Source organism: Glycine max, chromosome 2 (genome assembly GCF_000004515.6).
Source record: "Glycine max cultivar Williams 82 chromosome 2, Glycine_max_v4.0, whole genome shotgun sequence".
NCBI lineage: Eukaryota > Viridiplantae > Streptophyta > Magnoliopsida > Fabales > Fabaceae > Glycine > Glycine max.
The window spans coordinates 9,234,485-9,287,969 of record NC_016089.4 but is presented as its reverse complement, the minus strand read 5'-3'; the positions used below and the strand labels follow the sequence as shown (position 1 = coordinate 9,287,969).

Sequence of the window (53,485 nt, the reverse complement as noted above, 5' to 3'; positions counted from 1 at the left end):
CATTAATTATTGGATAGAAAATTCCTACAAAGTCTTCTTCTCCAAGTCAATCTTAATTGTCATCCACCGTTTGTTTCCATTTTTTATTCTTCATAGAATGTATAACTTCTTGGGTGATGATAATATTATCTCTACTATGACGTTTAGGAACAAAACTGCACTGATTAAAGCTAACAATCTTCTCCATCACCCCCCCCCCCCCCCCCAATTTGATCGCCAAGACTTTTGTGAATGCCTTATAAGAGACATTGCACAAACTTATTGACCTAAAATGGGTAATCTTACTCACATCATCAACTTTAGGAATTAATGTAACCAGAGTCTTATTGATAGATCTCACCTCAGAAGGATTCTAGAAAAGTTCATGAATGAGCTTACAAAGCAAAGGTCCCACAACCTCTTACTGACTCTGGTAAAATAAAGTCTAAAATTCATCCTTCCTTGGTGCCTTGAGACTACCCATATCAAAGACTGCCTCTTTATCTCCTCTTGAGTTATATTTCTTCCTAGCATCTCCATTTCTTTTTGTTCCAAGGCTGGAAATTAACCCCTCAAACAAAAAAGCTCATGAACGAGGAGGGAATTTGGGTGAATGATTCTTTAGCTTTAGATAAATGATATATTATGAAGTTATCTAATGTTTTTTTTATAAAAAAATCAATAAATTAACTATATTCCTTAATATATGTATCCAAACCTTAAATGTCATATAATATAAAACGGAAGGAGTAAACAATAAACTTAATAAAATAATTTCTTAAGCTTTCTCTCGTGAAAATTTTCTTCACTTGTTTACTTAAGTAGATATATATTACCTCTTTCCCATAAATTTTGATGTTTGATGTTTTAGCTTTCATTTTTTTTTCAAAATATTTGATGTTATAGAATTTCATAATTTTTTTATTTTTGTCTCAAATATAATAAAATCTCAATTATATATGTTTTATTTAATGATATTATCTCCAAAACATCCTTCACTTATTAAGGTAAGAGATTTTTTTTTTTTTTTATGTTTGATATCAAGTTTCAATGAAGGATGATTTAGGAAAAATGCTTACTCCCTCTAGTCTTAAGAAAAAGAAAAAACACATTTTTCTTGATTTCAAATATAAATTTTTTTTAACTAACTTTACATTATTAAATGTTATTATCTCTATAATACCCTTTATTTAATTGAGGTTAGTTTTAATCATCTTTTCTTATTCTTGATATCAAGTTTCAATGAAGAGTAAGTTGAAAAAAAATTAGTTTTTGATTGAAATTGATGCAATTAAATATGATTAACTAATTTTTTTTATTAGTGTGACATATTATATTTGAGATCAGAGGGAGCATTATTTTAATTATAAATGACGTACAATTTAATAAAATTAACTAATTTTGTGAAATATGTGTTTTTTTCCTTATAATTGAAACTGGAGGAAGTATATTCTCTTATTTAAACTCAACTATTAGTATTGCAAAGATTAAAAATGAATGTATTAACGTTTTATATTTAAATATTTCTTGATTCATGTGCAATAATAACCTTAAACATTAAAAAATATAAAAATGATGTGGTATTAATTAATTAGAAAAAAAATAAGGAAATGAGATCTCAATAGTTTCAATAAGAACAATTTTGAAAAAAAAAAATATAGTAATAATAAAATTAATGTAATTAATTAATACAAATATTTAATCATTTTAAAGTAGTTGAAAGAATGTTAAATAAAGAACCAAAAGATTATAAAATTTGAAATTGAAATTAATTTCATCATATATTTAATCTCAATTAATACATGGTTGGTTCAAGTGAGACTAAATTTGGATTCCTTTAGAATACTAGGTTTGAGTTTAGTGGAATATATATTATTGATGGACAAAGTCGTTTGCTTTAATTATACAATAATGACAAAAATAAAATATTTTAGTCTCATTCATAATTAATTTCATCAAAATCTAAAACTGAATACATTTATGATGGTTAGCTACTTAGCCTAATTTCATCAAAATCCCTTTGATCAAGTCAAAAACCATTTGATGCAATCTGTGGATCTAAATTAAAGTCCAAAACCACGGAAAGTTCAAAATTCCATGACAAAAAGTTGACATAATTGAAAGAAATAAAAAGCACACTTTTAAAATAATTTTAAGAAACAAAACACCTACTACTACTTCTCCAAAAATATCTGTAACTAAATCTTAATTATTCCAAAAAGAACCATGGGACACTCTTCTTTCTAGTGTTCTCTTCTCAGTTCCCACACCTTTCTTCTCCTCTTTGTTAGTATTAATGAAGAAAAATAGATGAAAGTATGATACCTTCTTTCTTATCTTCTTCTCAGTTCTCACCTCACAAGGCCCTCTCAACCAATTGAAATAGCTATGTGGCACACAGGGTAGGTGGGGCCCACTTTCAATACTAGCTGATTAATTAGCAAAATGTATATATATATATATATATGGTGGTGGTGCACATCTAACTTAGTCAACAAAAGCAACTTCTTACAGTTGAGACTTTGAGACTAGTACTACTTTGAGAGGTACATGAAGGGCTACTAGCACTAGGTTGCTACTTGCACTGCTAAGCCAATCATATGCTTTCATTACCAAGTGGGGTGTGTAGCACTCGTTATTGGTTGGTAGCTTTATAAAAACAATGAGAATGCATTGCACCAGCTGTAGCCTTTGTTTTCATTCAAACAGGAAAGGAATGGAAATAGAATCTTCCTATATAGCACTCCTAGATAGTGAACCTTTCTTCTGGCCATTTCTGTGTCTCCTTATTCGAAGAAGGGAAGGTTCTCCCTAGAAATAATATAATTTATTATTATTATTATTTGAAAGATTCGTGCCTCTATATTTTTAAAATAAAAAGAAAAAATAGTTAAAAAAAATAATAACAACAATTACATTTTGAAAGTTTATGAATAAATTAAAATGAAAACAATTATATATATTCAAGGATAATTTAAAAATAAAAAATATATATACCAAAAGGAATAATTGTCTTTACTAATAGTTATAGATTATTATTATTATTATTATTATTATTATTATTATTATTATTATTATTATTATTATTATTATTATTATTATTATTATTATTATTATTATTATTTGGATGAGTTGGATAAGAAAGAGCATTAAAATCAAATCTTATAGTTCACAAAATGCTAGTAGAAATATACACAAATTATTCATCAATAAAATCTTTATACCTACTATCGAGAGTGAGATTCGAACATGTCTTTTGTAGAATATGATCTTTTATCTTAGCAACTGAACCAACATTCGTTCAAATTAGTAATATAGTTTTAATGTACTATTTTTAAGATATTTTGATAAATAAATTATAGATAAGTTTTACTTATGTTAGAAATGCAATACAATTTATTGAACCTCACCTAAATTTTGTTTAATAATGAAAAAATAAAATGTCATAAGTACTCCTGCTTCAATTATTGATGCATTTTACATAAGGCATTAATTAGAAAGGAGTTGTCCCAATGGTACAGTAATAGAGTTTAACTCCTCCATGTGAAGTTTTGTCAAGGTAGTTTGGTGCAATTTATTTGATTTTGTGATACTACATTTGAATAAACGAATTTCATATACAAAGCAATTAAAGAGATTTTTTTTTTGTCTAAAACTTTGTTAAAAAATAATTTTATTTAAAGAAATTCGGGTATGTATTATTTTTAAATGTAATATTTTTACATTCAGTACATGCCATATTCTTTTCTGGAAAGATTCATATATATAATACTTTTTTTGGAAAGATTAATATATTTAATAATAGTATTAACTTGTATAGAAAATATTATACACTAATTACAAATTAAATTGAATCATTCATGCATGACCAATAACGTTATGTTTTTTTTTTATAATTTAAACAAATTTTTTACTGCTTATAATTTAAATAATGGTAAGTACCTTTAATTTCCTCAAATGATTACTGGAAGATATGCTTACGGCAGTAATTCAATTAGTATTTCTAATAATGAATTTAATTTGAACTATCCCTTTTAATGTTTTTGTAAGTGGCACAATGTGCAAATAAAAAAAATAACTAATCTTCTGTCTTTAATTAAATCCCTTGGTTGCTGTAAAAATAAATAAATAAATCCCTGGTCAAAGGAAAATAAGCTCTTTTTAATTTTTTTTAAAAAAACCCTGTAGTTAATTGTTTTCTTAAACACTTGTCCTAAGCACCTACGATTTCTATTTGTCATGAGCTATAATTAAAATTTAATTAAATTTGTAATTGTGTGATTACCAAGATATTGAATGCTCCTTCAATGTTCAGTCAATACCTTGGGGCTATTATGACAGTTAGCCCCAAAATACTCATAAATGATCTTGATCTCATTACAGTACTTAATTACGATCAACCATGCAAGGTAGTTCACGTTAGTAGAGTATAGACCTACAATTGCCCACATGATTATGTCATTGTATGAACAGAATCAGTTAATTAATGGACATCAACAATGGTTAAATTAATCACACATGCGAATAATTTATGCTATAAGATAACCATCAAACTAATTAGTGAGTTGTACAGTTTATACTATCACGTGCTTTGACCAGAAAAGCTGGGGTATTTTCCACGTCGGTAAGGAATCAAGCAACCGTCAAAGATCTAAAGAAGCACATCATGGCATCAAGATATCGTTTTTTTTTTCTAGAAGAAATTTAAAAGCAATTAGTATATTTACTAATTTATATTAAATACCTCCTTTATTCAATCTTTTTGGAGCCTTCTTGTGTCGTGTGAATGGGCAGAAGGAAAAACACAAAGTTGGAAGATAAGAAGCATGGAATTAGAAAAACAGAAACAGAAATTGCAATAAATTGAATCCAAACAGATGCCTGTAGTTGACGCAGAAGAAAGTTGTATACCATAAATGTCATTGACACTATAAGTAGAAAGGATGGCTATTTTCTTCCTTCTATCAACTTTTTAATTCATGACATATAAATAGTTATTAGATTAATCATTAAAATAATATATAATATTATAATTTTTATAAAGTAACAAAAACAGTAAACTAAATATTTTCAAATAATGATGATGGAAAACTGAAAAGGATCTAGAATATCGCAAACAGCACAAGATTGTAAAATGTTCAGAATAATTGTAAATTATATTAAGGAAAATATAAACTGATTATATATTTTCTTATCATTACCGGTAGCACAAGTTCTAACCACCAAATGAATTAATTAATATGAGATTTTTCCAACTTAATTAGATGTTTTCGGTTCGAATCATAGATGGATATGCATTATTGTAGGTGCGTTAGATACCTGGAGAAAGAGAAAGAATTTATTGCTTATAATAATCTTACTCGATTCAAATAGTGTTACCTCTATGGAAGGATATTTATTGTTTAGACAAAAAGAAAAAAAAATCCTTAAAGGTCTAAAATTTTGTTTCATATTTTATTCTTCGTTTCCATAATCAACTCAATACATATAATCAACTTTTGATTGTTTGGTAAATATAATTTTTTTTAGTAATTTTTAGTATTTTTTAAATATTAGTTCAAGAAATATTTCTTTATAACGCTATTTTCTCATTCATAACTTTTTATATTTATTCCCATTTTGTATATTAGATTTTATTATTTTTTTTCTAAGATTTTATTATATTTTCCCCTTCTTCTACTCATAAGGGAGGATTTTTTTATTATTCTTTTTTACATATGATATGATTTCTCATTTTTACCTTTTGTATCATATTATAACATAATGATAATGATATATAATAAGTTATTTTATTTTATTATTCTTTTTAATATTTTAATACTATTACATTATTTATTTTAATCTATAATTACTCTATTGAAATTATTTTTAATATAATACTTCAAGATGTTTTAATCATTACACTAATTAACTTAATAAAAATGTGATGTCTACTTAAAAAAATGTTATTTTTTACTTTATTTTAAATTTGATAGAAAATATTTTAGGGTATAGTATAAGATGAATAGTAAAAAACACAATTTGCAAAAAATATAATAATTGAAAGTAAATTTTAATTAAAATAATTTGTTTACGAATAAAAATTTATAAGTGTTTAAAAATAATTAAAAACAAACTATAAATACCCCAAAATATATTTTTAGCAACAAAATTAAAATTTATATAAAAATATCATGTTTGATGTCATTTTATATTTTTCAACTACTTTAATAGATAACTTTATCAAACACTTATAATCTAATAAGCTAATTTTCCAACTTTTGCATTTAGTTCTTTAACTAGTTTTCACCAAACATGAAAGATAAAAATAATGAATTATAAAAAAGAAAAATCAATGATACTTGAATATTTGTTTAAAAAGAAAGAATACACTTATGTCAACAACAAAGTGTACTATAATAAAATATTTGGCTAAAAGATAAAAGAATTTCATTATCTTCTGATTGAAAATATTTTAGGATAGATTATAAGATGAATAGTAAAAAAATGCATTATGTAAAAAGAATTTAATAATTGAAAGTGACAATTAATTAAAATGATTTGTCTATAAATAAAAAAGTATAAGTGTTTAAAAATCATTAAAAACTAAAACTATAAATACCCCAAAAATATACTTTTATCAATAAAATAAAATTAATAATTATACAAAAATATCACATAGGTATGTTCATTGATGTCATTTTATATTTTTCAACTACTTCCATAGAAAATTTTATCAAATATTTATAGTTCAATAAGCTAGTTTACCAACTTTCAATTACTAGCTAGTTTTTCAACTAGTTTTATCAAACATGGAAAATAACAATAATGAATTATAAAAAAATATTAATAATTTAAAAGAAAAATAAATGATACTTGAATATTTGTTTAGAAAGAATACACTTATGTTGACATAAAAGTGCACTTAAAAAAATATTTGTCTAAAAGATAAAAGAATATCATTATCTTTAAACTAGACTGGTGACACCCTTGTTATGTTTGGTTTTTTTTTTATGCATTGCTCTAGATCTAAAATTCAACTCACCTCATATTTAACTAATATATGTGTGCCATGTAATGCCGTCCATGGTTATTAGCATATGGACGATTCACTCTTTATGACACTTCATACAATGAAATTTTACTCAAGTTTCATCAATTGGTATCATTGCCAATTTAGATACATACATTTTATATATGGTTGTTAATTATATGAACCCTATAATTTTAATTTCTTCATTCCTATTCCCAAAATTAAAATTAGTGGTTCCATTGATTTAATTATTTAAATCCAGCCTACGATAATACATTTTGAGTCCATTATTTTGAATCTTATCCTTGTTGGTTAAAACTTCCATCATTCAGAACCCTCCATAAGTAGTCATTTGTGAAACCTCGACAATTTGCTTCAATTGCTTTTAGAATCAATAATTGTTTCCACAAATTAACACGATCATTTTCAATGTGTTTTGTCCGTACTCACACTTTCTAAGAAACTTTTTAGAAGATTACTCATCTCATAATCACCTCAAGTCAAGCACGTTTAATTACGTAATTCTTAAGTTATAGACTACCGAAAAGTAGATGCATCTTGTTGATATAGATAATACCAATTAATTCTTTTAACTCATCATCAATTGTGCACTCTCTTATCTGCACAATCTTAGATCTCTCTCATTTTAGTGATTTGATCGAAGTGTTACATGTCATGTCAGTCACGTGGTAGTTCACCATTAACATAGCTAAACAATTAACATCTTCAATTGAATACCTGAACCAAAATTACTTATTTTTAAAAATAGGACACAATATTTAATTTTAAAATAATATGACCAAAATTTTGGATTGACAAATATAGAGGAAGATAAATTATATTTTAATCTTATTTTTTAATTGTAATCCAATGACTTGTATTAATAGTTCTTATTTATCATTTTTTTATTTGGAACTTCCCATATATTTTGAAAGTAAATACTTTACCGCATCATTTGATAAAATGAGATCTTAACATATTGTACCAAGGTTAAAATTTTGGGATTTTGTTTTTCTCGGTAATAAAGCTAAGGTATATAAAATGTACTATCTTAAGTTGCTTAATTTTTAGTCGGAATTAGTTTTACTTTTTATATATTAAAAATAATGATTTTGATTTTTATATTTGGTGAATATTGTCTCTTACTCTAGGATCTTATGTTTCAAAAAGAGAGGAAAAAATCTCCAGTAATAAAAGGAGTTCAATGGTTATAAACTATGAATATATTATATTTTTACAATGTCAATAAATAAAAAAATCACTACTAGTGTGACTTTTATGATAATGTAGGAAAACACAAGAGAAGTTAAATTGGTTTTTCTTAAAAACAAATTTGCAAACCTTATAAAAAATGAGTTTAAGAGCACTGAATATATGAGATGGAAGATAGATTTGAAAAACTTAGTTTTATCAAAACCTTTTTCAACAATTGTGTATGACACAAACAGAATTCAAGGTTAGATAAAACAATAAAATCAAAGAAGGAACACATGATTATTATATCAAATCATTTCTACCATTAAGATTACCTCTAGTTTTTAACTAATACACAAAGTTCTATTGTAACTAAAAAAAGTTACAAGTATTCTTTTCCAAAGTCACTTCTCACTCAACCCCAAGTAATTTTACATTTACCTCTTCTAGCAAATCACTCAAGTATTCTTTGACACAAAGCCTCTTCAGGCTTCAACAAATCTCACATATTTGTTTGAGGTCTAGGTGCACACAAATTCTATCGTCTTATTATAGACAAATACAATGATTAAGCTCAAGTCTATCATTGTCAAGATGTACAAATGATCTTGAGATGTAAGAATATAACATAGAAAGAAGTACAAAGATGTGAATTGCCTAAATTTCTTGTTCACACATAGGTTTCTTTGTATGTTGATAACTTCAAATCTTTATCTCTATATAGGCATCTTCACATGGCTATCATTTTTAATGTTTCTTCTTCGTCTGATGGTGAAAATTTCCGTTTAAGCGTTTAATGTTTATCACCAACTTGTCAAACTGATATAATTAAACAATTTCATTATCTTGTCATTTCCTCATCCATATCTTGTGTCTATAGACATATTTTGTTTTTGTTCACTCAAGTAGTCTACAACTCGCTTTTGCATGCCTTTTGACATTGTAGGTAACTTTTTCAATTGATTTATTTCTCTTTCATCCTTTTTGACAAATCCTATGGAGAATGAAACATTTATTCTTTGCACAAAACAAATCAAGCCATGAGAGCATTTAAGTGTTCATAAATACACAAACTCAACATTCATGGGTTATAGTTTATAACAAGAGACACAAACACCACCGACTTTTCAGCTAATACAACATTAATTGGAAACTTAAGATTTGTTTACAAAAATCAAATCATTGGAAAGTCTTGATTTGTCTTATGACTAAACAAATAATTGTTGTGAAAGTCAATAAACTTATCATACATAATGATTTATGATTAGATGATAGTGTAAAATTATTTTACGCTATCAATGATAGCCTACTTTTTCTCCTATAAAAAATATGAAGCTCGAAATTATCATCTTAAAAAGGCTTGAATAACTTTTTAGTACCTTTAAAATAGCATTTTTTGATACCTAAACTTTAATTTTTCCAATTTTAGTACCTCACATATTTTTATATTTGATTTTATTACTTGTCATTAGTGAGTTTTTGTTAACTATTGACATGACTAACAAAGTCCCACGTTAGCATGTTCATGTCATTTAAAACTTGTTGACTTAGCAATCATATCATTTCTAAGGTAGATACCTTTTTAAGAAATATAAAGTTGTAAGGTACTAAAATCAAACAAAAATAAATCTTAGGTACCAAAACCAAAATATCCATATTTTATAAGTACCAAAAAGTTATTTAAGTCTAAAACAAAAAAAAAATTATGTCCTCATTGTATCACATGAATTCTTTGTTCCCTTATTTTTTTTCTTTCCCAACCTGATATTCATTAACTCACAAAAAAAGTTAATTATTGTCATAATTGATAGATGACATGCACGTTAACTAACCTCAACTTAATGTCTCTCCTATGTTCTATCCGTTCATTCCAATCCATGCAAATTGCACCTCAACTCACCCTCTACTTACATTGTGGTGACAACATAATCTTCATCACATCATTTTCGATTTGCTTGCTAGAATCATATGCTTGCAGCTATCCAACCACAAGATTTTGTTACACATGATTGGTGCCGCACTAAGTTTCAAGTGTCACCCGAGAATCTTGGGGTTCAAGGAGTATCACGCTAAGGAAGAGGAAGAAGAAGATAAGGAAGAATTTGTGAGGTGCAATGATGGTGATAATTAGTTATATATATATATATATATATATATATATATATATATATATATATATATATATATATATATATATATATATTATATGTTTTAAGCTTAAATAATTTTTTGATACTTGTATATAAAATAAGGGAGTTTTGATATTGATACCTAACTTTTATCGTTGTTTCATTTTAGTACCTAACAAATTTTTATTTTTGAAAAATGTATGTGTGGTGGAGATAATATGGTTATTAAGTCAAAATAATTTAAATGACCTAAATTTATTAATGTGACATTTCATTAGCCAGATTAAAATTCACTAAAACATATGGTAAATCAGACATATAAATATGTGAAGTACTAAAATAAATATAAAATTTTAGTACCAAATCCAAACACGTTGTTATTTTACGGGTACTAAAAAGTTATTTTAAAATATAAGAACTAACTAATTTTAACCAAAAATTGAAAACTCAAAACATATTATATAGATATCTCACAACTTTATAGGACAACATAATGATTCATGCGTTATCTATTGAACCTCAAATTTTAACAATATCGTTTAAGATATTCAACCAGCTTGGATAACTCTGAATCTACTTAAATAAACACACAAATCTCAAATATATTTAATTATTGATAAAATGAACCAACAATCCTACGAACATAGACTACCGAACCTTGCAATAGGAGAAATTAAAAAAGAACAAAAACCAATCGTATTTTGCTCAAAATCTCCTTAATTAACCACTTATTTAACATTCCTGTATATCCACCAAGAAATCTGAAGTTTAACACTATATTTGGTCGGCAGAGCCATGTCTGAAGCTACAAGGTCTTAGACAAGTTTTTTTTTGGCATAAGACAAGTTTTTTTAATCTTGTAATATATCTCGTCAAATTTTATTTAATTCTTTTAATATTGTGATTTTTTTACATGAATATTGTGAATTATATCTATTAACAAAAGTTTAATAATCAAGCAATTTTAACATTTTACTCTTTAGTAATTTATTTACAACATAATTGATCTCAGATTGAATCTAAAAAAAAACTAATTTTAAAAACTCTTCTTAATAATGAAAAAACCCTTAAACAAATATGTTGATTTGTTTTAGAGTAAAAGATGGCTTGATACACAACAATGTATGGCGTAATAAGTTGAACAATACTTATATATTTGTGAGAATGATTGTAAAAACTTGGTGGATTGTGAAGGAATGAACATAATTTCAGGTAGTAGAAACAAACTACTATAACAATCTTTGTATTCTTGTTCTTTTTCCTTATCTACTTACTAGCCTTTGAGTTATGATTCTATTTTTAGAAGAAAAAAAATGTTTTTAAAATCAGTTTAAGTATATCGCCTGATTTGGATTTTTTAAAACTCTTTTAAAAGTCTTTCGTAAATCAGATGATAACTTTCCTTGTAAAAAAAGTTTGAGAAAAATTTTAAATCACAATTCAATCTCCCTTCTTGTGATTTTTGTCTTTACAACGTTCTTGTAAGTTTTCACCATGATGAGAGAAAGAAAGGAAAGTCGAAAGTCGAAAGTCGATCATGAAAGACGGCGTTGATGTCGTTGGGATGAACCTAATTGGATACTTCAACAATAGATGCAATTTTCGATGCCTGGTGGTAGGAAAAGCACATTGACATCATGACGATTTCGAGGAGGAGCTTGGTGATCATCACTTGCAAATACTTTAACACTCAAGTCAGAATTTGTAAGAGGTAGGTGAAAATGAAAGGTTAAATGATGAACCTCATGTGTACCATTCCTTATATACATGTTGAATACACGAGGAAAGTTGTTAATGATTTGCAAAATACATGCCACATGGCTATGTACTTACAATACACAAAGAATGCATGACTAGTCAATGTTTGTTAATTGTCTTAAGGGTTAAATGATGAACTTAAGGCGTAGGATTACTTATATATATGTCAAATATGTGGCGAAAACCTATGATGATTATTGTGAAATACAAGCTACATAGTAGTGAAGTTATACATATGCAGAATGCTTGACTAGTCAATGTTTGTCAATTATCTTAAGGGTTAGATGTCAAACCTGAGGCATATGATGTCTTATATACATGTCAAATGCATAAGAAAGTCGTTGATATTATTGCAAAATACATGCCACATGACAGTGCAATTGTTATACACGTACGATGTGTGACTATCCAATGTTTGTTAATCAATTTTCTCAAGGGTCAGATTACAAACTTGAAGCATAAGATGCTTTATGTGTGTGTTTTGTGTGTTGAGTGCACGGGGGAAGTCGTAAATGATTATCGTGAAATACAAGCTAGGTTATAAGGCAATAACAATACACGTAGGGCGCATGACTATCCAATGTTTCGTCTAACTTGGTTTTTGTTAAAACTCTTTCGTAAATCAGACAATAGCTTTCCTTGCAAAAAAATTTGAGAAATTTTTTAATCACAATTCGACCTCTCTTCTTGTGATTTTTGTCTTTAAAATGTTCTTGTGATGAAAGAAAGGAAGGAAAGTCGATTATGATGGACGACACTATTGTCTTTGGGATGAACCAAATTGGATTCTTCAAACATAAATGCAATTTTTGGTGTCCGATGGTGGGAAAAGAACAATGACATCATGACAATTTCGAGGAGGAGCTTGGTGGTCACCACTTGCAAATACTTTAATGCTCAAGTTATAATCTAAAAGAGGTAGGTGAGAATGAAAGGTTAAATGATGAACCTTATGGGTAGCATTCCTTATATACACATCAAATGCACACGAAAAATTGTTAATTATTATTGCAAAATACATGCCATGTGGCAATGTAGTTACAATACACACACAATGTATGACTAGTCAATGTTTGTTAATTGTCTTAAGGGTTTGATGATGAACCTAAGGCATAGGATTCATTATATGCATGTCAAATGCATGGTGAGAACCTATGATGATTCTTGCGAAATACAAGCCACATGGTAGTGAAGTTACAATACATGCAAAATGCATGACTAGTGAATGTTTGTCAATTATCTTAAGGGTTAGATGACGAACCTAAGGCATAGGATGCCTTATATACATGTCAAATTCATAAGAAAGTCGTCGATGGTTATTGTGAAATACATGCCACATGGCACTGCAATTATGATACACGTAGGATGCGTGACTATCCAATGTTTGTTAGTCAATTTTCTTAAGGCTCAGATAATAAACTTGAGGCGCAAGATGTCTTGTGTGTGTGCGCGCACGCACGCAAGGAAAAACTGTTAATGATTATCACAAAATAGAAGTCACATGACAAGACAATAACAATACATGCAGGATGCATGCGTGACTATCCAATGTTTCTTATTTGTCATGAGTCTGTCACATGACAATGCATAACGGTTGTGATTTGAGGGGGTGGTAGATCATCGTGGGCTTAGTCACATTATTGACAAGAATGAAGCATGATGTCGTGAATCTACCTTCCATTTTTTGACTTGCAAGGTGACAATGTAGTGAAGACCGATAAGTCGATGACAGGTCTAGAAAAAATACATTAAACATCGTTAATTTTTATTTGAATTAATAAAATAAACTAAAAGATCCCATCTCAGAAAATAGAAGTTAAGGAGAAGTTCATTTCATAGAAAAATTAAAATAAACTGAATTTTTTTGGTGCAGACAAATATCCAATTGATCATATTTTAAAATTCATATCGAGATTAGAGGAAAAAAATTGTAATTATACTTAGGGATCAAATTCAAATCTATAATCTTATCAAACTAACGGATAATATTAATAGTGGATAAGCCGCATTTAAAGTTTAACTTTATTTTCTTTTGCTGTATTACCATTTTTATATAAGTGATTAAGTGGAATATATGACCAGATGATACATTAATTAAACACCACAAATAAAATACTGGTGATGTGTAAAGAGATGCTCATGGTACATCGTGTTACACATTTCTGGATCTGTGTGTTGCATTGTAATTTAGTGCAGGATTACAAATTGATGACACAACTCCAAACGGTGAAAGGAGTGAAGTATTACAAATTGATGACACAATTCCAAGTGGTTAAAGGGATATAGAGAAACAGAGATCCTTCTATCTTCTCTAGACCAATGAAACGAAAAAGACAATCCCATTAGGAGAAAAAAAAAAGGCAATTGATGATGCGATCATCGTAGTGAGATAATCAAGTCGTCCAATGACAAATAATCATCATTATTAAACACACTATATCAAGCACGTTAGGAGATAAATACATATATATACGTGCGATATTTTTATCTTAAATTGTGGAGAATATCTGCTTCTAAGTTATGCTAAAAGCATCTTAATTAAAGATTCCACGAACTAAGATGATCTCAGCACAAAACGTGTACCCGCCTTTTTTTAAGAACAAACGTGTAACATTTTCGTTTCTTTCTAAATTTGATACCATGGAACCTTTTTATTTTTTTTGCCTACGGATATGACGCGGCAACATAATCTCAAGTCATAAATATAAGTCATCACCAACTTGAAAGCAGCCTTAGGTAAGCATAAGGGGGAAGTGGGAACAAGTAACGCACTTGAAATTACTTATATAGTAAATTAAATTAGGTATATGAGATAATCACTAGTACTGTTTTTTAATAGGGAGAAATCAGCAAAAGTCCAATGATAAAGATAAACGGGTACTTTTGCTTTTTTTGCTTTTAAGGAGAACAAGGGAAAAATATTACTATAACTAACATAAGGGGATCAAAGACGTGGAAAATAATGGGGTTCCTCATCCCCTTATCACCATCACACACCCCTTCAATTGAAAACCCTTTGTCGGAATTTGTTTGGTGGATTTGTGATAAGGGTCTCTGACATGGGAAAGAAATGGCTCTCAATATCCCTCTTGAGATTACCTTTGGGGATTTTTTATTATTATAGATAAGAAACGCACTTTTGCGCTGGTTATCTAAGATCAAAAGTGGTCTTGCGTTCATATTGTGAAGGAGAAAATTAACAAAATCGATCACATTTAAAAAAGTAATATTTTTTTACTAAATTATTAATGTAAAATATTCATCGATTTTATTTATAATCAATCTTAGAAAATTTCACTGTGAAATTTTTTTAATTATATATTTTTCTATTCATAAAATTTAGATCCAAAATTTTATTTAAAAAAATCAAATCTAATATTACTCAAATGACTTATTGATAAAGAAAAATGACATTTGAAATAATTAGAGTTGGTCAAGTAGTACTACAATGGCCGGAGTCTAGTAACATTGAAATTTCATATATGTGCTGAGAATTGAAGCTTGATTTCCACAAATTAAACTATTTATTTCACTGCCTTATCTATATACTTTCACCCATAGTACACAAATATAATGATAAAAAAATAAACCGCACGCTAATGAGATCAGCTCCAAAATCCATTAAAAAAAGGTTGTGGGAAAAAAAATATGATTATAGAGAGGAAAGGGGTGTGACTATGCTTAAGCTCTATGCATGGGATTAGTTAAAAGTGCTTTAGATTATGATTGCTTTAGCGAATTAACCACACTTTGGAGCAGTCTAAATTCGGTTTTGAAAGTGATTAGACCCACATACACCAGCCAGATTGTTTGAGAGCTTATTATTGAAACAACTGAAGCCAAGAAAACAAAAACAAAAATAGAGTATATTTATCATTAATTTAATATTCTTGTGGTGTGTAAAGGCCATAGTATCTAAAAGTACTACATATTTGATGTAACCATAATTTTATCAGATTTGATGGACCTTGACGTTTATATTATTCTATTCAGCAGCCCTAAAAGCGCAAGCCGACAATTGACCTATTTGATATGATATAATATAATCTAATTATATATATATATCGATATACTTTTGGTAGCTACAGGGCAAGATAGAAGATGATCACATAGAAAGACATTAATTTTTGTAAAATAAAATTCTTTATTGTTTCTTCGGTTTCTTCTTTTTTATTCTCTGTAATGCTGAATGATGTTATACTGGAACAGTTAATCTTGATATCAAAGGAAATATTGTTTCAAAAGGGTATTGGATTTTTGTAGATAGATAGCTCTTTAAAAAATATAGGATAAATTTTGGCAATTCAATCAATTTTAATTTACTTGAATTTCTTAATTTTTTTATTAGAGGAACTTGCTCCATATATAAATCATCGTTAAAAGAAATGTTATCATTGAGTGCATCTAAGAAATAATCAAAGCGAATTTATTGTATGAAAAAGTTATTTAATAATAATAATAATAATAATAATAATAACCAAATACAATCGTTCTTAACAAGACAAGTTCCGACGATAATAAAGAAAATTATACCAAAAAGAAAAGAAAAACATATCTCAAAAATCTTACACAAGAATAAGATTTTATCTTAATGATATTTAAAATGCAATAAAGATTGAAGCTCTTGCTTCTAAAGATAATTGCATTGCGTTGAGTAACCGGCCTACCTTTTTCAAATAACTATAAGAATCTCTCATTCATAGGAAAATTTAAATTGTGGATGCCAAAACATCTTAGGTAATTAGCATTAAAAAAACAATTAATGATGAATAGTATCACTACATGTGGAGTTGTTTAGGAGAATAAAATGATGCATTGTAATACTGTTGATTCCCTTAATTTTTCGATTTTTTTTTTAAAAATCTCGATTGTAATATATTTTGAACATAAAATAAATTAATCTACATATACAGTTAATTAGCTTAAGAATAAAATGCAAACCAATATCCCTTGTCTGGAACTGGAAGTCTGGTCTAATCATTGGCTAGACATTTGTCAAGAAATTGCACTTAATGGCAATGCCTCAAAATGTGTATGTCCTAACATTGTTAGTCTAATTTAGATAAAATGATCAAATTAAATAAAAAAAATTAGATGAGAATCAAATTAAATCTAAATAATAAATTTAAAAAAAAAAACTAATTTAATCATGAACTAACTCCACCGATCCGAGCTAGAGTTGTCTAAATAAAACATTAAGAAGTTATTTTTCAAGGCACTCCATATCTTTTTTTTGTCACAAAACGTTCCATATTTTATTTACCAACTATAGCTTTCTTATATTAAAACATTACCATGTGAAGAAAATTGTTAGAAACTGGGATAATTTTAATGAATCTCGCACGTGCGACGGAGTCACCTAGGCAGAAGCACGGGACATATAGTCCGATAATTACGATAAATAATACTAATAATAGTAATAATAATATAATGGACCATAATATACATCACCAAATTAATCATTGATCTCTGTTACTATTACTTTTTCTTCGTCCTCCTCTCTGTGGCACCACAAACTTTTCTCACACGCACGTTCCCACTTGGTAGGAAATTATAGGAAACGTACATTATTATATTATACAATGAGTACAACTTTTCCGTATGTGTTTGTTCCTTCTTCAACAACAATAACGTATGTCTACTATTCCTCTAAAAAATTAATACCCATTTTAATATATATGTTCTGTATGTAATGTAGCTTCAAATGTTCAAGATTTTAAATCATGATGTTTCCTCCCTCACATGCCAACAAGGGATTAAAATAATGCCTTCTGTTTAACAAACTATATAAAGTCAAAAATATTTTGTTTGACAATTAGATTTCGAGATTGCTTGAAAATTTCTTACTTATTACCAAAGCTTCTTTGTACGTAGATATGTTTATTAAAAGTTTAAAACACAAATACCAAAGCTTAAGTTTACGTTTCGTCTGAGTAAAAATATATAGTCATTGTACCAAGCGAGGACTGATTATAGTAATAGTCTAATAGATGGGGAATTCACAATTATGGTAGATCATGTGTGTCTAATATATACCTCTAAAAATTTATAAAAAATAAAAAATTAAATAAAACACTCTTTTTAATACATTTTTTTTATTAATTGAGTTCTTTTGAAATTTGCTAAATTATATAGATTTTTTCCTGTTTAACTAGTTTTACAACTAATTTTATAAATTTTAACTAGAATAAAGAATATATTGTAAATGTTAGGTTGCCATTTTTTTGTTTATTAACACTAATTAGAAATTAAACAACGGTTACTACCAAAACAAAAACCACGTTCTTGATTCTCTTATGTGGTCGCATTTGAACTTTTGCTGCTAATTTTGTCAGTGGTATATATATCCTGCGATAGTCAAATAGTTGGCATTTGTTATCAACTAGAGGAATATATATCCTATAATAACTTATTGAATAGAATTAAGTACAAAATTAATTTCGGAAAAGTATAAGGGCATGTTTGGGTAAGCTTCTTTAGAAGCACTTCTAAAAGAAAAAGATAAGAAGAAAAAAGATAAGATGAACTTTTTCATAAGTAAAAATAAGCTCTCCATGAGTTAATTTTTAGAAGCTCACCAATATAGCTTCTCTAAAAGATGAGATGATAAGCTAATGAAAAATTCATTTTAATTAATGGAGAATCTCATTTCATTTTTTTCTTCTTATTTTCTTCTTCTAGAAGTGCTTCTAGAGAAACTTACATCCAAACAGATCCTAAATATGCAACCTAATTAACTTAAGATAAGGAATGTCTTTAGAAAGACATTTCAGACTGTTTCGGAAAAGTATAAAATATGTTTTTGCCCGAATTTAAAAAAAATCATATTTATGATATAAATGTGGTGTTATTTTATTTTATTTTATATTTATTTGTTTAATAGTTATTTTTGTCAAACGTTTCTAGCTTGATAAATCTATAAAATACCTTTCAAACTACCGGTTACAAATCATTTATCTGCTTCTTTTTTTTTATTTATTTAAGTTTTGGACTTTTAGTTTACTTTCAACAATTTTTTTCCAAATAAATCCTATATCTTAATAATCCAACGAGTCCCATGTATGTATACATTAAATATTTGGATGAGAGTTTTATTCCTCATAATAATTTTACTTAATCTGAATAAGTTGGTCTTCTATCTATAATTTCAATGAAAAAGAACAGTATAAAATATTTCTTAGAATAAGATTATAAAAATTAAAAATTATAATATCCATATCAATGTCTCTGTTGAGAGATTTTGTGTTCTTCTTATTACCTGTTATGACCTATGAAATCTCCTCTCCTAAATTCCAATTTTATTTTTTTTCTAACTACAAACATAAATCTTACTTGAGCTCATTTCCACTCAGTGAGAAATTTGAATCTTTAAAATAGAAGATCCAAACTTTTAACTAACGCGTGTTTGTTAGCGATACTTCTTTGAATTCTGTAGAAATCAAACCTTTTGTTTCACTCTACCTTTCTTTAATGACTTCTGGAACTTTAGAATTACAATAATACAATCCACTATGTTAGTCATTTAGTAACTTTAGAATGCAGTATATACTTTTTGGAATTACTATTAAAAAAAGTTTTATCTATCTATATATATATATATTATCTTAGGAGTAATCAAGGCCAGATTTGATTTGATGATGCGACTGAAATTAATTAATATAATATGTAAATAATGAGTTGCCAGTTCAACCATAATCAAGTAATGAATTAATTAGATTTAGATATTTTTAACCCTAGTAAACCTGAGTGAGTGAACTCAATCAGTATAAATAATTTTATAAGTATTTTAAAATAAATTACTATTTTTTTGATTATTTTTCAACTTTTTAATAAACATGACATGAATGAATAGATTTTTTTTCTATAAAAAAATTAAACTTTTAAACAAAACTTCGAATGAATCTGATTCAATTGAATTATTTTTAATAAAAAAAATATTTGTTTTTTTTTAAATGACTCAACGTATAACTTGCAATTCCTTGTATCATTATGTATTTTAATATTCCCCTCTATCAGAGAATGACCTTATTTAATAAAGACACAGAACTAATGAGTCTTGTGGTCAAATATTTAATTAAAAATTATCTGTTTTTAATCTAACTATAAATCGTCTCAGACAAATGAGAGGATCTAAATCCTACGGTTATCTAAATTTTTGTTTTAGGATGGCACTACCCCCACTACAGCTATACTTCGAGAAACAATTACAACCCATAAGACAAGTTAAGTTTCTATAATATCTATCTCTTAATACTAACTTCTTCTTTTTTTTATCGGTGGAATAAAAAACAAATACTAAAAAATCTACTACCCAAACACACTGATTAAATAATTGAGTTACATCATTTTATCTTTTAATAGTTTTTTTTTACTAAAAATAAGATATTTTTATAATAAAAAATTATGAGATTAATCCTCAAAATGTAAACATAAAGATGATTAAAATAAATTTCATTTTTTTAATAATTTTTTTCACACATACCAATGTAGGAATCGAATTTTTGTTATTATACTTAAAAACTTAATCATCTATCAAGTATATTGGTCATTATTAGTATTATCTTTTAATAATAAGTACTAACTTTACGCATATTGAAGATTAATTCGAGACATTATCATAAACAATAGTATTTATCTACGAATTTATTATGGGCTATTATTGAAAAAAATTGGTGGGAATATTATCATCATATTAGAAGAGGGACCACATAAGAACCCCGGAAAGGACAGACCCACCGTCTCTAGCGCCATGGTTTTATCATCCACTATTCCGTGTGTGTGGAGTTCCCTCCCTAGGCCAAGGACTCACTCCGTACAGAATCCACATTATCATAATATGCAATTTTCCTTTCTTTATCCACCGATGTGGTTATTAAGTGTATGTTAAAATTAATATATATATGCACATGTTTTAATGAAAATCTAATAAATAAAAATAAAAGAAAAGTTCTAATCTTCTATTAAAATTATTTTTGTTTAAAAAAACATTTTTTTATCCGAAAATCAAACATGTACTTGCTCGTTTTCTCAAACTTGTCCTTCTATGTAACCTCATCCACAATGATAATATGATTCATACACACAAAAAAGGTGGCCCACAACCCCTTAACTTAGTACACGTCAAAACACTCTTTCCATGGATCAATAAATGGCTAGGATTGCTAATAGCCAGAGAGAGAGAGAGCCAATAATAATGCACCACAAGGGTTGTCTCAATCCGTACCTTGAACCATTCCAAGTCATTCTAAGAAGTTTCATTTTGAACAATGAATGCATACATAACAAACAAAGAGAAACAACCCCCCCTCCCCAGTTGAGCAAAACGAAACGTCCATGTAATCCTTCCCCCCCACTTGAGCAAACGAAACGTCCATGTAATTGGAGAGAATTATGAAATGGTGGTGGGTTTTTTTAGATTTTTTGCTTGCTCTAAATTTTTAATTTTTTTTTCTCTTGTTTTGTTTTATTTTGGTGAGAAGATACTTGGGTGAACCTGGCTAATAAGACAAAGTGGAACTTGGCAAGGGCGAATGAGATGAAGCCAAGTGGGGGGTAAGAATTTTCTTGTTGGATGAGCATGTCCCTTCTTCAATGCCTATCCATCCCTCAATAAAACCATAGCCCCACGACCCATCCAAGTGGAAGGAAAACAATCCCCTCACCCATTATTTTTCCCTTTTCACTTACTAATATTTATAATGTTTACCAAGATTCGCCAAATAAAAGCAAGAGCAAATAATAGAGTGGATTTTGATCTAGGACATATTTATTACTACTTAAAATAAATAAATAAAAGTAAATTAATTAAACTGGTGAGAATTTACATTTTATTGAGATATACAAAGTAAGAGATGTGTGCACAGTAGCAGCAAAGGTTCAGGGGGGATGAACTTCAACTAAATCAAGGTCCACCCTCCTCATGTGAACCCCATCAACTTGTTAAATAAATGGGTCCCACCTCACATACAAAGCCCATAACTCAAACATAACACTAAGTCATAACATAACCCTATTCTCCACTCATCACAACACAATAGAGAGCAAAGACCCACCACCCCTCTTCTCCTTTTTACCCTCTTCCCATTCCTCACAGTCCCCACTATCACACCATGAATCTTCCTAGTCCCTCCCCCATTCCAGTTGACCCACACCATCCCTCTCTCTCTCTCTCTTAAATATATCACATTATTATTAAACAAAAACTATGCAACTAATTATTAATATCACCTCATCATTAATAAATTGTCCCAACTAAGCATATTTCATTTTCCACTTGGGATAATATTAAAATAACACATTTACTAGGGACAGTTTCCTTCTATATATATTCCTTCCTCAAACAACCCATATTCCCACCCAAACTCATCTCTCTTTGCTACCTCTTAGTCAAACAAAGTAACAAACCATCCTCCCCTCTCTTCTCTTCTTTTGTTCTCTAGATTTCTTCTCTCTTGTTTCTTAGAATCCGTACAATCTAATCAACATAACAAAAATGGATGCAATTAGTTGCATGGATGAGAGCACCACCACTGAGTCACTCTCTATAAGTCTTTCTCCGACGTCATCGTCGGAGAAAGCGAAGCCTTCTTCGATGATTACATCGTCGGAGAAGGTTTCTCTGTCCCCGCCGCCGTCAAACAGACTATGCCGTGTTGGAAGCGGCGCGAGCGCAGTCGTGGATCCTGATGGCGGCGGCAGCGGCGCTGAGGTAGAGTCGCGGAAACTCCCCTCGTCGAAGTACAAGGGCGTGGTGCCCCAGCCCAACGGCCGCTGGGGTGCGCAGATTTACGAGAAGCACCAGCGCGTGTGGCTTGGAACGTTCAACGAGGAAGACGAGGCGGCGCGTGCGTACGACATCGCCGCGCAGCGGTTCCGCGGCAAGGACGCCGTCACGAACTTCAAGCCGCTCGCCGGCGCCGACGACGACGACGGAGAATCGGAGTTTCTCAACTCGCATTCCAAACCCGAGATCGTCGACATGCTGCGAAAGCACACGTACAATGACGAGCTGGAGCAGAGCAAGCGCAGCCGCGGCGTCGTCCGGCGGCGAGGCTCCGCCGCCGCCGGCACCGCAAACTCAATTTCCGGCGCGTGCTTTACTAAGGCACGTGAGCAGCTATTCGAGAAGGCTGTTACGCCGAGCGACGTTGGGAAATTGAACCGTTTGGTGATACCGAAGCAGCACGCGGAGAAGCACTTTCCGTTACAGAGCTCTAACGGCGTTAGCGCGACGACGATAGCGGCGGTGACGGCGACGCCGACGGCGGCGAAGGGCGTTTTGTTGAACTTCGAAGACGTTGGAGGGAAAGTGTGGCGGTTTCGTTACTCGTATTGGAACAGTAGCCAGAGTTACGTCTTAACCAAAGGTTGGAGCCGGTTCGTTAAGGAGAAGAATCTGAAAGCTGGTGACACGGTTTGTTTTCACCGGTCCACTGGACCGGACAAGCAGCTTTACATCGATTGGAAGACGAGGAATGTTGTTAACAACGAGGTCGCGTTGTTCGGACCGGTCGGACCGGTTGTCGAACCGATCCAGATGGTTCGGCTCTTTGGGGTTAACATTTTGAAACTACCCGGTTCAGATACTATTGTTGGCAATAACAATAATGCAAGTGGGTGCTGCAATGGCAAGAGAAGAGAAATGGAACTGTTCTCGTTAGAGTGTAGCAAGAAACCTAAGATTATTGGTGCTTTGTAACGTTACGTTAGGTTTTTTTTTTCTTTTTTTTTTTCGGGAGTTTTTGTGACTGATGAAAGAAAGAAGGTACAAGAACGGCGGTGTAGTGGCATGGCAAGTTGCTGCAAAGTGCAAAAGGTGAATTGTATATTACTTAATATTATTAGATGTTGAAATTAGGTGTAATGTAACAAAAACTGTACAAGAAGAAGAAAAAAGGTTTTAAGAAGGGGAGAAGAAAAATAAAAATAAAAGATATCATATGAAAACTGTTTAATGGTATATGTTGATAATATTGTTGAATGTATGTTCATGGCATCTGATGTTGTTTTTTTTTCTTTTTTTAGTTGTGTGGGGGTTGAGGGAAGTAAACATGGGTTTCCAAAAATATCTTTGTTGATTGTTGAACGCGCACACAACAAACAATTTTTTTGGTTGGTGAATTAAAAGTAGTATGATGGTTGAGGAAACTAATTAATTTTCGTGGTGTATTTTGGGTAATCATAATGAGGCATTTTGTCAGGTTGTGAGAATTGCTATTATAATTAGACAAATGTTACCAAGTGTTTTAAATATGTTATTTGTATTTTTTATAATTTTTATAATCAATATTTTTTATTTGACTTAAAATATGTTTTTTATATCTAAAAAATAAGTTATATTTTATTATCTAAATTTTATTTTTTTTCATTTAAATATCTGATTTTTTTATGTTTAATTTTAGCATTTATCATTAATTTAATTTGTGAAGTAATAATACGTCAGATGAAATATTACATTATTAATGTCTAATTACTAATAAATTGGTAAATTGGTAAATTTAATATCTGATTTTTTATTATTTAAAATATTTAAAAAATCTAAATATCTCTTTTCCGGTTCTCCTTTCTCTCCTTCTCTTTCTCTCTCACCCTCTTCCAAAATACTCCTTCCTGCTCCTTCTCCACACACCTTGTCTAGGAGCTTCAACGACCTTGACCTTGGGTGGTAAAATAAAAATAATTTATTTTTCAAGGTATCAAAAATATATTTATTTAAACCTTTTTAATTTCTTAATTAATATCATAAGGACGTTAGTTTTTTTTCATACGTAGGAATTGAATAATAACAGGAGATTTATAATATTTATATATTTTGTTTAACCAATTGAATTAGACATTATGATATTTAATAAATTGAATTAGATTCCTGCTTAAAAAACATTATGATTGTATGAAAAATAAATAAAATAAAAAAGGAAAGAGGGGTTGGATTTGGTGCAAGAGGAGGAGAAGAGGGACCCAGACCTAAGAAAGTGTGAAGAAGTTGATAATGAGACATTTGTCCAATAAAGAAAGAGGCTGGTTGGCAAGTGGGCATGGTGTGATTGTGTTGTGTACACTGTACATGCCCACATCGCTTCTAATCATAAAAATCAACCCTTCTTCTCAGTACGTCGCTTTTGGAACGGTCAACTTTACATGAAGCTTTGTTTGTGGCATCATTCGGCACTATTGCAGAATCTGGAACCCAGATTTTGCTCGAGACGTGTTATATGTATTGCGAATACCAATATCATTTTGAAAACCACGATTCTACGCATATGCTCTATACATTACTCTCACCTCATAATTAACCATTTAACACTAATTGTTTCAAATTGTGAATTATTATCGACAAACGTATAAATTAACTGATATAAAATTATTTTAACTTAAATAATAATTTTGAATTTGAAACTTAAATATGAATATTCTATATGAAATATTTGAAGAAATTTTTTTATTATTCATAATAATATTATCATGATCAGATTATCTTCAAACAGAAGATACAGATGATTTATACAAATTATTTTTATAAATTATTGAATGTAAAACATTGTGTTTATCCTGTCTAATATTTAAACATTACACATGAAAGTTTAAATTTGAATTACTTTTTAATTTGTTACTGTGTACTATACTTTTTAATTTGAATTATCTTCTCGTCAAATTTCGGAAAGAATAATGTTGACAGATATCAGATAACTTATCCATATCCCTTTAATACACAACATATTCTTGTGTTTTTATTCTTCGTTATATTCTCTACACTAGTTCAGGCAATGTGCTTTTGGAATCAATGAACTTTTAGTACAGTATTTTCTTTTTCTTTTGGGTGTTGGCACATTGCTTACAAGATTTGGAGTAAATGTAAGAGTGCGCTTAAATCTAAATGTTATGGGGGTGTAAAGTTTAGTCATAGCTAATGTTTAAACATGAAGATCTAATAGAATATATTTATTTTTATTAAAAAAAATTCCCTCCTTTTCTAAATCTAATGTTTTTTTTTTCTACTTTTAAACTCACGACTTTAGTTTCAGAAGTTATAGAACAACTCATTGAATTCTACGTGCATAACAACAATAATAATAATGGATTTTTTATTCTGAAAAAAAAAACTAAAGTCAACACTACTCTAAATATGCACAATTGTGTCGTTGTAGAGATTACTTATATATGTTAATAATAGTTCATTGTGCATTGCTTCTTTAAACAGAAAAAATTCAAAGCATCTCAATGGTCAAATCACTATCTACATGTTGATACACCGAATCGGAAGGGACCAAATTAATTTTCGATAATATTCTTTTGGCAAACTACTATATGCCTATATTGATTCATTAATATATGCATAGAGTGCTATGGCTACACAAATGTCGGATTATGTCTTAAATATTATAGGCTTCAAAGCATACCTAGCCAGTTGAGATTCAGTTAATTATTTTTTCTTTTTCTAGAAATATCCTCACACTTATTATAAAAAAAAGAAAAGAAGAAGAAATATCCTCACACAGATGAATGTGAGAATATTTAATCATTTATTAGCATGATATTTGGGCTTCTCTCTTTTTTTTTTATTCTTTTATAAATGACTAATCCTTTTCCATTTACCAGAAAATTAACTTGAACATAAAAATTTAGGGGAGTTGAATTCAGAGACTCGTCAAAATTAAGACATACCTCTAGAGCCACCAATAAAGTTCTTACATTAAAGTTCTTACATTGATAGTAAAATTCAAATTCACAGTTCTAGTGAAATATTAATTCGATTCTTAGAGGGATCAAACCTTTGTTAAATTAAAAGAAAACTTCAACATAATAATAGTTAAATTAAATGTCTAGCAAAATCGGGAATAAGTAAATAACAGGATACAAGATATATTGTTTTAAATGCCTTAAAGTACGTTAGTCCTTCAGTCTTACAAGTTCTGTATGAAATTAAGAACAATATATATATTATTTGAATATGTGCATGTAATAGACGCCATTACAACTAGATTACCATCATTACTGGGTGGGATAATTTACACTAAACATTTCGTACTATTTTGATTATTTTATAAGAATTTTATTTATCTCACGCTACAAATTAAATGTTGTTATTGCAGTTGACATTATGAGTTAGGGCCGAACTATCTAGCTAGTGAACAACGTTACAATTAATGTTTTTGTCTAAAAATGCCGTTGACCATGCGTTAGTCAAACCCAAGATTATGAATAAGCACCTACGTCATTAGTTAAAGTTGACAACGTTCCAACATTTATATTTTATTTGTCAAACGAAAAATCTTCTCACAGATAGTAGTATATAACAATACGATATTTTTATAGGTTGAAATTTATATTTTAAATTGTAATGAATGATCAATTCAATTTGCCAGCACCTTCCTTACCGTTTCCACGCAAGCAGTTCACGGGATGTCATAATCCTAACAAATGTCATCTTGTTTTTATTAGGATTTTTAATGACTTAATTCTGCAGTTCATGTCCTGCCACATGTTACATTTCATCATGCTATGAAAATTGATCATTTGATATATTTTCTTTGAATTGGGTAGCACAACACAGAATTAATTAATTAATTAATTAGACAACTCTTAACAACTTTCAATAACAACACATATAATAAAGAAAACCAGCTGAAAATAATACACGCTGCATGTTAAAAAAGAATAGTTTTCCAGCAATAATTACTGCACTAATATTTTTAAAAAACTTAAATAAACTGAATCAATTGTAGGACCGGAGTGTGTTATACACAATAATTAAACTGTACGTACGGACAAGAGAGTGTCTAGATGCAAGGCAACATTTATATGATAGAAAGTCTCACGCATGGGTTATCTATACTAATAGTAAAGGTGATCCATCTTTAGTGTATCCAGTTTTTAAACTGTTTTACCCTAACTGATTTTAAAAAAGAAAAAAAAATGTTTTTAGTTTCTGTATTTTATAAAATTCTTGATTCCATTTCTTATATTTTATCATAAAAAAATTGATCTGAACTTTTAAAAATCAATATTTTTAATCTCTTGGACTAAACGCCACGTAAAAAATAATATTGACAATGTCTGTCCGGAGAGATTAAAAACTACATTTTAATCACAAATTTTGAAAACTACATCTAATCACAATTGTTGTTATAAAAGATAACTCTCAATCATGACAATGCGGAGGGTATATCTGTTTTCAACTAAGTATTATGGGGCTAGTCCAAACTCCAAAGTAAATCAAATTTCTGAACAAAAGCTTTATGAAATTATGAGGAAAGTCATACATGCATGGTGAAAATTTTCAATTCACAAAGTATCTATATTCTATTAATTCCTTAAAAGTCAGATCTGATTGGCACGTAACACTAGTTGAATTTGTAAGTCCTCTGTGTAAGTCAGAGTCTTATTGGGATTAATAATAAAAAAATTAAATAAGATTTTGAAATTAATGATTCTTATATATAATAAATAATCAGTGGGTATATATTTTTTTAGTCAAAATTTTCTTGAGTGCGCTTTATTTTTTATAGAGGAGAAAATTAAGATTTCGCTTCTTTTGATCATTTTTTATTCTTTATATCTTTTGTGATAGTGGTTAGGGTTGAAAAAATATTCTAATGTAAGAAATGACACCTTATTTCATTTCATGTTAGTGAGTAGTATTACTCACATCAAATAACAATTATCTTAAGAAATTGCTCAACTTAAGCCCATTAACTATTTAATCCATAATTATTATTTATTTATCTATTAGGCCTTAATAAGTTTCATGTCTCACAAAATGAGACATTAAATCTTACATTCATCCACTTGACTCATGTGATATTATCTAACACCATGGACAAATAAATAAATAAACTAAACTAATATAATGTGCATTTAAAGGACTAAATTGTTTCATACGTTGGACACATCATAATTTTATAATATCTTTATTTAAGACAATACATGTTTTTACATTACTAATACAAATATACATGCAAACATTCAGAACAGGTAATCAGAAACATATCATAATTGAACTTAAAGTATCACTAACATAATATTGAATAACGTTACATTCAAGAATCTTTATTTAACAATAATGCTCATCTTTTCGGCATGCTTAATAAATGTCTTGGTTCGTAATTCCTTTGCCAAAAGATCAACTATCATAAGGTTTGTGCTAATACATTCTATTGACAATTTTTTTTTTTGAACTTCTTTCACGACAAAGTTCTTCAATTAATTTCACATTCTTAGCACCTTTAAAGTATTTGTCGTTCTTAGAAAAACATTGTTATAGAGTAAGTGTCTCAAAACATTCTTTGCAACCATGAAATAATTTTTTACAGTCAATCGGCTTGAATTGTAGCCTCAAAATATACTACTAATTCAACTTCCATAATGATCAAAAGTTCTATATATGTAAACATGTGATCCTTTGTTCCTCATAAGTTTCTCAAAACATTCCATTCTTTGCAGCTTTCCAGAGTTTCATTAATATCCTTCTAACATTCTAGCTGCAAAGTTTCGTTTGATTGAGTACAGACCTATGCGTACATAATACTTTCAACAACTGATGCATACAAAATTGTTTTTATTTGTTTTCGTTCCAACTCATTCTAGGACATTATGCGAGACTAGCGTGTCTCTTTTCTAAATTGGAACAAGTGATCTTGAGCACTTTTGCATCTTAAATCTCTCTAGCACTTATTGATATATATGTTTTATGAGACAAGCCCAATAGTCCATGTGTACCATTTCAGAATATTTCTATTCGTATCACATATATAGCTTGCCTCATTCATATCCTTTATTTCAAACTAACTTGAGAGAAACTTCTTAATTTCATAAAGAAGACCAAGATCATTAGTAGCAAGCAAGATATCATCAACATATAAAACTAGAAATATAATCTTGTAGAAGCAAATGACTTTGATGTTTTGATGATGATCATGGTGATTTGATGCAAATGATGCAAATGCGTTGTTCAAGTTTAAATTCAAGACAATGATTCAAGAATACAAGACACAACATCAAGATGATCACTAGTATTTTAGGAAGGGAATTCCTAATTGATAAAGCAAAAGGTTTGGCCAAGTAATTTATGTTAAAAAGTGTTTTTCAAGAGATTTACTCTCTGGTAATCGATTACCAGAGGATGTAATCGATTACCAGTGGCAAAAAATGTTTACAATAGCTATTAAAATATTTGAATTCAAATTTTAGACTGTGTAATCGATTACACAATATTGGTGATCGATTACCAGCAGTTAATAAACGTTTTAATTCAAATTTTAAAACCTGTAATCGATTACACAAATCCTATAATTGATTACTAGAGGAGATTTTCAAAAAAAATATTTCTAAGAGTCACATCTTCTCAAATGGTTTTTACATGACCACCAAAGGTCTATATATATGTGACTTGAAACACGAATTTGCTCAGAGTTTTTCAGAACAAGTGTTATTCTCTCAAAGAGCAAAAACATTTTATCCTCTTAAGAATTCCTTGGCCAATACACTTGCAATTCAATAAGGAATCATTTGAGTGCTCAGATTGTAAAATCTATCTCTTTCAAGAGAGATTCATTCTTCTCTTCTTTCTAAATTCTCTAAGGGATTAAGAGACCGGGGTCTCTTGTTGTAAAATAATTCTGAACACAAAGGAAGGATTGTCCTTGTGTGTTCAGAACTTGTAAAAGGATTTTACAAGATAGTGGAACTCTCAAGCGGGTTGCTTGGGGACTGGACGTAGGCACAAGGGTGTGGCCCAACTAGTATAAATCCGAGTTTGCACTTTCTCTTCTCTTAAACTCTTTTGTTTATTATTGCTTTATATTTATATTCAGATTGTTCTATTTGAATCATTATTTAAGAGTTGATTTTTAAGGGAATTTGTAACTTGTATAGAAAGTGAAATAGAATTTTAATTGGGGAAATAGTTTGCAATATCTTAATTCAACCCCCCCCCCCCCCCATTCTTAAGATATCTGAGGCCACTTGTCTAACAAATCTTACTCCCATTGACCTTCAGATATATACATTGATCAACAATGTTTTCCTTAAATCCAAAGGAAACAATGGTACTATTAAACTTCAAATACAATTGGTGGGAAGCTTGCTTAAGTTCGTATATTGATTTCTTTAATTTGACCATGTGTTCCTTTCGTTTAACTGAAAATGTCATTGGTTAGTCCATGTAAACATGATAATCCTGAAGGAATCCTTTCGTGAGACTCGTGAAAATATGTCTTTATAATCAACACCATCTCTCTAAGTAAAACCCTTAGTAACAAGTCTGGTCTTATAACGTTCAAGGGTGTCATGAAAATCACGTTTAGTCTTAAAGACCTACTTACAACCAACTTTCTTGCAACCTTTTGACAATTCTACAAGATCCCAAACACCATTATGTTCCATGGATTTTAACTTTCTTTCATGGCTTCCAACCACTTATCAGAATTATAACAACTTATATAATTTGTGAAAACCAAACTAGATCATTATTATTAATGTTTAAGTTAGTTTCTAACTCATGTAAATATACCACATAGTTATTCAAATAGTTGACATTCTTTCTCTTTGAGACCTCATTAATGCTATGCCTAGATATAAATGTCTATGACATAAAAATATTATTTAATAGTAAAATAAATTTTTTTATTTTCTTCATCACAAAATAACATTTTAAGATCATATATATTCCTCAATTTCTAAATTCTATGAATAACAAAATTTGATTTGCAACATGTAGTTATAGAAAACGAATCTTTATGAGAAAACCTAAGTGGCTTGTTTCTTAACCACTTTTTTTTATCATTTACAAAGGCTTGAACTCAAGATTTTGTTTAAGAATAATAAAAAAAATTCATTTCTATATAATTAAATTGTTAAATGAATGGTTATTTCCTTTTTCATTAGATATTTCTATGATAAAAAATAGCTAAGAAAGTTGATGAAACATATTTTTAAAAGAAGTATTATAAGGACTAACATTCATACGAAATGAACCATAACAATCATAAAAAAATATATATAATGGAGTTAAACAGTCTTATAATAAAAGTATTCGTATATTTAAGTATCAAGTAAAGTAAATAACTAATTCATAACAAACATTAAACACCAAAAAAATACATGAGTTAATAAGTATACAAAATATCCAAGAACTTCAATAATTCACCAGAAATTAGATAGTTTAAGCATGACCTCCATAAAGAAACATCTTCACCTGGTTATACAAAAAAAATTAATTAAAAACAAAATATATAAATTTATGTACACTTATAATAAGATAAATAATAGAGTTATTAGATTTAACCTTATTGTCATCAACATCTTAGTAGTACTGCAAGGTTGGATACAAAAGTTGATCCTCATAGGTAGGATAATCAATTTCAACACCTAATTGATAAAAAATACAAATATCCCAATCTCCCCCCTAAGACTTAACAAAAGATTAATTATACCACTCAATTGATAGAATCTAACAATACGACAGAAACCATAAGTTAAGAAGCATCCCTTATTGATCAATTCAATTTCAATCTAATGAAAAATTGATTCAACGTCTTCAAATTCAGTTGTTTTAAATTTGACCAAATCATTAACTTCATCCATATCAGAATATGGAATTTCAACAATCTCCTAAGTTAATCATAATATAAGAAAAATAAGGAATAATTTTATCACATATAACTTATTATTAATATTAAAAAATGTGCAAATTTGATATATTGTTACCTTTATCAGATCTGTGTTAACTTGAAAGGTATGTGGTCCGAGAGAAAGGGCCTTAACAATGTGACAGTAAATATGATCCACGATAAAATAAAGGAAATTAAAAATCAGAAGAAAAAAAAATATAAGTCAATGATCTAATAAAAAATTTCAATACATTTAGTAACATGTAACTCTTATTCTTTATACTGTAAAAAATTCTTCTATAGATTCAGATAAGTTTATAAATTAATTAAAAGGAATTATCATATTGAAAAAAAAAAAGAAATTTGCATCATTGAGTGTAATATAGTTTTACTAAAAAAGATAATATTGCATCACTTTGTTATTTCGATATATTCTATTACTCACCAACATGCCCTATTTTGGAAATGATATCTACCTATAAAGTTAATAATATATTCAAAACATAGTATCACAATGTAATAAAAATTAGGATGACAAATTTTTATTCACTTCTAATCAAATACAAAAGAAGATCATATGCACATAAAATTAAAAAAAAATGTAAAATCAACCACAAAAAGAACATCAAATTGATTTTCATTATAAATAATTTAAAAAGAATAAAAATATTACCTTCAATAAATAAATAAAAACTTCATCCCCAACCTCATTTGTAATAATTGGATAACCAGTAGGATTAGGTTGTTGAAAATGGTTTTTGGAAATCTTCTACAAAACAAATTTAAAAATAAACAACAAATATTAGATACGTTAGTATAAATAAGGAAAAAAAAAAAAGAATACAATACATGGTGTAACAACCTGCCTCCATTACATGATAACTTACCTTACTAACAAAGCGAAAAACTTATTTTAATTATTTCAAAATTCTTCAATTAATTTATTCATGAAATGACTGAGTAAAATTTTTGCAATTACAAAACCAACAACTTATAACAAAAACCACGCATCTATTGAACTTAACCAAATCAAATGTTGGTGGCTCATGATACATCAATCATAAAAGAAGAGATACTTTTATTTACATAAAACCCTTAGAAGCTATACTTAAGACGGACAAAGTTGATGATCTCTATACAAAAACTAGATCAAGGAAAAGAATAAAAGAACACCACTTCATGTACCATACTTGCCCCATCCACCACACCTCCTAAAGGGAGATCCACCTTAGAAGTCATTTATTCCCCACATACGTCAAATATAAGATCATCACATGCACGAACTACACGTGCAACATGCAAGGGTAAGCTCACTAGAACAAACATACATATATAGACCAACTAGAGAAATTTATACACAAAGTTTTGTCCTTACAATAATCAATAAACACCCAGAATAACTTTTTCTTGACCATCTTAAGTGAAATATACAACATATAGACATCACTTAACATGATCATAATGCAAGTCCTTAAGTGTAAACAACAACATATATCAATTACTCATCATTATTCATCACCAAGAATCATAAACACCATGCATCACATAAACCATAGTTGACATCAACTCTCAAAATTCTCATCATACACAATCATCATAACTGACACGCATTGACAACCAACCAAACCAAGGTCATCACTGCTAACATTCACTAACAACCAACTAGGTAACCCTAAACTAAGACATCAATGCTAACTTTACTCCATGGAGTTTCAACATAATATGAGAGGTCTTCCATAAGTCTCATTTGGGGAGTCTTTTGGGATGATCCTATGGAGCAACTGTGATTTTATCGAATATAGACAAGTATGTGTATTGGTTTACCTCTATAGGTTTACAAGACCATATATCTATAAGGATTCACCCACTCGTCTATTCTATAGGCTCATTCTTGTTAGTCACCGCGAAAACCTCCAATACTTGGTTGAGAGCCCACCAAACACCCTCAACTTACGTGACTACTCACATATTTGTCCACCAACTGTGCACCTACCGTATACCAACAACAATTGTACATTATGTGCACCCACCGTGTACTAGCTGCAACAACAATATATTTCTGCACACCCACCGTGTACTAGCAGAAACAACAATACATTTCTATGCACACACCGTGTACCAATGACGACAACAACAACAACGACCATAACACATCAACAATAAGAACTTAACTCTTTTCTCACACATGGATAGTTCCAATACAACATCACATTCACACATACATTCTCATCTCATCTATAATATATTCCTCTAAACAAGAACATAGTCGTCTAAACAATAATATGGCATAATGGTTTTCAACAATACGATAGTCATAGACTAATCAATTTATTATAGTAAGACACCATCTTAACATATAACAATTATTCATTTAATGCTTGTGATTGACATATCATTCCCTATGTTTTGGGTTATTGTTTCCTTCAATTTCTATCATGTGTCTATGACCATTGTTCACTAATTTGATCATTTTTAGAGTTATACACAACATTGTTAAGTGAAACCAAAACCATTAGTTAACTAATATCCAAGGCTACAACTCATGAAGATCAATTTTCCTAATTCGGTCATCTGAGTCACCTACAAGGTCACTCAAATCACTCAACTAGTTTTGCTCGTTTAGTGAGTAAAACTCTCTTCTTTTTCTCTTAGATTTTTCTCTAGGTAATGGGCTCCGCGGGCTTAATGGGAGCTACCTGCTTAGCGGGACTGCACATAGAGGGGCTTGCTCGTTTAACCAAAAATCACTTGCTTATCCCAAAACTAAATAAAATACAATAACCCTCAAATTTCTTGAGGTAGTGGGTTTTGCGGGCTTAGCGGGATTGCAAAATTCTGCAATTCGTGATTTTTCCTAAAAATAGAGCATCGCAATCCTAAATCCACCCCAACACCAAAAATGACAAAAATAACTCAAGCATTCATCATTTAATCATCAAACATCACGAAATCAACGTCACAAACTTAATTCAAACAACAACTTCACAAATAAAAGCTTCCCTTACCTAGAGTGATCTCTTAGGGTTCCAAGTTCTTGAATAAAGAGGAAGCAAAGATGAGCTTCATGAATTCCGAGTGAAGCTCTTCAACTTGTGATCTAAGACCAGTTAATAGACCCTAATCCAACATCAAAGCATCTTCAAAAACAAGATCCTAACACACCCATAAGAGAACTCATGGAAAAATGGGAGAAAATGAGCTCAAGGGACCAAAAGGAGAAGGATTGATACATACGTCATAAAATCAAGTAAGGAACCTATAGGATTTCATTGAATCAAGACACCATTGACTGGGTTTCAACATGCAAGCTCTAGAGGAAGAGATTTTGAGCACAAAGGAGAGGAGAGAGGAAAAAAGTGAGATGGATGGGATATTTGGAGTTATGACGTTAAGGGGGGAGGGGGTGTTGCTAGGTGCACCCATCAATTAGTTGAATAGGCAAAATTGTCCTTTATTAAAAATTAAAAAAAAAACGTTTCTAAAGTGCACCCAGCATTTATTTCAAATTTTTTTCCATGCGTTTCCTTCCTCTCCTCAGGTGTCCATTTCTTCTCCGCGCTTCCTCCATTGCCGAAGTTACCAAGGTTTTTTGTTTCGTTTTCATCGCCTTCTGTCGTCTAGGTTAGTGTTCTAACCTCCTTTCTCTTTTAATCGTGTATGTTGGCTTTAGGTTAGACGACTTTTGTGTTTTGCTTGTTGTGCGAGGGAGAAGACGAAGGTCGCGTGAACGTGCAGAAGAAAGTTCTTCTGCACGTTCACGCGGAAGAACATTCTTCCGCAGGCGGGATTTGTCAACCACGGAAAAACGTTCTTTCACGTGAACTTGTGGAAGAAGGTTCTTCCATGGTTGACAAATCCTGCTAGCGAAAGAAGGTTCTTCCGCGGGAAGCTACGGAAGAACGTTCTTCATGGTGTTAAGAAAATACATCTGCAGAAACACAACTATATATAAACCTATCCATGAAACCAAACTATGTTATGTCACAAATGCTACACTTGAGCTTCATGGTCTCCTTTTGTCTTAGCCAATGATATAGGAAAATTCTTGCGATCTTCACTTTGTGCAATAACTGGTTAGCTTCCCGTAATTGACAACTCTTAATTCCAATATCCCATAGAGATTAGCTTTTCCAAATACTTATCTAAACTGTGTGTAAGCACACATTTTCTTGGAGGGCATAAAAAGTAAATTAATTTGTAATACATGAAATACAACTCAGACTTTGTGCAACATGTGTTTGCACTAAGTTGAAAGTTTCAAGGCAACCTTCATCAATCTTGGATATTGAGTTACATTGTGTAACTGGGTGCCCTACACTAAACTATCTAGTTCTTGTCTTGGCAAACTTGGGAGAGGCAAGGAAAGCCACTATTGGCTTATTGACTCCGCCATCTATCTCTAGCTTGTAAATTTAAATTGAAAGATAAGGTGATATTAATTCAACTGTCCAAAAAACTGAACACAATTAAAACACAAATTATTGTGAACACATTCTGCAGATTGAATGATGGTTGACATGTGAAGTTGCATCATTGAAACAATAACATTATCCAATCCAATTATCCTAGCACAAGGAAAACAAGACTAGCCATCCGAATTTTATGTCTAACAGTCCAATTTCTTCACCACCAAAATACTTCTTGTCCCCAATGGTTTCTTCTAATACTTTGAGCACTCCTCTGACTTCCTTTCTTGCCTTCTGAAACTCTTCTCCAACACTCACAAAGAATGACAAAAAAAACGCTCTGCAATTGGGATTACAAATACAGATGAGAGAACAAGAATAGAGAGAATTGAAAATTTTAACTGTTTAGCCAACAACCTTGTTACTTTTTCCTCTGCAAAACTAACCCAGAATCGTGCCACGACCCTCTCATACATGTCCTGTGGAAGCAAGTGTGGTTGTGGCCATGTTTCCTCTATGTATTCAAGAATAACCATGGATTCAGCGATTGGCTTTCCTTCAAGAACAAGAACTGGAACCTTTTTGTAAACTGGGTTATACTTCAACAACAAATCAGAGAAATCAGGCTTGTTGAATTATCCTTGTATATGCTCATATTTTACGCCCTTCAGCGCTAAAGCCCATATGATCCTGTAAACGAATCCACTAGGCCAAACTCCCAGTAGCTTCACTTCTCCCATTGTATGGTGCAGGTGCAGTTCTTCAACTACACATTGTTTAAGTGATTGTTAGAGAACTTAGTATTTCCAAGTTTCACAAAATGGTACTCTACTTCTTGTAAAATGTAAATCTTATTAGGAATGGATCATCTCATTAAATTTGATGTAATAAAGCTATGTGACTTGAGTTTACAAATATTGACAGGGTAAAGTATTTTGACATTGACTTCCAATATGATCTAACCACTTTACCAATATAAATAAGCCTCATTTAACATCTACGAGAAAAGAGACATACACAAATTTTGAATGACTTGTGTACACGAGAGTACCAATTTCCAAATGTTAATATACAACAAAATTTGTCAAGGTTTAGGTTGACAAAATGAGAACGACCAAAAACAATGAGAGTAACATTTCCATTGTCTATCCCACTTCTTCTGTCTTCAGCTTATTCTCACCTTGTAGTGCCAGCAGAGAAGCAACCACACGATGTTAAAATATTAAATACACTTTATGAAATGATTTAAATTACTTCAAAGGAAAAAAGCATTGCATGAGTTTTGTGTTTTTTTAATAAATTTTTTTTGTTGTTTGTGAGGGGTTATTTTCTGTTCCTTTTTTTCTTTTCTTAAGAAGATCCGAATGAAAATGGAGCTGAAGCAAATAAAAATAGAATGGCACAGGTTTTGAGTTTTGACATGTGATTTTCTGTCTCGATGCCTTCTTCTCCCACGATTGACATGACTTGCACAAAGCATGTTATGTATATAACATCATGTAAATATCTGCAAAAAATGACTCACAATAAGAGAGGAACGAAATATAAATATCACACAGGAACTGGTTGAGTACTAAAAAACTTAATTTGGCCAAATTAGTAAGAAACATACAAAACTTGTATTTGAACAAATTAGTAATGACAAAGCTTTGTTACCGATTATATTAATACTTAATTTTACCAAAAAAAAAGTAAATGTTCTTCATGATTTCAGATCATGGTTAGAACAAGAGGGTTAAGTCATGCCTCAGGAATTGGTAGAGGCAGAGACATGAGTTAGGATGCTCATCAACCTGAAGTTCCTCGACGTAGGCCAACTGCTTCAGTACGTAGGCAGCAAGTTCATTTTCCTCATTTGACTGAGGACGCTACACAGACACCTGAGGATGTGCCTAAGTTGAATGAGGATGTTCCTTCTGTGTCTGACGTTACTCCGGAGATAATAGGCGTTGCCGATGTTGCGGATGTAGAGGGAGTGGCTACTGATGGTAGTGAGGGGTCATCTGCTGCTGATGAGGGATTCCCTAGTGGGCCACGCGACCCATCGGTTTTGACTAGTTTTGTCGAGCACGTGGCACATAGCATCTAGAGTGGAGAGGTACTTACATTTTGACGTTGAGTAATTATATGGTAATTATTTATAGTTGGATTGTTTTTGATATAGACATTTTTATAAACTGTTATGTGTTATTCAATTTAGGAACGACCCGAGCTGAAGTTGGTCTCCCATGGTAGAAAAGTAGATAAATTTGGGAGACCAGCGCCTGAGATAGAAGGCATGATTGCGACCATCGGATTGAGTCCACTGATCAGGTGTTCGGTAATCACCACTGATCCTAGACTTATATTCGCCTTCATCGAGAGGTGGCATAGGGAGACCAGCACCTTCCACCTGCCAGTAGAAGAGTTGACGATCACTTTGGATGACGTGGCATCACTCCTACACATTCCCATCACTGGCGCACTGTATAGCTTCAAACCGCTGGTTACTTCCGACGCGGTCGTGCTGTTGACGGAGCTACTTGAGGTCAGCCCTAAGGAGGCCAGAGATGAGACCTGTTAGGCATCTGGGCCTCATGTTCGATTGTCTTGGCTTCGGGAGGTGTACCAGAGCAGGTGTCGGGCTAGGCGGTGGGTTGTAGCAGCCTGCGCGTATCTCCTCCACTTGGTCGGTTGCACTCTTTTCACTAACAAAAGTGCAACACATGTTCACGTCGTGCACTTGGAGGCTTTCAGGGACCTGGCCCAGACAGGGGGTGATGGAAGCTTGCTTGTGGGGCTTCTATGGAGGCTGGATCTTTGAGCTTCAATGAGGTCCTTTAATGGTGATTTTTCACCATGGAGATGCAGCGGAAGACAAAGGAGAAGAGGTGAGAGGAGGCGTCATCCACTAGGGAATAAGCCATGGAAGAAGGAGCTTCACCACCAAGATGAGCCTTGGATAAAAAGCTTGGAAGGATGCTTCAATGGAGGAAAAGAAAGAGGGAGAGAAAGAGAGAGGGGGGAGCACGAAATTGAAGGAATAAAAGAGGGAAAGAAGTGGAACTTTGAAGTGTATCTCATAAGACTTTCATTCATCAAAGTTACAACAAGTGTTACACATGCTTCTATTTATAGACTAGGTAGCTTCCTTGAGAAGATTTCTTGAGAAAACTTCCTTGAGAAGCTAGAACTTAGCTACACACACCCCTCTCATAACTAAGCTCACCTCCTTGAGAAGCTTCCTTAAGAAGATTCCTAAAGAAGCTAGAGCTTAGCTACACACACCTCTCTAATAGCTAAGCTCACCTCCTTGAGATGAGAAGCTAGAGCTTAGCTACACACCCCCTATAATAGCTAAGCTCACCCCCATGAAAAAATACATGAAAATACAAAAAAAAAGTCCCTACTACAAAGACTACTCAAAATGCCCTGAAATACAAGGCTAAAATCCTATACCACTAGAATGGCCAAAATACAAGGCCCAAAAGAAGGAAAAAAACCTATTCTAATATTTACAAAGAAGAGTGGATCCAACCTTGACCCATGGGATCAAAAATCTACCCTAAGGTTCATGAGAACCCTAGGGCCTTCTTTAGTAGCTCTAGCCCAAGCCTCTTGGAGTCTTCTATCCAATACCCTTAGGGGGTAGGATTGCATCATCCCCTACACCTTGGAAAGGATTTGACCTCAAATCCCGAGGTTCTTCATACTCTGGGATCCTTCCCTCAACACCTGTAAAAAGAATAAAAACATATATATTAGTGGTGTTGGGTATGTTAGAGTAGGGTAAGGTCTGAAAACCCATTTCCTGGGCATCTTCCCATGAAGGAACATGGTTCCTCACCAACTCAATGAATAGTGCTACAAGTATAGAAAAATATGGGACAAACCTTTTGTAAAAGTTTGTTAAGTCATGGAAGCCCCAAATTTTGCTTATACTTGGTGGAGTGGGCCACTCAGGAATGACCTTTATTCTCTTAGGGTTCATGGGAACCCCTTGATCACTATTTGAAAAATTAAGAAAAGTAACGCAATAAAACATACCTTTTTCTGTATTTTCATATTGATTATTCCTACCAAAAAGTATGACAAACCTAAGGTGTCCCATATGAGTACCTAAGTTTGTATTGAAACTAAAAATAAGAACAAACCTACCTAATGGGTCCCTATGTACACACACCATGAAGATGCTGGGTGCATGAGTGATTTTACAAAAGATGGTTGCACCATTCAAAACATTCATCATACCACCTATTTTAGGGACTTGGTGTCTAATAATACCTATTTTGGGCCCTAACAAAGCACAAGGATTTAAGTTCTTGCAAACCAAACCCTCATCCAACAACTTTTTTTACTTGAGGAATAAACTCAAGCCCAAGAGGTGTGGCAATGCTAGCAAGTATCTTTTTACAAAAGAGAAAATGTGGAGGTTGTCTAAGAGGGAAAGTTTCTTTAATGTTTGTCTTTATTGTAAAATGAGTTTCCTTCTTAGCTAAACTCTTGGAGGACACACTTACCTCCTTACACTTCTCTTTAACCACTAATGGTTGTCCTTCTTCTTGGGGGTAGATTTCTTCACTAGATTTTTCCCCTTTTGCTTCTTCACTTTCACTAGAGGAAGGTGAAGTAATAGCCTCATCTTGGCTACTATAAATGTCTTGGCCCCTCATAATCATGGTTTTTGTGGTGGGGCATTGAGAAGTAATGTGTCCTCTTCCAAGACATTTAAAGCACTTTATAGAGCTAGTTTTCTCTTGCATACTAGCCTTAGGGGCTTGCTTTTCTATTGTCTTTCCCTTATCATCTTTGGGCTTAGAAGGTGTCACCCCTAATATGCCTTGAACTTGGTCTTTCTTTGGATAAGAGTGAGAGCCATAAGATTTTGAAGTAGACTTCTTTTTAAGTTGTTGCTCTACCCTTATTTTTCCCAATCTAAGTTAGCCTCTACATTGTCCTTCCCATGGAAGTATGAGAGTTTAATGTTAGCCTCTTGAGGATTTCTTTCCTTTTCTCTTCTATGGGAGTGAGGTCTAAGATGTGACCTATGCCTTCCTTCGTAATAGTCACGAAGTTCTTCACTTAGGCTTTTGCAAGAGTTATGACTACTATAGGAGGCATGTTTTTCTCTTTTCATTTCTTTCATTATTTTTCTTCTTTCTTCCTCTCTTATTGTCTTTCTTTCATCTTGACTTATTTCTTCTACTTTTTTTTTTCCTTTTTCTTTTCTCTCTTGTTTTTCTTTCCATAACTTGAGGGAACTCAACTCATCTAAGATTCTAGATAAAGGGTCTTTATGACTAGTACCTTTGCCATTAACACTAGATGAATTATGACTCATGTTGGTTCCTAAGTTGTGGTTCTTTCTTGTTGGAGGTTTGAAAACAAAAGGTAAAAGAAACTATGGTTGAAACTAGCCAAATAAACACTAAAAGAGGTGTGAAAGATAAGGTAAAAAACTAATTGGTAAAAGGAAAGCTATCTAGGCGGTTTGACAATGGAAGGTAAAGGAAATAAGCTATGAAAGTAAGCAAGAAATGTAAACTAGGCGAATCCTAAGAGTGTTTGGATGACCACATTCAAGGTTCCCAACAAAACACTCACTATCCTAAGGAAAAATTGCCTAAAATTATTACACACAAATGGAAGTTTGGTACCCTATTGGAGGCTCCCAACACACTTCCAATGAAAGGCCTTTTTGTTACAAAAATTGAAAGCAATGAAGGTAAGTAAATTCCAAATTACAAAATTACAAAACGGTCCTCAATTTTGGTGGTTGTTCTCTCTTTGGTGATTCACTCAATTTGGAGTGCTTCTTAGTCCAATAGCTCTTAAGGTGGTTGGCCCCTTGCTTCTGGACTCAAATTCTTCAAGGGATGGCACCAATCATCCTTCCAATTCCCTATATGGCAACCCACAAACAAGGAAACAAAGAGACAAGCAATAACCAAAGACAAAAAAAAATGAAATGAAAGCCAAACCAATGGAGTTTTAACAAGACAATTTTTCAAGGATTATTCAACAATTAAAGCAATGAAAAGGACGTAGAAGCAAGCTAGGACTCAAAGAGAAACTTAGAATGGCTCTAGAGTAGAGTAAAAAAAACTGAAAAAAAAAGACTCAACAAACCTCTAGCTTTGGCACTTGTCTTCACACTAATTTTCAATATAAATTTCCAATTATAGAATAAATTTTGAGCCAAAACAACAAGCACACTTCCCTTTTACCTTTTTTTTTTCTGGATATTGATTTTCCTGCCAACTTGTGTGATTTTTCATATTTTTTCCTTTTATCCAAATCACTTGTTTCTTATTTTATAACTTTTTTCCAGATGTCTAGAAAATTCAGTAAAAATTTCAACTCAAAATTCGAAGTAACCAATTCTCAGTAATTTTTACAAGTTTGTATGTCCAAGTTGCCAGCACCAACGATTTGTTTCTTTAAGCATGGTATATTGATTGCCTTGGGCTTACTTTCAACCTTCCTATGTATGTTGAACTCACTAGGATTGTTTACCACAGTTTTAGGAGTTCAATATTCACTTAGGATCAACATATCAGCCAGCAATTCAATCACCAAAACTCAAATTCACAATAGACACAATCATAAGGAAACCTAAAAGTTCAAGAAAAGGTTCACAATCAAAGACTCTCTAAGAATTTTGCATGAACATGTTAAGGACTAATTAACATGAAAGATTTGCTCAAATCAAATAATAGGCTAAAAGAATTTCATACACTCATGAACAAATGAGTTAGACAAGGAAACAAGAAAATAAAATTCAGCACAACATAAGAAATCTTATGTGACAAGTTTCATGACTAGACATGACTTCTATGACAAAACTACAATAGGTGAACAAGTCACTCTAGATTTTTGAGGTTTTCTTCTACTTTAATATTTTTGTAAGAATTTTATGGTTTAGGTTTCAGCCACAAAAAATAACAAGACAAAACTCAAAGAACCTAAACTCAACACAATTCATGGTTCAAGAACAAGAACAAGAAATTTGAACCATAGAAAATCAAATTAGTTTCTATAGCAAGTTTAATCGGTGGAAACTCTAAAGAATCATGTTAACAACATTTAGAACAAGACATGTGAGGAGATACATGGAGAAAAATGAAGAAACAACAATGGAAGAGAAGGTAAAGAAAAAAAATTAATGGAGGTTTAAGGACCACCTACTTGAAGCTCTTGTGCTCTGATTACCACTTGATGGAAGCTTGCTTGTGGGGCTTCTATGGAGGCTGGATCTTTGAGCTTCAATGAGGTCCTTTAATGGTGATTTTTCACCATGGAGATGCAGCGGAAGACAAAGGAGAAGAGGTGAGAGGAGGCGCCATCCACTAGGGAATAAGCCATGGAAGAAGGAGCTTCACCACCAAGATGAGCCTTGGATAAAAAGCTTGGAAGGATGCTTCAATGAAGGAAAAGAAAGAGGGAGAGAAAGAGAGAGGGGGGAGCACGAAATTGAAGGAATAAAAGAGGGAAAGAAGTGGAACTTTGAAGTGTATCGCATAAGACTTTAATTCATCAAAGTTACAACAAGTGTTACACATGCTTCTATTTATAGACTAGGTAGCTTCCTTGAGAAGATTTCTTGAGAAAACTTCCTTGAGAAGCTTTTTTGAGAAAACTTCCTTGAGAAGCTAGAGCTTAGCTACACACACCCCTCTCATAACTAAGCTCACCTCCTTGAGAAGCTTCCTTAAGAAGATTCCTTAAGAAGCTAGAGCTTAGCTACACACACCTCTCTAATAGCTAAGCTCACCTCCTTGAGATGAGAAGCTAGAGCTTAGCTACATACCCCTATAATAGCTAAGCTCACCCCCATGAAAAAATACATGAAAATACAAAAAAAAAGTCCCTACTACAAAGATTACTCAAAATGCCCTGAAATACAAGGCTAAAACCCTATACCACTAGAATGGCCAAAATACAAGGCCCAAAAGAAGGAAAAAAACCTATTCTAATATTTACAAAGAAGAGTGGATCCAACCTTGACCCATGGGATCAAAAATCTACCCTAAGGTTCATGAGAACCCTAGGGCCTTCTTTAGTAGCTCTAGCCCAAGCCTCTTGGAGTCTTCTATCCAATACCCTTAGGGGGTAGGATTGCATCCGGGGGATTCTCTTGGGGAGCAACATCATTGGTACACTTTTACGACCATCTAAATGAAGCGTCGCAGACCTCTACACAACAGATGGCCGGTTACATTACATTATTTCAGGTAAATATTGTCTTACTTATAATTTAAATTGAACTAGGACGAAATACATGTTTTTTTATTGATGTTGACTTCGTGTTTGTAGTGCTGGATATACGAGCACTTTTCGACAATGGTGCATCAGTGCGTCGTTGATGATGCTTATGCTGAGGCAAGCCCACGTGCCTCCAGGTGGCTTACGAGTAAGACTCATATGACGGGATCAAGGGACCCTCATACCGGGCACGTATAGAAGCTCTAACTATCACGGACGTGCGTTGGATGCCCTATGCTGAGCACCGGGGAGTTAGAGGCTTCGACCTGACCTCATCCTACACGGGCCAGCTCAGATTGGGTCAAATGTTGTCTACGTTCGACCAAAGCAGGTGCTTCGACAGTTCAGGTACATTCAGACCATCCCTCCGCCGCCTGTTCATGATTCGTTGACGGGTCTTGATATAGATGACTGATGGCTGCACTTTGAAGACCATCTAGTGCCCGCGGGGGAGATCTGTGTAGTTCCTGGCTAGGTAGTGCCAGACTACATGGATTGGTTTTTTCGGATTTCGCACCCATTCGTCACGCCGACCGAGGATGGTACTGAGCCGACACATCCGCCTACCCCACATGATGAGGAGTTCGTCTAGCTATCTATCTCAGAGGTTACAGTTGCGTCCGATCTCCCTACGCATTCAGTGGTAAGCTAAAATTCTATAGTTTTTTATAATTTAAATTTTTTAAAAATTTGATACTAACTTTGTTATTTTGACTGTGACAGGTTGACTGCCAAGGATTTTAAGCGATCGCTGAAAGTTTGGAACAGGTCATCAACCTCAGGATGGTCACTGAAGACACTGAGTTATATGACATCATGGTCATTGCCTTAGGATCACTAGAGGTGACGCCGCAGATGGAAGTCTTAGGCCGCGACAAAGACGTTGCATACAATAGGATACATATTTTTATTGTATTTAATAACATTTGATGTACAAATTACATTATTTGATACTTGTAAATAAAATTATTTTATTTCATTTAATTTGTTCGTGATAAGTATCTAAAACAAATAATGCTAGTTTAAAAAACATGCATATTTTAATAACGACAAATTTGAAAATAAAGTTTTAATTTTAGTATTCATTTATATATGTGATAAGACAATTTTTTGAATAACAATTAAATTCATCAGTATGATTTTCAATTTTTACTTTTTGTTTAATTATACTTAGAATAATGCTGATGTAACCAACAGAGACATTTTAATAAATAAAAAATTAAAAAACCAGTTTCGAGGTTTATACCAACTCACATATTTAATAAGTAAAAAATAACTATACTTACAATAATTAAAAAATAATGCTCATGAATTTAATTATTATATTTCATTCTTTATAATTAGTCATAAAAGTTAGAAAAACAATTAATTAGTACCAACGACATTAAGCATCCATTTTTCATATATAATACACATAAGAAATGGGTCACTTACAAACAACAATAATAGTAAACAAAGAGACAAAGAGTTGTTTACACACTAGCACATTACATTCAGTTGAACATGGTGGACACAAATATAGTTTGCATGAAACACCGCAAAATAAAACTAGCATTCAATCCTGCAACGACGTAACCACCTCGTCCTCATTTTCCATAATCGGTTTACTAAAGAAAGCCAAAATTTCTATTGGCACAAATTGTTTCCAGTAATTGGACTCTACCATCACCTTCAGCACGTCGTCGTCAGTTTTCAGCTCAATAATTTCAAATTTTAAAACTTTGTCTAAATATTCCAAATGAGCAGGTTGTCAAAAAAACCAACGCCTTACAAGTTGGGATTCATGAATCCCATGAGGAGGATTCCCTTTAGGTGCTAGTTGCTTGATCAAATCCTTCAGTTCATCTATGGTACATCCTTTTGAAATATCAAATTTTTGGGGATTTTTTCCTGTGAACGCGTAACCTACAAAGTTGTTTTGGCGTGGCATGTTCCACCTTCCGTTGTAATACAGAACCGCATCATGAGTAGGGGTCATACTGCGTTCAAGTAAGTTTAAAATTTCATCTGGTGTTCTACCAACGGTGCATAACAACTCAATCGGTCCAACACATGAAAATCGATCGTTAGACATTAACATTGTGTTCACATCCATGTTATCTTTCAATTGCATACATTGGAAGTGAATTTTTTTACCTGTATCTTCGAGTGGTCGCCGGTAATGAATTTCATCCACAAATTGATTGTCGTTTAGCTGAAGGATGTTGTGTATTCTGCTTTTAAGAGTTGAAAAATCGCACATGTTTGGTACTCGCATGGGCACTGGAGTTGAACTTTTAAAATAAACCCCACACTTGTTGTGAATAACGGAATCATTTGGAAAAATGAAGGTCAACCTTGAGTTGACGATCGTCTGAGAGGAAGTGTCTCCTAAGAATGTCATTGTTTGTCGAATTTTTTTTTACAGAATGTGAATACCACTTGATGTGCGACTCATGGGCGCCTGACCATGTCTCATTTATATACATGGCCAGTAGGTGCATGGCTTCACTTTTAACAAACACGTGAACATTTTCAATTTTTAAATTTACAAGTAAAGCAATGTTGTGTCACGTCATTCAATATTGTTTCACATTAGTCATTGTCGTGTCACGTCAATCAATGTCGATTCAAATCACTCATAGTCATGTCGTGTCACGTTAGTCATTGTCGTATCACATCACTACTTATCCTATCACATCAATGAATGTCGAGTCACGTCATGCAACACTATGTGACTTACGACTCTCACACATGACAAGCACGCCATTGCTTTTAAATGGACCAGCTCATCGATTTGTTCACGCAACAATTCATTAGTATTTCAATACTGATGTGTTACATCAAGACAAATCCAATCGTAAATACAGATACATAAACATTACAGCTTCAGTGTTCGTTTAGGTCTACATGCGTTGTTTTAATTGTCATTAGGCTTAAGTACTGCTGCATTCTACCTACGTATTCAGTTGGCCACTATTTTGCCTGAGGATATGAATTGCTTGACCACAACAACGGCATAGGCGGTAAGGGACAACGATCTTTGAGATAAACTTGTTGTAAGTGAAATAACAATAATAAGTTAAACGAACAAGCCAAGTTATTGCATAATTGAAAATATTTGAGTAAATGAATTTTCAATGGACCTGAACAAAATGATTTCCAAACACATGACCGACGCATATCATGCGGTGCATAGAAGAATCGGGCGATGGTTGACTTCTGAGAGGAAAAAATGTGAAGCTTTGTTGTCGTGACAACGATACAAGGATTACATTATATCTTGATGCAATGACATATCTCATTTCCGTTATATCCATCCACTTGTCCATACTAACCTAAATCACAAAAACATACATGTGTCAGTCATGTAAACATTATTTATATAAAAAAAAAAAGCATAAACAACATACCTTGGATAACCCATCCACATGTAGGGACAACCTCAACTGTTTAAATCTCTCTGTGCCCCCAAAGAGCTTTATGTAGTCTTGCGACCATTTGCCAAGTTCTTTAATCAATTCGTTGCGCATCACTTCTCAAGATTCTTCTCCCATATCTAACAAAGCAGCAACTGACCGATATCCACAGTTACCATTCGTTTTCACATCAACAACGTCCTCAATGAAACCCTGTATAAATGGCACAAATTGATCCAATATCAGGATCATCCTTGCTGGCTTCAGTGGTTCAGAAGATGATGCAGAAGCATCAACATACTCCCAATATGACAGATCACGCTTTGTCAATCTTTGAATTCTTTTCATCAGTTTCTTCGGTGCACCTTTGGTGTTAACCTTTGACGGAGGAGGACACATACAATTTTCATCGGGATACGCGAATTCTCAAAGTTTACTCTTGAAAGTAACTTTGCCGCAAACATCAAGTTCCTCAAATCTTTTATATATTCTATCCATCTCTTTCTTGATGCTGACTTCGGCCTCACATAACCCCTGGTCTGAAAAACTAAGTCTCCTCCAGTACATATGGACTGCATCGAGTGGGATGCTGCCACCATCATACCTTTGTAGCTCACATGCACAAGGAAGACCTAGCGTGGTTCTCAAGACACAACCACAAGAAGACAAATTATTTCTGAAATAGCGTACATGCTCAAACTCATACGCAATTTCATTTAAAGCGTACCTTGAAACCATTCCCAGAAGCCTCTTGTATAAGGTTTTTTTATATACATGTCCAACGACATGCATACTTGTTTCGAATGATGTTTTAATTTGAGTGTGCTGCAACGTGATCATGTTGTTCATGACATCCCAAATACTACAGAGGTCTCCAAGGCTATTCTGTAATACCCTTTTCAGAGCCCAATGAGCAGATTCAACCTTACATTTAAAACACACAACAGACAAGACAAAGTAATAACAATCATGTTCCTAACAATCATTAATAAAAACTTGACTAAAATAATAAAACATTTAAATACCTATTTGTTGTTGTGTTGCCTAGGTGCATCACCTTATTCGTCCAGGCCGTGATAAATTTTTCCTTGTGTGGGACAATCCATGTCTCACATACATAGTCAACGAACATTGGTCACGGGAAACACGCTACTTGAAACTTTTGTAGGCACTCAGGGAACTGTTGTTCCGAAGGACAATCTACCAGAGTACCCCAACTATCCATTACGTACTCATAGGCATTTTTTTGACCAATTAGCGATTTGCACCTTGCCTTCACATTCTTGTCTATGTGAAACCTGCACAACAAGTTTGTACACTCCAGAAACACAATTTTCAGTGCATTCATGAGGGCTAGGTCTTTGTCTGTGATAATAACAACATGGAGGCGATCGTTTCTTAAAAACAGACCTCAAAATCGTTTCAATGCCCATACAATATTGTTCACACGCTCACCCTCCAGGTATGCAAACCCAACAGAGAAAGTCATCCCTGTTGGTGTCACCCCCACAAAGTCAAGCAATGAGAGTCTGTACCTATTTGTTTTGTAGGTACTGTCTATAAAAAAAATAAGATGACATGCATTACATAACTTAACTGCATCTGGGTGATACCAAAATAAATCACGCACCATAACTTCATCCTTCAATCTATGCCAATGAATGTATTGATCACATTCAAGAAGCCTCATTAGGTGTTGCATTTCAGTGTCATCTCTTCTGATTGAAGAATGATATGCACTTCTTGCATTGTAGATTTGTTTGATTGTGGTGCAACTGTTGGTGTTGTACTCCTTCAACGTTAGCAGGATGTTTCTTGGTTTCACATTCGACTTTGTCATATCAGCAATGATATTCTTCTCATCATTTGTTAATCTCCCAGCATATGGATGTCCAACTAAGGTCTTCGCCAATCATGGTTGTGAATCCCATAAATCAACTTCACCATCCAACCTTCTCCTCCATTCACTGGTTTTCCACGAAGCTTGAAGGGACAACCACATTTCCTAGTGCATGTGTCTCTTCTAACAAATTCATTTTTCCTACACTTGTACTGACCACTCCTTTCATACCCAATTAACACAAATGAAGTTCTTCCTCTACTACTAGTATATGTATCAGACCTCATGATTACTGCAACAAAACCGTTTTCATGGGCAACCGTTCAAGCCCAATGCAAAACGTCATCTCGGGTTGCAAAGACCTACAACACAACCCCGACATATTAATTTTTACACAAATCATACATTAAACCAAACGACTGAAACTGGTCAACATGATTACCTGAGAAGTATTAAAAGCATCTGAACAATCAACATGTCCTTCATTCACACCACAATATTGTTCATCTTCAAAATCCATATCAACTTCTTCAGACATCATATTATCATACGCCCATTGATCTTCGTCCATCTTAATTCAAACTATAACTATCACCTAATTCAACATTCAACTAAATAATTTGAACAATACAACAACCTAAATAAATTGATTAAATAATTACTTCAAACTATGAGTATCGACTAATTCAAGATTTAACAACCTAATACTAATATTTTATCTACATCAATAATTTAACAAAAAAAAAATTCAACTTTTAATTACCTAATTTCAAGATTATAACTACATAATTCAATTCACCAAAAAACTCTTCAACCTACACCAAAAAATCAACTGTTAACCATACAACTAAATTATTTGAACAATACAACAACCTAAATAAATTGACTAAATAAATAACTTCAAACTATCAATTTCAACTAATTCACGATTTAACAAACTAATTCAAAAATATCATCAATATCAATAACTCAACAAAAAAACAAATTCAACTTTTAATTACCTAATTTCAACATTATAAGTACATAGTTCATATCACCAAAAAGCACTTCAACCTACGCCAAAAAATCAATGCTTCAACCAACTAATATAATCATATCTTACATATTTAATGTTTGGCATACATTACAAATAGAATTAACCAATATAACATAGGCATATACAAAATAATCTAAAAATTTAAAAAACCAAAAAATAAATTAACTCACGGAAGAACCTTCTTCCGCAGTTATTGTTACAATTGTGGAAGAAAGTTCTTCTGTGAAGACGTGTGGAAGAACTTCTTCCGTGCCTTTGAAACAGTGTATTCCGACATTCCCGTACCAAAAAAAAAAACCATACCCAGAAAAGCTATAAAATATGTACCTTGGTCGAAAAATAACACACCACAACAAAGATCTCTAACTTCACCACATACAAAGAAAGCAACAATGTAAACCAAAAGGAAATAAACCAACTTTTTATAGAAAAAACACGGTGAGGGGTATTTTGGGAATTATAAAAAATTGTTGGGTGCACCATAAATGTTACTGGGTGCCCCTAGCAACAGCCTAAAGGGGGAGGGGCTGGTTTCACTTTCCTATCTTTCCCGTCTTTTTTTTCTATTCTTACCCCTAGTCAACATGTTTTTGTGACTAGACATTTGGGCCTAAAAATTCCTAAGCCCAATTAAACTAATAATACACCAAAACTCAACAATTTTACTAAACTAACACCTCAATTAATACATACACACATAAACACACACACTCAAATATCCAACTTGCAATATAAAATAAAATAAATTAAACATCTAACTACATTACGGAAACCCACAGTGTTAAACATGGTCTTCAACAGGCATTTCTTCCAAAGGCTGCATAATATTATCTCTATGAACAGAATGTGACATTTCATCAGCTTGTATAGGATCCTCAACACTTCCATCATCTTTGTCATTTATAGAACGATGAATTTGGGCAATACGACTACTTCTCTGATTCTCTCTGGAAGAAATGGTAGTAGGACGGTTATTGGAACCTTTTCGTCTTCCCATGATAAACTCAGATAGAGGACAAAGAAAATGAGATAAGGTTTTAAAACGTATGATAGAATGGTAGGAAGAATCTAGAGTTGGATACAAAGATAAAGTTTATACTTTATATTATGGCTCATGCCTTTTCATTTTAAATTAAATGAAGCTTCAAATGGGTCTCATAAATTTCAAAAATGGGTCATACCTTTTCATTCTAAAAGGTTTTTTTAGAGTGATAGGAAGAATCTGCCTTCATTTAATTCATGATCATGTTTTTGTTCAAATGGGCCTATCCTACACATTTCCAATGCTAACTAACACCTACTTTTCTTTCCAGAGGGATTTTTTCTAAACACACCTCCCAATTGTATTTGCACACCTCCTTACACTCATTATTTTACCAATTAGTGCACCTACTTCTTTGTCCATTATGTAATGGTTGAAATAAACTTTAGCATCATCAAGGAATCAAGGAATAAAAACACGCAAACAAACAAATTCAAGTAAATGAATAAAACTAAAAATAAAAAAACCTTATTTAGAATAAAAGAGTGTGTAGTGATGTCCATTAAAAGAAAAAAAGGATATAGTTTGAAAAAAAGTTGAAGGGGGTGTAAAAATAAAAATATAAGGTGCATTTATCAACAACCTTGGTCCTTTTGTTATATGTGTTAAAAATAAATAAATTATACTTGCATTACCTGTGTTTTTTCCAAATTGTACTCAATACCCCTGTTTTTTTGCACCTACAAAAAACTTCTTAATTTGTTTAACTCACATTACACCCAAACGTCCTTCCTTCTAAACACCGTTCAATAATTTAACAGAAAGTAAACACATGCTGGTCACATGACTTTTAATGAAAATTTATGTCTAAAATATCCTCATCTTCTTCCTCACACTCACG

At 32.0% G+C, this 53,485-nt stretch overlaps 2 protein-coding genes and 1 pseudogene across 2 annotated transcripts; 2 read left to right on the top strand and 1 right to left on the bottom strand.

The window, feature by feature from the left end:
* The first annotated feature begins 22,107 nt into the window (after positions 1-22,107).
* LOC100801107 (AP2/ERF and B3 domain-containing transcription repressor TEM1) lies at positions 22,108-24,056 on the top strand. The gene has a single exon (XM_003518634.5). It carries the CDS (start codon positions 22,565-22,567, stop codon positions 23,768-23,770), a length of 1,206 nt encoding a protein of 401 aa, XP_003518682.1. The 5' UTR covers positions 22,108-22,564; the 3' UTR covers positions 23,771-24,056.
* Positions 24,057-37,243: 13,187 nt separating this feature from the next.
* On the bottom strand, positions 37,244-37,824 carry LOC100810188 (probable glutathione S-transferase; annotated as a pseudogene).
* A 1,002-nt stretch (positions 37,825-38,826) lies between these two features.
* On the top strand, positions 38,827-39,647 carry LOC102661506 (uncharacterized). The gene is made up of 3 exons (XM_006575767.1): positions 38,827-38,841; positions 38,961-39,131; positions 39,285-39,647. The coding sequence occupies exons 1-3, from the start codon at positions 38,827-38,829 to the stop codon at positions 39,645-39,647; spliced, it is 549 nt and encodes a 182-aa protein (XP_006575830.1).
* The last annotated feature ends 13,838 nt before the right edge of the window (positions 39,648-53,485 follow it).

What these genes read in the sequence shown, in the direction of transcription:
- LOC100801107 (XM_003518634.5), top strand. Translation starts at nt 22,565, where the DNA reads ATGGATGCAATTAGTTGCATGGATGAGAGCACCACCACTGAGTCACTC.
- LOC102661506 (XM_006575767.1), top strand. An exon ending in GTGGGCCACGCGACCCATCG is followed by an intron (nt 39,132 to 39,284) that starts GTTTTGACTAGT and finishes TATTCAATTTAG; the next exon opens with GAACGACCCGAGCTGAAGTT.